Source organism: Vidua macroura, chromosome 12 (assembly GCF_024509145.1).
Source record: "Vidua macroura isolate BioBank_ID:100142 chromosome 12, ASM2450914v1, whole genome shotgun sequence".
In the NCBI taxonomy this organism is placed as follows: domain Eukaryota; kingdom Metazoa; phylum Chordata; class Aves; order Passeriformes; family Viduidae; genus Vidua; species Vidua macroura.
This window is the reverse complement of record NC_071582.1, coordinates 18,264,863-18,336,535: the sequence shown is the minus strand read 5'-3', so window position 1 is coordinate 18,336,535 and position 71,673 is coordinate 18,264,863. Positions and strand designations below refer to the sequence as shown.

The following is a 71,673-nucleotide window of genomic DNA, read 5'->3' as shown; positions in this document are numbered from 1 at the left end:
TGCCCTCCTTAGTGTCACAGGCTCTCAGTGTCCTGGTAGCTCAAGTGGCCTCCCCAGCCATTTCTATAACCACACTTGAAACAGAGGTGGGTGCCAAGGTGACTGTTCAGCTTTAAAGCCCAGCAAGATAAGATGCTTGAGAAAGCTTTAAATAAAAGCTAACCTGTGGCAATCCCTTGGTAAATCATCCGTTTGTGAACTTTTACTTCCTTAATCTCCTCCATCAGACAGGCTAAAGAAAGTCCAAGGGTAAAAGAGAACTGTTCTAATTTAGACCATCAACCTCATCCCCATTAACTGCTGAGGCTGTCTGCAAAAGCCTTCTGTATGTGGGACAGCATGTGTCAGAGGGCTGGAACTCCTTCAAAATGGAGTTAAAATTCAAATGAAAAACTGTAAAAAAACTTCTAATAAAGGGGGAGCAGTGAATTTGTTGTGTGGTGAAAATGTAAATTCATGTCCCTGCTGCTGGAATCTTTGCCATCAGCAGAGGCCTGTGCTAAACTTTAAAAGTACATTTATGCCTCTGTCATTGCCAGCAATTGTTTTGTTCTGTGTTTGGGATCAGTGGGATTTCACAGGTATTTTAGGGTGCCTGCAATTATGTGAACTAAACTAATGAGGTCTGGTGAGGAGCTGCCATCCCCATTACCAGGTCAGGGCTGTGTGCAGTCGGTGTTGTGAGGCTTAATGACTTTGCACAATGTTAAATTGTGCATCCTCTTGGAGAGAGGGTTCTGGCTCTTTTTCAAGATCTATAAATACTCTGGAAGTTGGCCTGGTTTCTGGTGGAGGACTGTGGGCACGGTGCAGGCTGGGTGTGTTCACACTTGTGCTCTGCAGGGAGCTCCTCCCTGGTACAGCGCCTGCAGTCAGCCAGGCAGAGCAAACCACCACAGAGAGAAACATCCCCAGGCACGAGGGCTTTATTTACTTTTTCACCTTTCAAATTGCCTTACAAGAATGTCAGGAGGCCATTACATAGCTCATCTGTCCCCCAGTGGGTGTCCTTCCCTGAGGTGGAGAGGAAAATGTTCAGACCTGGGTTGGATGTAAGCAAGCTGAGTCTTTCAGAGAAGGAGTGGGGATGTAAAGATGAGGAAAACAACCAGGATTGTGACTAACAGGGTGAACTGTGGGATGTAACAGCCTTTGTGTCACTGAATCTGCCCAGGGGCATTCATAAAGGACGCATGGAAGGGGACAATGACTCTCTGCAGGGTGATGTGATAAGACAGAAACAGCCCTTGTATGGAGGATTTACCTACTGCAGTTCTGAGGGGAAGAAATTATTACTGCAGCTTCCAGGAAATGCACTTTATTAATTTATTTTGCTGCTTTCTCCCCATGAGCAGGGGACTGAGAGCAAGCACCCAGCTGATGGCTGGGTACCATGGGCTGGGAAGCCACCCATGGCTGTGGGTCTGTCTGCAGCAGCAGGAGGCACAGGGAAGCACACCAGGGTGACCACCAGCTCCCATAAATAAGTTCTCAAAATTCTTTTTATAGCAGAGTCTGAATAAGTCTTTTGGACTCCAAAGTAAATGCTGCTTCTGGAACTTCTCAGTGGATTTTATTAGAGCTGGCTGAGGCTGGAGGAAGCAGTCCCTCTGACGTCAGAGGTTTTATATCAGGCTGTTTCCATTTTTATACTGTGCTCCTCTGGGCATTTAAGACATTTCCTCTACAAAGCAGATCTGCCTGGAACTGCTTCATTCCCTTTTGCTCCGATTTACAGCAGATAAAAGTTCTTGCCCTGTTGCAAATTACTAGGACGTGTTTCAGTCTAATTCCAGGTATCACTGGGGGTTTATGTCAGTGGATATTTAGCTCTTTGGAGCATGAACCTTGGGCAGAACAGGTCTCCCATAAATAAGGGAGAAGAGATGCTGAGCCTGTTGCTGGGGATGCACGGCCTCACTCCCTGTCCCCGTGTGTCGTAAAACGCGTGGTGCTGCATCTGCTGGCTCCCCTCCAGGGGGATGAGGCTGTTTGGCTGCGGCCAGACTTGTTGCATGTGTTCTCCATTCATCACAAGCCATGCCTGGGCTTGGCAAGGGCTGCCTTGGCCACGGGCAGAGCTCTGCCAGGTGAGCCATTGGCAGCTGGGCTCGCCTGGAGTTCCCCTCCCGCAGGTCTGGAGCGCGGCTCCGCGGCGAAGGCCAGGCAGTGGGGACGGCCTGACACGCCAGTCACAAGTGTCACCTGCTTTAGACAACCACTCTTGGCTGAGAAAGAACCTGGACTTGTGCTGGGACCTGCAGGAGACCAGATGGCTAATGTGGTCATTAGCCACCATGCTGTAATCCCGCATCCAAACTCGGCTTTCCACGGGAGCAGGAGTGAAATGTAGAGTGTTAAATACAAAGCAAAGCAGAACCACTCCAGTGTAACCTGCAGTGATGGGAATTCAGGGCTGCTTTTAAGCAGCAGGGTTCTTAACTCCAGGCATTTTCTATCTGGTTTTATTTCCCAAACCCTGCATTATCTTGTGCTGTGGTTTGATCCAGGACATCTTGCTAGGAGAAACATCATTTCCCTTTGGCAATTTCTCTTCTCTTCCTCAACTCTCCCACATTTTTTAAGCTCGTAGTGAAGAGATTAATATTTATACTTGTTGGAGCTCTGTCTGCTTTTATTTCTCCCCTTTCCTGATTTAACTCATCATGTTCAAATAGCACTAATTAAATCTGTTCTTGCTTAAAATGCAGTCCTGCCTTCAGCAGGCAAAATTACACCTGGACTTTTCTGAACTGGTCTGACCTTGGCAGGATTTCAGCAGAAATCAATGGCACTGCTCAGTGGCTGGGATGGAGTTGGTGTCCATAGCTCAGGGTGAGGCCTTGATTCTTTGAGTTACAGTCAGTGCTCGTGTCTGTCACGGTTTGTTGGCTCACACGGGAGGTTATGTGAGCACGACTACATCTTTGGTCTGGCTCAGCTCAGGCTCAACATCAGCTCAGTCAGCCAGGACAGGCAATTGCTAGGAGCTGTTCAGATCGTCTGCACTGCTCTGCTCTTTGGAAAAGGTGGATTAGCCCAGAGTAGTGGCCAGCCCACGTGAGAGGGTCCATGGAAGTGACTGAGGGAGGACACGGTCACAGCTGGCAGCCAGAGTCCCTGTACCACTGCTTCCTGGTGTCAGGCTTGTCCCAGCCTTTCAGTACCCACATCATGAGAAATTGCAGGTAGGTTCCTGAGCCAGCCTTTGGCTGGAGTGTTCAGGACAGTGGGGTCACTTCTTGGATCAGTCTCTCATGTGGGTTCTGCCTGGGAGGAGGTGCTTTCCCAGCCACCTGAATTCAACATGTGCTTCCAGCTGCCTGGAGCACTTTTTCTCATGATCTGTCCTGGACTCCTAAGTTTCTGTGCACAGCTGTCTTTCAGAAGTGGCTGGATTTAATGGCATGGGATTTTTTTTACCCTCCTTCCAGAGGGTAAAACTATTGCATTCCTTCCCAAAGAAGAGCCAGAGACTCTGCAAACTCCCCATGAGACTTTGTGGCTGCAATTGGCCCATGATGGAGCAGCAATTTCATATGCTGAGATAGATATTCAGGTAGTAAATAGCTTTGAGAATTCTTTGGAATAAAAGATACATATCACATATAAATGTAATAGAACTAATTATTTTTATTGCTAGGAATATGCTATTCTATTTCTCTTGGGATAGGAGACTTGCTTAGACCCAAGAAAAACTGCAACTGCCTCTGTGCCTGCCTCAGATTCCTGCTGCACAGATAAATACCATGGGAAAGCACTTGTAATACAAACACTTGTTTATAGGCAGACATTTAATTATCATATTACAGAATTCTGGAGACCAGCTGCCACATGAGATTTCTGGCTGGGACACTGAACATAAAATTAAAACAGTGTCACATGCCCATGGAGCTGAAAACCTCAGCACAGTATTTGCACATTCCCGTTCTCTGTAAAGAGCTTCCTGGATGATATTTCTGTGCAGATTATTCACGAGGAGTTGGAGTGCTGTAAGCTCGATGACGTCTTTGTGACTGGATCAGAGAACAAATATTGTGATCTTTTCAGCATCAGCTCCCTGTGAGTGATTAAATTTCTTCTCCAAGGAATCTAGGTCATTTGCCAGGATCGGGGCACTGGGCATCTACAGAAAGGAAAGACAAAGTGGATTGTTTTTGTGCTTTTGAATCCTAAGTTATTGATAGTCCTGAATCTTTTGGGGAAATGCATGAAAGTCTCAGTGCAAGATGGAGAATAATGCTACATGTAAATACCTCTGTGTAAAGGAAAGCGTGGAAGCTCCTTCTAATCCTCATACAGTTTGCAAGATTGAATCATTTTCTCAGGCAAGTAAGGATTGTATTTGTGAGTAAGAGTGTTCAGGGCTCTGTTTTCTCTCCTCATCCCTCTCTGCTTTTTCCTGCACCCACCACAACTGCCTGCTGAGTCGCATTCCTGTCTCCAATGCTCCCTGTGCCCAAAGCACTTGTTCCCTTCCCTTCTTTTCCTGCCAGTTCAATTTAGTCCCAGTGTCCAGGTCGAGATGTGCTTCCAGCAAGGGCTCACTAATCATGGGGAAACTCACCAGGAGAGACTCAGGAACTTCCAAATGTGCAGGAATTCTGAAGCAATCAGTCATTCTCTGTCCTCTTTTGGTGTTCACCTGTGGCAGTGGCTACAGGAGTGAGATGGTTTGGTTTCTAAAATAGTGGCACTGGAAAACACAGTGATGGCAGCAAAGAAATTCCTTCCCTACAGGTAGAACCAGGAAAAATCTGTTGGTTTCCTGGTCTGTTTCAGTGTCAGTTGTCAGGAAATCAGCCTACATCTTCCTACTCCGAGAACAGGAGATGAACTGGCAGAAATGTTTCACTAACATATTTTTGGAACACAAAATCCCGTTTATCCTGCAGTGAAAATGTGTCTTAAATGCCATCTGAAAATTTCAAAGTGACACTGCCTTGCCACTGTGCTGTGCTATAGGATGGGTAGGAGTCAGTAGCTCCAGGACAGCACATGTGCATCCCTCAGGATCTGCCACCCTTTTTTACTCCTCACCTCTGTCCTGCCTCTGGGTCTGGTCTTCACCAAAACCAAACTGGAATGCTGTTCTATTCCATGTTATAAACCTGTAGCTGTGGGACTCCCAGGAGCAGATATGGAGCTTTATAACTCTGCAGGTTTTTGGGGCTGTGGCTCATGAGCCGGCACTCCCGAGTTAAACCTGGAGCTAGGTGGGCTTGTGCACTGCTGCTCAAAAGTCAGGCAAGGCATAAAACGTGCTGTAACCTTCCAGCACTGGCTCAGGGCTTCTCAGCAGTGTTGGCAAAATGTGATCACAGCCTGGATGAGAGCCCCAGAGAGCTGCTCTGCTGAGAAGCTTCTCCTAAGCAGCATCCCCTCTCAGAAAACAGTATTTTAATATGCCTCTGTCATTTCTGGTGCCAGGAAGCAGGAAGATTGCTTCTGGCTTTGTAGATACCCTGTGGCAGCAGAGACGGTCTCTTTTTTTAATTCAGCATGTGTAAAGCAGCTCACTAGCAGGGTCAGTGGCCATCCTGGGCAGTGGCCCTCGTGTCCACTCAGAGCTGGATCAGTATTTAGGCTGCAAATGAGGCTTTACCAAGCTGCTTTCCTGGTACTGCAATGCCTGAGCTCACCAGAGACCTGAGAACATCCAAGTACAGAACTGAAAGTGGAAAAAAGAACAGGGGAAGGAGGATCCCACAGCTTAGGGGAGGGGTTGTGTCATTTGTTTGTTGTCGTTTTTGTAAGATCCTCCCCCCTTTATCCTGAGGTCATGAAATGTTTTTATTCCAGCAGTGTCATAGTATGAAGAAACAAAACCACAGAGTTCTGTTGCAATATAATCTGTTGGTGGAAATCATGTGTGTGTTTTGAAAGACCATAAGTTTCTTCACAGATCCCACTGATTAGTGTGTCTGAACTGTAAGCAGAGCTCTGGGCATCTGCCCTGCATTGCCACAGTGGATGTGATGAAAAATGACCCATCATCCACCAGAAAACAATTCATTCTGTGACACACGGGGCAAATGTCTTGGGATTTTGAGGAAAACACTTTAGAGATGGGGGAGAGGGAAGGAAGATAAAGGTAGAAAATACCCTATTAAGTACCAGTTATAGGACTTTGGAAAAATAGTCCAGGGACAGTCTTCACAGCTGCTCTTTGGTGACGCTGGAGTTGTAGTAGCCCTGGCACACACCTTGGCACAGCAGGAAGTTCTGCATTGGAAGCAGAAACCTCATTTCCACTGTGTTCCCCAGGGAAGCCTGAAGGCTCTGAGAGTTTCTTATGCAGATGGGGTGAAGAGAAGGGAGAAGGGATGTGGCTTCAGCTCTATCAGGAGGAGGATGTGCAGTCTGTGCAGGAGTGTTGCTGTTGCCATTCCTGCTGGAAGCAGAAGCCCCAGAAAGAGCTGAGTGTACCTGGTGCAGTGGTGGGATTGGACCCTCAGGTTTCCAGGGACAGTCTGCTCTGTGTCTTTGGTCTTTGAGAAGAGAAAGAGCCAGTGTTGGTGTTTCTGGGATGCTGGCTGTATCTCCAAGTGGCCAGTGGGCTTGGAAAGGAGGGGATTCACACTGTGCTGCTGTGGATGGCTTACATGTCCTAGCTCTTTCCAGGAGTGAAAGCATTGGATTCTCCAGAAGTCAGGCTTTTACTTGCAATGACTGAGATCTTTGTCTTGCTAGGGCTGGCCAAGATACTGCCCAGAAAATCCCTTCTGGGAAGTGACCTCACAGACGGGCCTCGTGAGAAGGAAATGCTTTTTTTCCAGTAATCATCCCTGGTTCCCGTTCTGCTTTGTGACTGCTGTGGGCACTGCATGAACTTGTGTGGAATCCCTGATGTCCCCAGGCTTGCAGGAGCCACATGGCCACGAGGACTGGTGGCCACCAGAGGTACTGGCCACGTGTCCATGAGCACGGCCAGGATCAGCCCCACACAGGCACAGTGTGAATGAATGGGCACCCTCAACATCTGAGGCTGATGTAAACACTTGTGGCTTTCTGCATCTCTGAGTCTCACTGTGAGGTTTGGTGCAATTCTTCTTCCCTTTTTTTCTTTTTTAAAGTTTTTTTTTTCCCCCAAAGTCTTGAGTTACTGTAGCCTCACAAATGAAATTGTTAAGGATAGCTATTTGAGACCATTACCAAGTGGCACAGGATCAGGGGTTCAAATTTCCTTCCAGGAGAATCTCTTAAAATTGCTTGAAATCAGAGGCTCGTTTTTATTCTGACGCTTTATTTAACATTGAAATTCTTGTGAGTTTTGTTTTGGTTTTTTTTTTTTTTTTTTTTTTTTTTTTTTTTTTTTTTAACAGAATAACTAAAATGGCCAAGGATTTCTTTAGGATTATATTTGATGAATCTTATACTATTCAGAAGTGTTATACGAAAGATTATACTGTTCAGTTGTATCTAAATCCCAAACAACTTTTGGACCAAGCAGTATTATTTCAACATTTCACATATTTTCAAAAAATCTCATCTCAGTATTTTCAGCCAGTCAGAAAAGGCTTTGTATTGAACCTGTAAAATCTGGGGGACTTGCAGTCCCTTACTCTGCTCTGTCAGGTCCTTCTGTTTTCAGCTGATTGCATTTAATAATGGTAGTATTCAGTGTTAATGACTGGGGAAGCGTTTTATGTTTTCCAAAGGTGTTTTTGGCACTTGGGGGGGATTAATTCAGCCGGGGTCATGCTCTAAACTCTGAGAGACCAAAAGGGACCTCCTGGACCTCTTTGCTTTGCACAGAGCCATGGAATTTCGGCCTGTGAAATATTTGTGTCTTCTCAGCTAGCCTGTGTGACTCTGAAAGCATTAACAGGGCAGTTAAAGGATGTTTAAACCACCTGAGGGTTCAGGTGGTGCAGAAGTGAAACCCCCACGGGCTCACCCCTCCCTGGGCTCCCCCACTCCGGCAGCAGAGCCGTGGAACAGCTCATCGTGATGGAAATGCAAACAAGGGCTGTCAGGACATTTCTGCTCAAAGGTCACTGCTAAATGACAGACACTTAAATGCTGTTTTGTCTCTGTTCCACAAGCTGGAAAATAATAGGATTGGATTTTGATCAAGAGCTCTGTTTTATTCCCTCCAGTCATCAGCTTTGTGGTGTCCTGGACACTAAGACGAAGCATAGCTGATGGTAAAGGGAGGAGGGCTCTGAGGGTTCATTTGTTTTTTGGATTATTTTGGAGTTCAGCTGTTTATATACAGTGGGCACTGCTGTCTTTGGGACATGGTCTGTTTTTTCTGATGCTTTCCAACCTGAGGCTGCTGGCCCCAGGCTGGCTGGTTGCTGAGGCAGCCCTTGTGACACCCCAGCTCCCTGGGTGCCCCAGTGCTGGCAGCTGGGGCAGAACAACACGCAGCCAGTGAATATCTGGGTTCTCTGATCATTTGATACAAGGGCAAAACACAGCTCTTCTGCAGGAAGGCAGTTTCTGTTCCAGCAGAGAGACATGAGTGATCCTCACCCTCTGAGATGGGGAGAGGAGTCTCCTGGACTGCAGGATTGGGAGCAGAGTCATGTTAGCCCCGGGCTGAACATGTGGGAATGGGATCTTGACATGCAGAATTGCAAAGTCCTTACTATTATGTTCCCAGCTATTTAAAATGAACATTTTCTGAACCCTTATGCAGCCCAGTGTCCACCCCTGAAGAGAACAATGGAGTGCCATGTTTGGGAGTAAGCAAAGGCTACTGCTGTCAGTCCTCACCCTGCAATGTACCCTTTCCTCAATGTGCCTCAGTGGATGGAGACTTCACCCTGTGTTTGAGCATTGTTCGGTCATTTAATTTCATTCCTGATAGTCTTTCCACTTCCATTATATCCCCTGAATAATTCCTGTTTGGAGGACAGTGCAGTAAGTGACTTCTCCCTAATCTGATTTCTGATTCTTAGTGGCCTGGATAGACCAGCATTAGTTTGCTATTTCAATCTGATCCATCAGAGTCCTCTGCTCTACAGGGTTGCTCTTTTATATCATGTAGGTGGCAAAACCACAGCTTGATGCAGCTGGTGTCCAACGCAGAGCCAAGCAGGTCATGTGTGTGTGGAGCAGAGAGGATTATCAGCCTCCCCTGTGCCAAAACCAGGGCAGGGGCTGAGCACAGAGGTCTGGTGTTGACCAGAGCTGCTGAGGAGAAAAGGGGCCTCTGCAGCCTGAGAATAGGGTGTGTGAGGCAATGCAATGATAACTTTATATATCAAATGAATACTTAGTTGTCTGGATGCTGGAAAGGTTCATTTGACCCCCTTTGTCACCCCAGTTCTGCAAATAATGGACTGTTTTGGAGTGTAACTGGAAATGGAAATCCCCCTAAAACAATTGGTTGAATGTGTCTGGTGGAAGCTGCAGCTCAGCCAGTCATCAGTCATGGCTGAACGAGGGGAACAGTGTCAGGGTGGGGATTGGCATGGGCTTTGGGCTGGAAAGTCATTCCACTCTCCTTTATGAAGTGCCACACTGCTCCTTGCTGTCCAAACCCTTACTGATGGATTCTGGACTGGAAAGAGGGAAAACAGGAGGGAGGTACAGTGGTCTTCTCCTGAATTGAGGGACCTGAATGTGGTAGAAAGAAGCTGCATCTGCCATTCCATTGGAAAATCCTTTCGGGGAATTGGGTGAGGTTGGGAATGCTTTGGGGATATGCCAGACTTGTGTGCCCCCTGGAAAGACCTTGCAGTCAGATGTGGCCTCCCACCTTTGCTCCAGAGCACCTGGCTCAGGAAAAGCACAACACAAATCACCGTCAGGGTAATGAGGAGAGGATCAGGGTGGGAAGAGCTTTGGGACCAGTGACTGTTGGATTCTGGAAAAGGACTCCATGAGTCTTATGGAGTTTGAATGTGTTCCTCATGCTTTTGGGGTTTCCCTTTCTCCTGGCACCCTGTCAGACATGTTCATTGTTCAAACCCAATGAGATTTCTTGACTTGGCATTGCAAGGTTGCGTGTCCAAACCCAATCTGAAATTCCACCATCCTCCCTAGCTCTCTCCACCAGCCTCAACCTGCAGGAGAGCACATGATCCTCCTCACATCTCTCAGATTGTGGTTAGCAGGGCAGGAAGATGAAGAAAACAGCCTGTTTTTTCCACAGTTCAGCATGTGACCGAGGTGGCGTTTTGGTTTTTTTTTGCCAGCAAGTAACAGCGACGTGGTTGAGCTGACTTTTCAAGGGCTGCAATTCTCAAAGGCCTCTTGCTGCTTTGAAAACTCTTTTGCAAAATCCCAAAGCTTTGGAAACTGCTGGATGCGATTGCACAAATCTCAGAGCAGCATGTGCAAAAGTCAATTGTTCTGCTGCCTGTGCCGCCAGTTTAGATAAACTGAGCAGCCACTGTGCCTGCCCCAGGCAGAGGTGTCAGTGGGAAAGGTGCACACTGGGACAGGGTGGATTTTCCCAGGAACTGTTGAATGTCTCTCTCTGTCGTGCATCACCATCACAGGTTTCTGCTGTCACCTTTTGTCACGGTTTAGCCCCAGCTGGCAGCAAAGTACAGCACACCCACTCGCTCATTGTCTCCCCAGTGGGGAGGAGCATCAGAAAGAAAAGTGAAGCTTGTGGGTTGAGATAAGAACCATTTATTAATTGAAATAAAATGTAATATATTCATGGTAATTGTAACAATAGGAATTGTAAGGACAAAAAGAGAGAGAGAATAAAACCCAACACAATTGATCACCATGTGCTGACTGATGCCCGGCCTGTCCCCAAGCAGCTCCCAGCCCACTCCCCCCAGTTTATATGGCGAACCTGAGATTCTCTAGTAGAGAATATCCCTTTGGTCAGTTCTTCTGGCTGTGCTCCCCCGCTGTTTCTTGTACACCTGCTAACTGGCAGAGCAGGGGAAACTGAAAGTCCTTGATTTGGAGTAAGCATTTGTAAGTAACAATTAAAACATCAGGGTGTTATCTACATTACTCCCATGCTAAATCCAAAACACAGCACTGTATCAGGTAATAACAAGAAAATTAACTCCATCCCAGCTGAAAACATCACCTTTGAGGAGAACTGAGTTTAGCATGAGGATGAAACTACAAGTGTGAGAAATATCCCTGTGAACTGCATCCTGCTGCTCTGGTGGCACCCTGGCTTAGGTCTGAGTGTACTGAGGGGGGTCATTCCAGCAGAGTCAGGGGTAAGCTGGTTTAAGCCACAAGCTTTCTGGGTGCCTCCTCCACTGAGGTTTTCTCCAGCTTGGCAGCTTCCAGTGCTCCTGAAATGTGCCTGATGTAGGCACAGGGTGAAATGATTCCTTGACTACACAGAAACTACTGCAGCTCCTGGCCTGTCCCCTGTCACCTCTGGTGTTAGAGAGCAAGGCAGGGATTTAGGAGTCCACTGACTCCTGAATCCCCCAGGAAAACTGCTGTGATGTGTACAGATTGTAGGCTGACTGTAGGACTGTGGATATGTATTATGGGGATTACTGTAGTGCTTATTGAGTGTTTGGAGATTTTGGTATAAAGGCTTAAATATTTTGTTCTTATAAAGGGATTGGGTGTTTGAAGCTAAAAGCAGAAGTTTCTGCTATCTGAAATAAACAGCTATGAGGTAGGTAAAACTGGTAGCAGGTTTGTGTGCTTGGTGAATTCAGCACAAAAAGCAGGATGTAGTAAAGACTGATTGGTCAGTAGCATTTGAAGAGTTTTTCAGGACAAGCTTATTGGAAGTACAGAGTGATTGGTAACTACAGCTTTGACTCTGCCTGGTGGGAAATGTTTTCACATGCTGGTTGTGGGCACAGAGGCAGGTGACCCTCTGTCCTTTCTACATCGTGCTGAATCCAGCCTAGTTGAAACCATGTCTGATTCTGGACCCAGAAGGCTGAATTCCAGATAGATGTTAAAATCTTTGCTGCCTTTTTGTGCCTGTCCCTGACACCAAGAGTTTTGGGGTAGAGTGAAAATGTGCATGAATCTTGTGGTGCTCACTAGGTCTGGAGCCAAGGTCTAAGCAGGGAGCACTCCTCTGTCATATCCTGCTTTTCTTCCCCAAAACTCCTGTATCTGTTGCCTCCAGTCAGAGGCAGTGAGAAGAGTATCCAGTATCCTACAAAGCAGCATGGTCTGTTCTCCATTTCCAAACCTTTTGCCACTGTTGTTCTACTTAGGGGTGGATCACAAAAATAATTACCTAAATGAACTGGGCGCCGAAACACTGTAAGTGATCGTGTACTCCACAGAATAACAATGATTAGGTCACCCTCCTTGCTTATCTCAGGTTCCCACCCTTAAAATAAGGGCAGCAATATTTTTGCTTTTAAAAGAGCAGGATTAACTTGTTCATGTGTGAAGTATTAATCGTTGTTATTATTATTACTCATATGGATGGCAGGGAAGCACCTAATGAATTCTGGTAATGTTATAATAGGCTGTGGCTGCTATTGGCATGACTAACCCCAGACAAATTTACTGGGCTGCCTGTTCATCCTAAAGCAAACTGCACCATGTACTTGTGGTCCCTCACCAAGAGATCACCGTGGCCATGAGGTTTGTATGGTGCTGGTGGTTTTGTGTTGCCCCTCCATCCTTTCTAGCCTGGCTCATTCAGTAGAGTGTCTCAGATGTGCTTCTCCAAATAGGAGCTGCCCAGGGTGTTTCTGTGCTGCCCAGCAGTGGCAGGGTCTCTCCAGAGTCATTCCTTCCCTTCTGCTTTAAAAGACAGAGAGAAGCAACTCAGACTTCCAGCTGTGGATTTTGGATGCTTTCCAAAAAGCGAGTCCTTTGGCTATCAGAGAACTGATGCAGAAAAACAAATTCCTTCCAAGTGTGTCCTTGATGGAGACTAAACATTGTTTCACCCTTTTTTCTTCATAGTGTTCGTAATTACATTCCTTAAAAATCTGCCAGAAGTGCCCTGGGGTGCCTGGGGTGAGAATGCCACCTGTGTATATTTGAGTAGGTAGGAGTGAGAGTTGTCTCTGCTGTTGGCTCTCAGGCAGGTGTGACACCATTTACCCCCTTCACAGCCATCACTCAGAGAAGGAGCAGCATTCCAAGTGAGCTGTCCTGCCCAGGAGCTCTGCCTAATCCTCCATAAGGCTGTGGAAGCCACACACCCCTTTCTGGTTAGGGCCACCTCTTCCCAGCTGCTGCTGGCCTGGAGCCCACACCATCCCCACAGATGCTTTTGGTGCTCACCTCTCCCTCCTCCCAGTGAATTTTCAGCCAAAGGCCACCTCTGGAAGTTGACTGTGGGGTGTGTTGTGTCACTCCCTGTGCAGCTCATGACTCAGCAGTTGTACAAGTTTTGTACCTGTCAAGGACATGCCAGAAACCACAAATGTTCCTAAGCCAGCAACAGCAAAAGCATCTGGGAGTTTCCACTCAGCTGAAGACAACAATGTCTGCAGTAGATTTTCTTGCAAATTGGTTTCATTTCATTGCCAAGAGATGAGAGTGAGAAAAGGATGCCAAGGGATGAGGGCAGGAAAGCCAGCATCTGGATTTCCAGAGCCTGGAAAGCCCGAGATCATGTAGAGAACAAGTGACACATCACTGTGCACTGCAGTCTGGTGAAGGGGAACAGAAACACTCCTGGAAGCAAGGCCATGAAACCACTGAATATTTTAGATCTCAGGCTGTGAGATCAATTAAAACACTGAGGTGCAAGAGAGAAAAATGCAAACATCTCTGCAGGTGTCAGCCTGAAAATGTCATTATTCAAACAAGCGCTGGCGCGGGAGCGGTCCCGCGGTGTGCGAGCCGTGTCCTGCTGCCAGACCCTGGGCAGGAAGGCTGCCCTGCTGCTCCTGGAATGGTGGCTCGCCCAAGAAGGGGCATCTCCTGGCATCCCAGAATGCCTCCCACAGCCCTGCCAGCCAGAGAGCCAGGAACACGTGCCAGCCGTGGCAGGATCGCTTCCCACTCGGCACAACAGGGGCTGAGGCACAGCCTTGATGGTTTCATTTGTTGGCTCACAGGAGCTGAGCTGGCAAGGAGAGCTGTGACAGCAAGAGCACAGCAAACCCTGTTCCCTGCCTTCCTCTGCCACCCCCTGCCCTGGGCAGGGACTTTGGGATCTGTGTGATTTAGGTGTGAGGGGGCAGGGAAGGGTTGAACAGTTGAGGTCTGGCGGTAGAACAGCCCTCTTTGCTCAGGGATTGGAGTTGTGATGCAGCCAAGATAACAGTGATTGGCGTGCCCTTGTCTGGGAAGAAGGGAGTAGTCAGGGTGCAGTTGGAGTGGGAGGAATCCCTGCCTGCTCAGGCCTGTGGGTGATGGCTGATGCCTGGGAAAAGTGGCACCACTGTAAATGGATGGAGAGCGTGGGTGGGGGAGAGAAAGAGGGGATGGTAAACAACCAAGCCTGGTCCATCCTGGATTTCCATCCTGCACTAAATTAAAACATGCCAAGGCTGATGTTGTTGAACTCCATGTCAGGTTGTTCTCTGTCGTGCTTTTCCCTTCCCAAAGGAAATTTTCCAGCAGCACACGTTTAACAGTGAGTGATGCAGGCAGAGATGGGGATCCCCCTGAACTGTGAACTGTTGTAGGCATGGGAACCTCTCTAAACAGCCTTGAAGTCATTTTCCCAACATGCCTGGATCCCAAGTGTGTGCCAGATCCCCATGAGGACAGTCTGGCTGGGATAAAACAGGCAGCTTAATGATAGGAGATGCAAGTGATTGCTGTGATTGCTGGGTGAAGCCTTTCTGAGCAGAAGGGGGAGGCTGAGTCCTCATGGAAATTCTCTGCTTTGGACTGGCCTGAGGTGGGGGTTGGAGTGGGGCTGGGGGAGGATTCAGCCTATGGTGTGCCAAATGCATCAGGGGGTGACAGAACAGCTCAGCTGAGCACAGGGACAAAATATCTGTGCATGGCTTGAGCTCTGCTCAGAGTGTTTGGTATGGATTGCTGAAAGTTGCATTTGATAAATGACTTTAAGCAAGATAAATTGCTTGAGTGCAAGAGGGAAGGGTGGTGCTCTTAGCACTGCTTGGGCTTTCCTACCAACTCACACGATGCACAACCCCTCGCCACACACAGCCGTGGGAGCCACGCATGCCCAGAGCCCCAAATCCTGCTGAAGACTGGTACCAAGTGACTTCACAAAGAAAATGCTGTGAAGAATCAATAAGGACATCTTAAGATTCCTGCACAAAATGCCATGTCATGAGCAAGAGCCCATGAGATTCTTACCCTTCTGTCAAGTCCCATGGAAACAAAACCCGAGGACACGATGAGCTGGTTCTCCAGCGACAAGGCACACATGGTGTCTGCAAAAACACTGCAGAAATACTGATCTCTGACAGTCCTCAAACCGCTCTTGGCTTTGCTGCACACCTTAAAAAAAGGATGTACTGGAGAAGGCAACACCTCTCCAGTGTGACCAGTGACAGGTACCTGCATGGCTTGTTCCAATAAGGTAGATGCAATTTTTGCACTGAAAGTTATTTCCCCTTTCGTAACTCCCCAACAGCAGATGTTTCTTTTGCCCTGTCAGGAACAGGTGGGCAGAGGTCTGCAGAACAATCCAGGCTTTTCTTGCCTCTGTCTGGTTGGCCATTGCAAAGGGGTGACCTTGGCCCTTCCTGGGTGAAGGGAATTCAGTGTATAATTGAGCACTGAGCCCAAATCCATGAAAAACAACAACAATAACAATAGAACCCCAAGGCAGACATTACCCAACTTCAGTGTGGAGCAGAGTGTCCTGTCCAGTGTATCATCCTGCCTCCTTCCTCATACTCCTCTGTAAACACCATTTACGTGTGGGTTTATACAATCCATGTGTTCCCTGCAGTTCTGGGATCCCTTCACTTGTTCCACCCACTGGACTAGTTGTAACAGGCACTAAATTATGGGGGTTTTGTTGCTTGCTTAGTTTATACACCTGCAATTTCCTGGTTTATATGTCCAGAGGTTTTAGTCTTTAATTTAATATTATTCATAGATTTTATTGAGTATTAGTTCACTTTGTAAAGCACCTTAATGGGCAATGTCTGCTTAATTATATATGGCAAAACCTATAGAAACAAAGGAAAATTGACCCAATTTGTTAACAGCTGGTTTACAAAGATTCCCTGAGGTGACCGAGCATTGCTTTTCCTTTTTATTGTACTTCACACATTTCCAAACTCGTGTCAGTTCAGTTCTCATCTAACCTCTCCCTCTGAGGCAGCCTCAGCGTGGCTGCCCCTCCTCGGTGCAGCCCCAAGCCCAACATCTTGTCAGCTGTCTGAGGCAGGAGGAAGGAGACTGACACAGTTCTGTGGGTTGTTTTTTTTCCTGGTGCTACTGGAAACGTGATCACATCTATTATGGAGATGACCGAGAAGCATTTTTCTACAAGTAAACCATGGCTAAACGTCTCTGGATTGGTTCAAGTAGCCCCTTTATGCAGCAAAAGCTGCCACAGGCACTGGGATGGTGTGTGCCCTTGTGGAGGTGCTCAGCACAGGCTGTCTGGGTGGTGGGTGAGGTGCAGCTCTGGTTTGTGTTGCTGGAATCTGTTTGAGCATCAGCTCCACCGTCTCCTGGATGCAGCATTAATTAAACAGAATGGCCCCGCTCCAGGCCCCAGTGGACACGCATCCACATGGCAACTGTGAGCCTTGTCAGCAGCAAGAGATTAAGGAATTAATTGGCAGGGTTAATCTTCGTGTCAGGGTTGGAAATGAATTGTTAATTTGTTTGGATGAGTGTAAAGTCCTCTCGCAGCGATGGCAGGTGGGATCACATGAGGGAAAGCCTGCAAAGCTGCCCTTCCAGGGGACCTTTCTACTTCACACCTCTGTGAACAGACATCTCCAGCTCTTTGCCCCCGAAGTGTGAGACTCCCAGGCAGGGTCGGAGGACCCTGTGTCACTCCCATCCTTGCAGGTGACAGCACAGCTGCTCCAGCCCGTGCTGGAGAAGGTCTGGCTGCAGCTTGGGAGGGTCCCTTTGAATCCCAGCCTTTCTGATCTTGCTCCCTTGTGCTAAGCAGGTCTGCCTGTGCATGGCAGGTACTGGGTGAGGCCAACCTGCTCCAGGATCAGAGTGAGGGAGAGATGTGCTCAAACCAAAATGCCACTTTTGGGGCACAGTGTGAAAAACTCGATCAGCCTGTGTGGACACGAAACCCTCTCAGACACTTCTCTTCCAGGACACTGCAGAAAGTCTGTCAGGTCAGTCAATGCTTTTCCCTTTCTGCTCTCATTTTACACTCAGGACAGCAGAATATTTCCTTTAGTATCTTTCTAAGTTCTTAAGGCTACTGAATTGGTCACATCACATTAAGACATAGGAGAAAAGCACTTCAGGCCTCAAATTATTTAAATGAAATTATAACTTGTGCTGTCTTTTGCACATTGATTAGTCTAATTAGTTTAGTAAGAAGAATCACTTTCTCCTCCTGCTGGGGTCTGATATGTTGTGACCAACACAACCTGATTCTAGACATGACATCAAAGAAGACTGGCCTATACAGAGACCTGGAATCTTTCTGGGTGTGCAACAATCCTCTTTAAGCCCATGCAGTCAAAATCCTGCTTCTGTTCTCACCTCTATCAATGCCTAGTGCCTCATTTATGGGGAGGCTGATGCTGTTCCAAGGCGCTGTAAAAAACCAAGAGTTTTTCATTGCCAAAAATTGGCTGGATTTAGCCTATTTGCTCCAACTTTCACCCTTTCATTTGTCTCCTCAACCTACAGGCAGCCAGGTGGCTGCATGTCAACCAAAACTAAGAAGGATCTCTTTTCTTTCAAAGGGATGGGTGTTTGGAGATTTATCAGTAGCACAGTTGAATCTGCCCTGTGTAGCTAAGGCAGCCCACAGAATGTTGCTGGCATGAGCAGCTACTCCAGTGCACTCCCACCTGAGTTGCCATTTTCTATTCCACATAAAACCACTCTTCACATTTTTTTGGCATTAAATTATTATTAGTCGCTTGTCCTAAAATGTCAATGATGCAGTGATACTCTAGCAGAGTTTTTCTGTACTGCCATTTCCTATTAATTGCTTAGAAATAATGACAACATAATTTGGAACAAGACTGTCACCTTGTCTATGCCATATATAAAATGTTAATACTAAAAGTGGACTGGGTTCATCCTAGACCTAATTAGTTCTTTGGAGAATTTACTTTGTGCAGCAGCCTGGACTGTCCATATTGATGTTAACATATTATATAATCAGCTTTGAACAGGCAGCAGTCTGAAGGCCAGGTTCTGTGTCCCTGTGCTAAGTCACTACCCTGAGGAGAGCACTGAAAATCAGCAGAGTTTGACTAGAAAATAGAGCACAAATGCCTGGGTTTTCTAAGGAGTTGTAGAACAACTGATTATCTCCAAATCAACATTGTTTGCAAACTGTGCTCTTCAAACATGTTTTTATTGCTATATATATAGCAGAGATTTTACAAAATGAGTTAGATGTTCCCTTTTGCTGTCCAAAGTGGGTGGTGAAGTCATGGAACATGCTATTTTGATAATTTGGAACATGCCCCAGGAGCTGATTAAATGATCTCTCTTGCTCTGTACATAAACTGTGTGTTACCATGCAAGCACCAGAAGGGTCAGAGCCTGCAGGATCTGCTCTATTTCTGCCTGGCTTTTTACTACCTGTTTAAATACCAAACATATTTTAACAGACAATTACAGCTTGTCAACTGAAATACTCCCCTATAAAAGCAAGCAGTGGATGAAGTGGAATTGCTACTGTGAACTTAATGGTAAGACATTTAACTATCATTTAGTGAGAGAGCTTTTTAAAAAAAATCTAAGACCAGTATTTGAGGTTTTGAATTTTCCTTTTCATGAATCTAACTCCTCTGCTGGTTCTGGTCCTTGAATAGGCCCAAGAAATTCCTCCCTGGCACAAGTGGCCCAGAGAAGCTGTGGCTGCCCCTGGATCCCTGGAAGTGTCCAAGGCCAGGCTGAACAGGCTTAGAGCAACCTGGGACAGTGGAAGGTGTCCCTGCCCATGGCAGGGGGTGGAATGGGATGGGGTTTAAGGTCCCTTTCAACCCAAACTATTCTGTGATTCCATGATCCTGAACAGCATCTTCACCTTGACTTTCCATGGAGAAATTTGCCACCCTCCCTCAGAAATGGAAACAGAAAGAAGAAATCAACTGTTGTCTTTGTTCCTCAAACCCTTGGGAGGCAGGACCCTGATGGAGATTTATCATCTCACTCCTGGCTCAGGTGAGCAGTGGGGCAGGTACAGTTTGTCACCTCTTTCCCCACAGCAGCAGGTTCTCTGCTTTAGTCATTCTGCACTCTGGTTCTAAGATTGTTCTGATGTATTTATCTTTACTTTGTTGCTCTGATCTTGTCTGAAGGAAACAAAATATTGTCAGAGATTAATATGTGAGATAAAAGATCCAATTAGAGCTCACATCCTTCAATCCTTACAGGTAAGAGCCCCTATTACATAGTAACTATGGGTGGGAGTAGGCCCTGTTTGATCAGTTTGTTCCAGTTCTTGGTTATGAATAGTTCAGGGAACTAAAACAGTGACACATGAAGGCGTAATTCCCAGATCAGAGAAGAATTAAGAGATCTGTAGGGTAGAATACAGGTATTTTTTGACATAGCACCAAACCAGAGATGAACAGCACAATGTAGATTTGACACTTTTATTAACAAAGAACCCATGGGGCTCATTCATTAGTACAAAATACAATCATGTTCCTGTATGTTAAACAGCTTTTTTTATTTTGTCTCTTTTAAACTGTTTCACAGTTATCAAAACAAAGCCCCTGCATATTGAACTTATTATTGTGCAAACAGTAATTATTTTTAAGGATCAATTTCTGCACTAAGCCAAGTGCCAGAGAGCAGAACTTAATCTTTTCACCCCTCTTTTGAAGGGCCATGTGTGCTTCCTAAGAAACACATAATAGTTGACTTTTTTGCAGCAAACAATCTAAGGCCACAGTTTATCTGCAAAGAATAGAAAACAACTCAAATATTTAAAAAAAAAAAAGAAAAAAAAAAGCATACCTTTACCCTTCATACTGCTGTTTGCTTGACCATGATTATACCAGGTAGCACACATCACCTATCAGGTATTAACAGTCCAAAAAAGCACCTAATGTTCTTTAAGCTAATATTTTAAATTATTACCATGCAAGTTCTTACACGACCAAATTACTTTTCAAGTAACTATAATGGTATCTGTTTAAGGAAAAGATGCTTGTTCCCTTTCCAGATGATGTGAATGAAAATCCTACATTGATTGTATGGGCAGGCCCTCACTTGAATAAATAAAAAGGCATGAGAGCTACATCTTGAGACTTAAATAATCTTTTTTAGAATGTCCTTTCTAAATCATGCACTCAAATTTTGGTTAAAGCTGCATTTGCTATAGAAGATAATACTAAATGTTGCAAATGAAAGGAGTAACTGCAGTTTGGAAACATGAATCTCCCGCAGTCTGTCTTTCACACTGATGCAAAAGGGATTTGAGGTGAAGTGCTAGAAATTAGACAATGTAAGGAAGTTAAACTAAAAGAAGACTAAAAATATATATCCGTGTATGCCTGTAGAAAAATCCCTGCTTCTTAAGTGAAGAGACAGATTTCAAAAAAAACCATTTAGACTTTGTTTAAACTGCAGTTATCGATAGAATGAAGGAAACTGAATTGCTCTTTTTGTAATTATCAGAAAGTACACTGTTTTACCACATGAAGCACCGGGGTTTAACCCCAAACCCTTCTGTAAGACATGTGGAGTATTTCTAGGAGTCCAAAATCCCCTGTATTTCAAAGACAGGACTGTAAACATGCATGTTGACAATGCTGTTTTCTGCTCCTGTAAGTGATCTGTTGGTGATTGTTTACTGATCCCAATTGATGGTTGGCAGGAAGCAAACATTCTACTTTTAAATGAAGGCAGCAGAAGGGCAAGTAAATGCTGTGCCTTCACTCTTAGCAGCAACAAACTCTCACTGTTCTAAATGACCTGAGGAAGAAAACATTAAAATATTGCACCAAACAAAATTAAACAGCAAAAACAAACAAGGAAACACACCAACATATATAGTATGGATAGCAAATGACCAGTGCAGCCCCTGACAATAGATCTTTAGACAAAAATGCAGGAGTAATGAAAAGCTTTGTGCCATTACCAGAGGACTTTGTTCCCCTGATGTCTGCTTTCACTTCAGTTATAAGCTATGTCTATTCTGGGTATATTTACACCTCTCCCTACACCTTGTATCTCATTCACTAACCACAGAAACCATTTAGGGTCCCTTTTAGAACCTTGAAGTATACTGGAGCTTTAACAAGACTTTTTTTTGGTCTCAAATCTGACCGTAAGTAAATATCCAAAACAGAGGTAGGCTTATAAAGGCTTTTGAATAAATAAATATTGTCCATTTTGCTAAGTATACCTGCTGCTGGCAAAAGGTTTCTCCCTTGCCAAGCTTCCCCTTATCATGCTATCCATAGGCTTAAGATGCAGAAGAAGAACTCACAGTAGAAGAGGTTAGAGTAATTCCCTTAAGAAATCCCTTGAAAGAAAGCATAGTGCATAAGCTCGTCTCAAAGTTCAGTTTGTTCCACACTTGTGTCTTGCATTCAGGAAATGGTTGCCTTTGTAATATTGTGTAACAGCCATTCTGTCATCCATGGTGGGTGTCCTCAGGATCATGATGAATGAGGAAATAGTACCACTTGGCAGTCGTGAGAAGGGCAGATTCCCATCAAATATGAAGTTAAGACTTTGCTCTGTGGTGCAGTAGTGCTCCTTTTTTGGATGCAGACAGTGCAAAGCTGAAGCCCCTTGAACACTGGAATCTTTTGGAAATGTCTTCTTACCCCACATTCTGTTCTACTACAGGAGTTCTCAACGTCACTATGTACATTCTTCCAGAGAGTTGCAAACAAAATATAAATTCTTTTCTCTTCAAAAAATCCACCCATCTCCTCCTCGTACTTTGTGTAGTGTATCCACTTTTTGGAAAACATTCAGGATTTCATTGATGCATTTTCGTTTCAGTATTTTCAGGTACTTCTCAAGTATCCCAAGCTCAGCTGCTCCCGTTATCCTCTGTGCAGACTAATCCAGCAGGTTCTCTTTTATCACCAAACGTGCTCATACCTCCTCCTCCATTTTCCTTTGCCTTTCTCGTAAACAGACTGAAGTTTTGAAAAAGAAAACTGTTTTCCTTTTTAGCTGCACTACCAGCTTAAGCAGCAGAAAGATTAAGACATTCATCACAATGATGCTCATTACAAATCCTCAAAGCATGAATGAAACCGGCTGAACTTCTTCTACATCAGTTGGATGTGGATCAATCTATGGAGAGAAGAAAGACAACAGTTACTGCCTGCAATTCCTGCATTTAGGTATGTGTTTGGGTTTTTTTTTTTTTTTGCCATATGACAATAAAAACACCACCTGCTATTTATTTTCTTACCTCTGAATAAAGAGGTGGAGGCTGAAACCGGAATTCTTGTATGTAAGCAAAGACAGGACAACACAACTGTTCCTCACAGTCAATGGGAGGCGGATAAGCAGGAACATGTCTGGAAAACTCTTCCTCAGACACTACATCAGCATAATTTGGTGGTGCTGAAACACAAGGGATGCTTCTGTCATTTTTCAAACTATTCACTCACTCACAGCAAGGACATCTGCATTACAAAATATCCAGGACCACAAAAACTGTATTGGAAGTGCACTGAACTCATAAATACTGTAACTGAAATTATTTTTTCAGTAAACTAAGGTGATTCAGCAGGAATACAGAGAGTGCTGTGCTTCTAGGACAACTCCAGCAGCAAACCTGTGTTGTATCAAGATATATTCAGTAATGAGTAGAATATTCCCACCATCACAAGTTAGTTGTTTCAGTCAGATGGGGTACAGAGAGACTTCAGGAAGGCTGGAGTTGGGGTAACCCTCACAATTGTTTTGGATCTCAATTTAAGAACTCTGTTAGTCATATTTCCATTGCCTACATCCCTGGCAGTGCCCTTAAACTGGCACTGCACCCATCTGCTGCAGACAGTGCTGTGCTGGATTAGAGACAGTTCAATATGTATTTATTACCTTCAGGGTGTTCAGGCATGGTCAATGCCAGCCAACTCATATCCATACTAAACTGGCTGGTAATGCTGGAGTTTCTGCTTGAAAATCCAATACATGGAATAGTGCCAATCACCACAGGCATTTCAATCATCAATTTCTTAGCACCAGGAATATGGATATACACCTATGTGACAACCCCCAAACAGAAGAAAAAAACATCATGAGACCCCATTGAATGCTGCTCTTAAAAGCTGCCCTACTCCCTACACTGCAAATTTAAAAATTAAGAGCTTTGTCATCCCAGAAATGCTTAGCTAATACCCTGGCAGCTTTCCTTATTTTACAGCAGTATCCTTCTTTCTGTAACTTGTCTCTAAGTGACATTAAAAAATAAAAACCATCTTGACAAACATAATTATGGATTTGACTTTCAGTCTTATCTTCCCATTTCTGGAAAGAATCACGTGAGGACCCCATTCAGCTTGAAATGCTCTCCCAAAACAATCCCTGCATGTCTGAAACTAAGCTGCTTCTTCCTCAGAAACATTTCTCCCTTTTCCACATTATTCCCATCTTTCCATCTCAGAATCTCTTTCTGACCTTCAGTCTCTCATGTATGTGGTTGATGTTATTTTTTGTAGAGTCATAGAATGGTGTTGGTTAGAAGGGATCTTAAAGATCATCTAGTTCTAACCCCTCAGCACAGGCTGGGACACCCTTCTCTAGATTTGTATTTATTGTAGTTCCCAAGTTAAAAACCTAGCAGCTACTCAGTAAATTCCTCTGTTCCCAATTAAATGCAATATCTAAAGTTCGTACATTTGAAAACCCAATACTTACAGCTAATGAATATTCTACTCTAATAATGCAGCAGTCAAGTATAGATGGGGATACAGGTGGGATTTTCAGAGTTTTCCCATTCCAGGTATCTGTACTCCCAGAGGCAATGTGGTTTCCTCGGACATTGGCAACCATCTGACGGAAGGTTTTTGTCTTCCCACTGGCCAGGTAAGTTTGTGTTTGGAAAATGGCAGCTTTTGGAACAATCAAACGAGAAGAGCAGTTCTCAATTTCTGCATAGATTGGGATGGCTTCCCCTTAGAGACAGAAAAAGTCCAATGAATAATTGGTATTTACCAACTTTCCTCTGGGAGTATCAAAGCATGTTACACAGCACGTACATCATCTGCAGTGTTATGAGAACAATACTTGCGAAGTTTCCTCAAGCCAGTTTATTTTTTTCAGAGTGGTATCCAGGCAAAATTATAGCCACCTACTATGTTTTACACATAAACAATGATTCATTTTGAAACATTAAGCATAATATGAACAAGCTATAAAAGCTTTATTTGCAAATTATGCCCCAATCTTCCTTTTATATAGTACTAAATTAATTTCAGGATGTTTTATTTTATTTTTTCAATGTATCTAATGTTATGAAGATGAAGAAGCAGCTGCTAAAGCTCATTCTTACCAAAGTGTAAACCTACAAAAATAGGATGTAAAAACTTAATTATATCCCAGTTAAGTATTTTATCCCAGATAAAAAAAAAATCTTGTTCTTTACACACAAATGTACATGGATTTTCCATAAGATTATTAACAGGACTTCAATTTATATTCCCAAGGGGAAAGGTAAGATGATTTTTTTAAAAATTCAATTCATATGGATCTTAATTTAATTCTATTAAACATAACTATTCTTTGAACTACAAAGTGTTGGCTTCACTGAGATTAAAAAAAATCCCAACCTATTAGATGCTTAGTATTCACATTTTTAAGATAACTACTCTTACCATTACAGTATCCCTTCCTCTCAATTTTGGCACTGAGAGACACTGGCCCAGAGGTGAAAAACCAACAGCCAACCATCTTCTCCTGACTTCTTAGAACAGGTGTCTATAAAATACAGAGTATTTTTCATTTTACAGGATAAAGCTCTCAATCACTTGCAGCTTAGTGTTATGCATATCAGTCATTGCAACCCAGCTCTAAAATCCACATGATCTGAATCCCTGAACTGCTCAGTGCAGCTGTAGTTTTTGCCAACATGTGAAATGGAACCAAGGTTTGGCAAGCTGAACATTTCTCTTTTTAAATCTCAGTCTGTATTTAGACTGTACTAAGTAACACAGACCAGTGTGTCTTTCCATGTGCTTTGTCTTCAAAATGAACTTCTTCAAAGTCTCATGAAATACTGTGGTGTTTATTTCCATTTTTCTCAGTGCAGAAGAATGCAGAATTAATTTTATCTGCAAACAACTATCAGTTAAGCAGGTAATTTTTTTACTTTTATATCTTTAAGAAAGGATAAATATATGTAGACACTGGGCTAAGGGGATGCACCTTCATTACTTGCAAGCCAGAAAACATCCCCCCCCCCCAAAAATGTAGAGGCACAACAAAAACTATCTTAATTATTCAAGGACTGTCACATCAGATGACATTTACACTGCCTGCAATATTTTCATTAGAATAAACTCACAAGGAAACATGTCAAGTGTCCAAGCCAGGATCAAAGCTACTCAAAATTATTTACTGGGCAGTGACACTCAGTCAATACAATAATGCAAATTGGTTTTGTATTTCCTTTATTAGAATGAAAAAAGCCCTGTTGGCTTTGCACTTTTGGTGGTAGCCTTGGAATCCATTAAGACTGGCACTGCCTTCCTGATGTGTCCCACAGGCCTCCTCTGTGCAATAACCTATGGTCTGCTTTGTCCTTACAGAACGTGGCTATGATGCCTTCAAACTCCTGAATAGAAATTCTGCTTACAGATGTCACTGCCAAAATACCCTAAGTTCTCTCTAGAATGGATTAAAATGTAAGCATGTAATAAGGGGGGAAAAAAAGGCCTGCTCAAAACATCTCTTTTCTATGTTCACGTCATGATGTTAAAATTATCCTACCATTTTAAATAAAATAGAAATTACTCATTCATATTTAAATGAATAACCATTTAGATCCAGTTGCTATCATGAAAGTGCAAGGTATAATTTTATATTATTTTCATAATATGGGTTGAGATAAAAGAATCCAGCTCATTAGCTTCCATCTTGCCTATTTACTCATTACTTAATGCCTGATCTTTCTTATTACTCTACAGTATTTCCAGTGATTATTGAAAACTCAATGCTTTAATGTGGCCAAATCTGTCATAGGGAAATAACTGAAAGGATCTCTGGAGCAGCTGCGTGCACACACTTCATGTTAGAAAACGACATGCAAAATGCAGGGATACGTAACATAATGGCCAGAGCCTAAATGACAGGCTGGGCATGATTAATACTCTTCTCTAATTACTGCTCCTCAACCTACTATTATTGTAGAGTTTAGGACACTGCAGCCCTGTGAATGTAGTTGCTCTGGTAAGAGTAACTACTCTGCACACATACATTACTATTATTAAGCCTTATTTATGCATCTGAAGCCTGCCTAACTTTTTGGCAGGAGCATCTCTGCCAGCAGGGATGTAATCAATGGTATTAAAAAAGCCACTCTGTTTGCTATTCACAAAACCTAAGATAATCTATTTATAGAGAAAAGCTCAGGGAGCTTATATGCTTTCAGAAGTCAGAAAATGATGCTCTGCAATAACATGGGAAGGGTTATGGCTGGATGGGAATGCTGCTTGGAAAGGGTTTATTTGCAGCTGGTTTTACAGGGGGGAGGAGAAGTGGGGGACCCTCTTACCAAGAGAGCTGGTGAGCTGACATCGATATGGCTGATGATCTGCAGCTCTGTCTGCACACTCTGGTCAGGCACAGCAGGCCTCTCCAGAACGGCTTTCACGTAGTACTGGATACTGCCATACTTCCCAGTAAAAGAGGTCACCAGAGGTCTGAAACAAGCAGTCATAAAGCCATTACCTTCTATTAATAGTTCATCTCCCAAACACTAACACTTCCTGCACACATCAACATTTCCCAATTCACAGCTTGTACTTTTAGGGCCTTGGGGAAGAAGCTAGAGCAAACAAGGCCTGTCTGCATGGTGCTTGATTAAGACAAACATATAAAGCTGATACTAAAAAAAACACAAGTCAAACTACATTAAGTTAATGTTCCACTACAAGCAGCATCCAGCACAATCCCTTCAGGTTGGATTATTGAACTTACTCTTGAGGGAGCTGAAAGCTGAACGGAAATTCGTGTCTTCCATCTAGAAGAATTAAGTTTTCCTCACCTGTAGGATAAGAGTGAATAGTATGTTTTAGTTATTCCAGAAATAGAACAAAGCAGACACTTTTATAAATTATTTATGTATGAAAACACCCAGATGCAAGAAGTTTTTATTGATCCCAGTGGGTTCTGGACTGTGGCCCATACTTTATTCATCCTGTGATGTGATTTCAATGAAAAACAAAAATCAAGGAAACATGGGAGACCTTGAGATTCAGCTCAGGACTCTGGCCAATTTCTAATCCAAAATGGCTTCTGCAAAGCATAAAGCAAGTTTCGTTTCAGCAGGACAGCAATTAATCTTCTTTTCCAATTAACAATTAAACTAGCTTCTGTGCCGAGAAAACTGCAATTTAAGGCCAGCATGAAGAAATGCTACAAATACACGAGCTCCCAATTTATTCATATAGGGCCTACTGTTACACAATTTACAAGGCCTAAATCTACTTTCTCTACAGGTCAGCCTGAGCCGCGTTTCACCCGTACAGAACGAAATGTCGTTGTTCTGGCTTTAATTTTTTTTTTTCAACGCTGCCATAGTGCTGCAGTGTCTGAGTGACAGAGCTCTGCCACAGCGAGCTTCCCCTGCCTCCTTAATCCACTGCATGAGCCTGGCTGCTTCCAGGGTCTTCCACGGCAGCTTCCCAGGAGCTGCTTGTGCCGCACACCCACGGCGGAGGGATGGACCCACGGAAGGGCCGAACCTCTGCACGACTCCCACACAGCGCAGGGAATCGAGCTGCGGGTTTTACTTTATTCCAGTCGCGCTCGGCGCTCTGCAGCCCCCACACAGGGACTCGCGCGGCTGCGGATGAGGCAGTGATCCCCCCCGGGCACACGGCAGCGCTGCCCTGCCGGTGCCCCGCCACCCGCGGCCGGTGCCCGTTCCTTCGGGCCGCGGTGGCCCGAGCGTTCCCCGCTCCGCCTCCCCCTCGCTGCGGGCCGTGGGCGCCTTCCCGCAGCCCTTCCCCGCTCCCGCAGCGCCACTGCCCCGGTCCCACCCCGCCGCGGCTGCGGGAGCGGCCGGGCCCGCGCCCCCCTCACCTTCGGGCGGGTCCCGCAGGAGGCTCTGCCGGATGTCCAGGTACCGCACCTCCGCCTCCCGCCGCGGCCCCGGCCCCGGGGCCCGCACCGCCATCCCCCACGTGCCCGCCCCGGGCACCGCGCCGGGGCTCTCGCTCCAAGCGACGCGCGCCCGGCCCGCGGCCTCCAGGCGCAGCCCGCGGAGCGGCAGCGGCCCCGCCAGCTCCAGCAGCACCTGCCCGGACACCGTGTCCCCGCTGCAGTAGCCGCCGCCGCCTCCGCCGCGCCGGGCCTCGTCCTCCAGCACCAGGGCCAGCGTCTTCACCGCGCCGCCGGCCCCGGGGCCCGGCCCGGCCGCCGCCATCGCTCCCCGGCCGCGGGGGAACCGCGCCCGCTCTCGCCGAGCGCTTTAAACCCGCCCGTCTCCGCCAGCGCCCGCGGCGCCGCGTCCCGCCCCCGCGCGCTGCCCATTGGCCGCCCCGCGGCCCCGCGCGCCGCCATTCGCCGCGGGCCGCCCCTGCGCCCCCGCCTCATTGGTACTCGGAGGGCGCACGCCCGGAGTGCGTCACGCTGCGTGATCGCCGCGCCGGGGCCAATCGCGCGCGGGCGAGAGCGCGTGGACAGCGCGGCGATTGGCGGGGCGGCGGCAGGGCCCCGGCGCACGGGCCAATGGCGCGGCGCGGCCACCACGTGCACAGCCTGTGGGTAAACAGGGAGCGGGGGCGGGGCCGGGGCGGGGCCCTCACCCCTCACCCCTTCACGCTCCGCCGTCACGGGGCCCCGGGCGGCGGCAGCGGTGGTTTGGGTGAGCTGTCCCTCCTTTCGGCACCTCCTCTGGTCACTGCCCGCCAGCCCAGCGCTGTGGGAAAGCCGTGTGCCCTTGGTGACCCCGCGCTGAGGGGAAACCTTGTCTCGGTGTCCCTCGGGTGCTGTCGTGGGAGAGGGGGCGGCAGCGCGGCGCTCTGGGTCGGTCTCAGCCTCTCCCGCTGACAGCCGGGCTGGCTGGGACTGTTAAATAGGGAAAAGCGATGTGGTGCTGCTGTTCCGCCCCGCGCTTTGCCTGGAGGTTACCTGCCCGTGTGAAGCCCTTTTTCACCGCACTGAAGGGCAGGAGGTGAAGGGGTTTAGCTCTAAATAAGCTGTCCCGGACAGCGTGGAAACCTCGTGCCCACACAAATACTGTGTTTCTGCACATTATAAAGCAAAAAGCTCCCTGGTTCAAGAACTTGCTCTTACAGCCCCGCTTGGTACCTGGGCAGCGAAATGGGTACACTCCGCTGCGTGCTGTCCCACCTGAGCACATCATCCATAGGTAACGCTTGGGAGATAGAATAAGGAATAAATGCAAAGTTTTGGTGTTATGTTTAGATGCAGAAGCTTAGGAAAGCCCTGCAAACAGTGGAAGAGCAGTGAGTATGTCCGAGTCGCTGCGTGGCCGCGGCCAGAATCATCATTCCCACAGCGGTGAGGCTGCGACAGCTCCGCGCCCACCTCCAGCCAACCCACGACCTGCTGCAAACCAAAATGCTTCGATTCTACTGGACACATGCTGCAATTAATGCTGATCTTGGCCTTGTGGTGTTTTACGGTGGCCCAGGCTGACAGCAGAGCATCTCCCAGGAGGTGTGTGCGGCGGGTGATCTGCCGGCTTTTCCACGGGTGACCGAGGAGTCATTTCCTGCTCCGTCACCTGCCTGCTCGAAGCTTCTGACAGCTGCATCTTCCTGCATTCCTCCATCCCTCTGGGGCGCTGCAAAACACCGGCCTGGTGCTTCCCAGCTGACTCAGTTAATTACTGAAATTAGCAAAACTTGTCTTCGGCCCTTGGCTTTTAAATAAATAGCAAATGAGATAAATCCACGTTTCCTCAGAACACCTGTGGGTCCCATGAAATGTAGCCTCCTTTTGAGAGTTCCTTCTGTGAGGAACTTGCCAAGGGCCAGGTAGGCCTTTGGAACGCTTTTTGTTGGCTACAGGTTCATACACACATCCACGTTAATCAATAGTGACCTGGGGAAAAGGAATGTGCTTACAGATGGGGTGCACTCATGGGCTTTATTTCAACCTTTGGCCATGCATTCTCCATCTCATGATGAAAATTATGTAAAGAAAATAACTCTGTTATGATGGTGGTTGTTTGAATATTTAAATAATTGTTGCCTGTTTGCATCCCTTTGTGCATTTGAAATAATTCTTTACAGAAACTGCAAATGTTGCATTGTAGTTGGGAATTGTGGTGTATAAAGTTGTGCTGTTTTGGTATTTTTTTAAGTTCAATTAAACTCGGACATGGCTAGTTTTGCATCATTCTTTCCCTTGTATGCAGTTTTTCACACTGACAAGGATCAGGTTAGTTTTGTAGTCAGCCAAGAGACCATGCTTGGATGTGCAGATTGAATATCTGCTTATTTGATGAATTTCATTAGGTACAATATGTGTGTGTGCAGACTGATTTTGAGAGTATGATACAGAGGGGGGAAAAATCAGAATCCCACAAATCCCTTTTTCCTGCATGAATTAGATCCTGTATAAAAGTAATTAATTCTCTTATGGGTTTATGCAACCATTCAAATATTGCCTCCCTTTCATTCTTTGCAAGTGCAAATGAGCTAGATAGGGAAATGAATAAACATGGCAAATTGCTTATGAAACAAAACATTACCCAGAATTAGAGAGAGCTGGGAGGCTTCAGTAACTCCAGCAATTAGCCTGTAGAGGACACAGTTAATAGGCACATTCTGTCACAGTCAGGTGATACTTGTTCCAGATTTTGTTTGCCCTTTAAATATGTCTCTTTTTTTTTTTCCAAGGATCAAAAATCAGGACTTGTTATAATTATCGTGGAGTGATTGGTTTTCTCATCTACCCATCTTTCTGTTTGAGGCATTTTAACTGACCCACACGGTGACGATGTAGCATGAATGGTGGAAACCACTACATGACTATTTTAGTCTCTGACAAGCCAGAAGGAAGGAAGAGGAGATGAACACTCACAGCATGGGTGTTTGTGTGTGCCTGGTTATCTGAGTGTGGGAGTAGGTGTGACAGAGCAAGAGATATATTAACATGCTTGATTATATTTCACTCCACTCATTTTGCTGCTTTATTCAGAACTGTGTTAGAAAGAGCTGCCTGAAAAACTTAGATAATGCAAAAATTAGCTTGTAAGAGTAAAGAATACACAAAGAAAGGTCTTGTTGGAGAGTATCCACAAAGCTGTGAACAGCTCTAGCAATAATCACAGACTCATCATGAAGGGAAAGGAAGTAGGAGAACATCTTCCTACAGTAACTGGTAATATCCTGGCTCTGCTGGTTAATTTAGAAATGACTGCTGTGATCAGGTCACTGAATTTAGATGGGTAGTTTCTACATGCAGTAATTATGTTTTAACTCATTTCAGTGCACATGTTGAAAACAGGGCTATCAGGGCTTGAACCTGCCAGAAGAGTTTTGGAAAGTGTGGAATTGATTCCAATTTTCCACAACAGGAAGGGCACACAATATGTAAATAACATTTTTTTTTTTTTTGGTGGAAGATATAAGATAAGAAATGGTCTCAGTAACAGCTTCTTGTGCCAAGAAGGTTTCTGTTTTCCAAGAATCCAAGCTGTAACTGGGAAGGAAGTGAGAAACTTGATGAGTATTTGCTGTCTTCTTCCTGCTAGAGGGGAGCTGAGACGCAGCTCTTCATCGTGAGTCAGGCACCAGGAGTTTGCCAACTAAGCCTTTCTGTTCTTAAAAGCCTGGCAGTTTAGAGAGAGAAGAGCTATTTCTGCTACTGGAAGAGGAATTGGGGATGTGTTTATGAGAGCTGCTAACAGCTAATTTATAAATTGCAGTTCTTATTTGAGATTGTTGTGCTTTAACATCCATTCAAGCATCTTTCTTAGCCAGTACCAAACAAGGGGCAAAACCCCAGTGTCTGAGCTGCAGCTGAGTTCAGTGGAAGAGCCATGAGCCAGGATGTGTGTGGGTGAACAGCATGCAAATCCTGGCTTTTCTACATGGGAGGGGAGATTTGTCCATTTACCTCATCCTTTATCTGCAAAGAACTTCAACTATCTCAGTGGCTCTGACAGATGTTAGGAAGCAATTGGCTGAGAGTAATGTTTACCCCTGAAAGCAGATATTGCAGGCTCTGGAGTTCCACAAAAGCCCTCAGAATATAAGGCCTTTTGTTTTCTCAGATACCCAGAAATCCTCATTTTGGAGTTGTTTATGGAGTCAGGACAGGGAGGCATAAGAGACAATTCCTTTATTTCCCTAGTTCCTGGCCTTTTACCAGTGACTTCCTTTATCAGCACTGTGCCAGAACTGCAGCCCTGAGTGGAGCATGAATTCTCCCAATCAGCACGAGAAGGCAGCAAATGGGTGCTGGTGACACTTGCTGTCATGGACAGTCTTTTATTGCTTTTATTCTATTACCAGTAATTGAAAGGTCAGCCAAATTTTTCTTAGACAATTAAGTGACATTTACAGAGAGGAGATTGAGAGGAGCCAGAGATGCTTTTCTAAGCAATACTGCCCAGCTAGTCTGATGTGTCACTACAGCCAGCATGTAAAGCACCAGGATGGATGTTTTTAAGTGTTGTGCTGTATGTGGTACATTGAGAAAAGCAAATTCTGAGGTACTTTCCCAGTAATCTGAGGGTTTTATCTGGGCAGGTGTTAGTTCACACAGCCCAGTTCAACAGAGCACTATTGCCTTGAAGGCTGAAAGACCAATCCAAGTTCAAGGTTATGTCTGGAAAATGGAAAATCACAAATGAGAGTAGGGGAGTCCATGTAGAAATCTGAGGCAGGGGAAGGACAGAGTAGGTTGCACGAGGCTGATGACAGAGAACCAAACCATCAAGGCTCGTGCACTGAGTCATGGGCTCACACAACTGCCACACATCCCATCCTTACCTTCCAAGGGCTGGGAGAGGTGTGTCCCATCCCTGCCTCAGGAGGCTGGGGCAGAGGGGAGGGTGGTGGTGCCAGCTGCAGAGGGTCCTTTCTACAGAGCCAGGACCTTCTCTGTCACCTCATGAGGTGGCAGCATCAAGCAGGCCCACAGGATAAATGTCCCCAGTGTGTCAGTTCCATGCGCCAGGATTGCATCCCAGCATGTGATGGACCATCGTGTTGTTTCATGTGCTGGTAAAGAAAACACTCAAGTGACCTGTTGTTTACTTAAATATTTATATAGTGATTCAGAGTGCAGGATCTGTTACAGCTCGTTCCGGCATATAAAAGTGATCTAAATCCAGCACTCAGCTGGGCAGCAGAGGACTGCTCCAGGGTGGTTTTGGCTGTTTACAGCTGCTATAGGTTTTGCAAGTAGTGTGAGTAGAGAAAAATAACGGATGTGGTTAGAACATCTCTTCATCCTGCTGTCTCCTGAGGACAGAAAGATTTATTGGGGTTGTGGCTCCTGCACAATTAGAGTGGCCCTCTGGAAGTGCTCCTCTGGAGGAAGAGCTTCCTACAATTGTATAATGCACACCTCTGCATTTCAGTGACTTCAAAGCAAGGTGGTCAGGAATATTCCTTTAAATACATGGAGAGAGGATACAAATTTCTGTTGTTGAATCAACTTTTAAACAGCAGCTGCATTATTCATGTGTGGATCGTGGTTTGGCGTTCCAGCTCAAGGGAATGAAGCCAGAAAACGAAAGGGGAATCAACACTTGTTTGGGTTCTTAGTTATGTGCTGCTTTAGCTGGTTCCTTGTATGGGCTGTAATTTCAGGGTTTGAAGTCTTTGTGAAGTGCTTTTTTGAAAAAAAAAATTAAACTGAAAAAATTTAAACTTGGGATGAACCTGAATCTCATACCAGGAAACCTCACACTGAAGGGAAATGCATGCCTGGATCTGAACTCACCTTTTGGCAGAGCATTCCTGTAAACAGGAATGTGAGCCTTGTGGTGCCACTTCAGCCTTATGAGTTCACACCAAGCAATGATGTGGATCATAACTCTGAGAAAACACAGGTGGCATATCCAGAATCTTTGTAAAGATTGTTCCAAGTGAGATATTTACTGGAAGCATGTGGGTGAAGCTATCACCTTTGTGACATGGTTCAGCAACACAGCAATTGCAGATGCAGAGGTGCTCCACATGAAGCCTTTTCTTTGCAATCTGGGCTGTTGTTGCCCAGGCTTAGGAAAGGTATTACCTCAGCAGAAAATGGAGATAATGGAATGCTTTATGCCAAAAGGGAATGTAGAGGAAGATCTACAAAGGATGGAAAGTGAAGTCAGCAGCCTGAGATAACATGAATGATAGGCAGGACAGGGAGCAGCCTAGGATCACAGTGGAGCTTTGCTGATGGGAATGTGTGCTTTTACTTGGAACAGGGTTATTCAGCTTTTGCTGCTATTTCAGCATAATTTGAGATGTAGACACAGTGTGATTCTGTCCTTATGATCCATGTGTTGTCAGGTGCTCTGGCCTGATGTCAGATTGTGGGATATTAAGAGAGAAAGGGGGATGATAGGAAAATTGTACAAATGCATTCACATACTGAACCTCCTATGCCTGGAGTAACCTAAGTTGCTTCAGGATGTAGAATTTTTTTTCTCATAACACTTGTGAGAGGGTTTGGAGTTTTATAGTAACTGCTTTGTTAGGCCCATCTAGTCAAGCTAACCCAGGATCACAAGCTGTTACTAGAACTACAAGTTTTCCTTGCTTGCTTTTTCTCAAGTTTAAACACCAGGACAGTATTTCCACAGTGTTTGCCACAGGAGGGGAACAAGTAAAGCAGGGCCCTGTCACTGGGGAGGGGTGTGGAGAGGGAAATTAACCCTGGATGGCAGAAAAGTGTGGCTATCTCAAAACAATCCAACTTTTTAGCAACCTTTCCCTAAAATTTGGTGACCAGAATAACCTTGGACCCATAAGCAAGACATGTCATTGGATCCACCAAGGACATTCTTGGTGTCAAAGAGAAGACGTGGAGCTCCTGGCTCAGTGCTTTGGAGGGAGGTAGAACACCCCCAGCAATGGAACTGTGCTGACTGACACATCTAGGGGGGAAAAAAATCCTCTGACATTTATGGGTAAATAGCTGATGCTGCAAGGCACAGAATCTGATTATGATGATTGTCTTAGGGTAGAGCTTCCATGAGCATGTGTGTTTTCATGGAGTACCTTCCATGAGCTTGTTCCACGGTGAAAGTGACACTGAATCTCTCCCAAATATTTTCATCGGCCCTGCGGAGACCAGAGCTTTTTGGGTCACATCTTGCTCCCCCTACATGTGCCTACAAGCAAAGACTATCACAAACACTGAAGCAGAGCATCCTAGAAAGATGTGCAATCTTGCCATAAAGGTGCCAAGACATGGCAACACATTCTCTCTAGTCCCTGTTGTTTTCCATCTTGCTTCAAGGCAATGGTATCTTAATTCAAGGTAGAAATTACTGTTTTCTAAATAGCAAATTCTTAATTTTTTTTGCTACTTTGTATGAGGTTGAATCATTCCCTTTACAGAATTTTTATCGATGCTTATCAAGAGTTACAACCCTCTCAACATTTCCTTTGATAAGCTGAAGAACTGGAACCTTTTATGCCTCCTATTATGAGGCCCATTTCCCAAAATCCAGGAGTCTGTGCTTAAGCTGGTGACTTTTAAAAACAGTTTGTGGCTTAACCACATTTTAAAATATTTCAACATTTCCTGGAGAAGTAACCAGTTCAAGCTGTGATTAAAACAGAAATGAAACAGCTAAACTAGTCATGGCTCATTAAACCTGTATTTCCTTTTAAAGTAAAGTACACAACATATCCTGAGATGTACGAAAAGGTTAGGATTTTATTGCATGCATCTGTGTGTTATAGCCATGCACCTATGCATATATGTGTAAATATAAATGGATAAAAGAAAAAGAGAACACATCAAACTCACTTGCTGTGTTCCACTGTTTTTGTGGAAGCCACCAGTGGTCATCTGGCTGTGAAAAGCCTGAGAGATAAAAAGACACCATTAATACTGTTCATTTTTAGACATACACACAATGAAGCAGCTATTTTTACAGTTTCTTTTTCTAAAATATGAAATATTGGGCATTGTCAGAACCAGGATATAGGGCTAGATGGACTTCTAACTGCCTGCTGCTGTGATTCTTATCTTCGTCTACAGGGTGAATTAGAATTCTTTGGATCAATGAATGTACACAGGCTTTTCTTGTATCAGAATAACATTACACATCCTCTTGTCATTATAGCACACCAGAAGATTATTTTCAATGATAATGACAAGATCATGTCAATCACAGGACTTTTGTTGTAGGAATTTGCTCCTTATTACATCTTTCATGTGGGAAATCTTTCTCTTTCTTCATCATGAATTACTACTCAGAACTTGGGAGCAAAAATGTTCCAAATTTAAAAAAAAAAAAGAAAATGTCTCACTTGTGCTGCCACCAATGCTCTAAGTTATGCAGGCATTAACTTCTGCTGTATCTCCATGATTATAAAAATAGCATAGGCAGAGCCTACATTTTGTTCTGCTTAAATATCTGCAGAGATCACAGCTTTTTTCTGATTGGCGCTATTGTTGGAAAACATTAGTATGCACTACCTGTATTTTCCCGTGTTCAAAGGACACAATCACAGAGCTCTTCATTTATTTTACTAAGAGCTCAGTAAATGCTGCACTGTTGCCATTCTGTAAAGAATGTATTTTCATGTAGAGGCATTATCATTAACAGATTCTTTTCAAATTCCAGGAAGAGTGTGATAATTTTATTTGGCATAATGAAGTCTGAGCACTTACAAAATTTGATTGTTTTAAAACCTTTAATTTCCCTCCACACTTCATTTTTTAAACTTAATTAGGTTCACTGGAAATTTCTTCTGTTTATACAAGTTCTTCCAGGCCCAGTGTTCCAACCTGGGCTTGGTGTGTAACTCATGGGGACACTGACTGTTGGTGTCCACAGGATCTGAAAAATGGAGAAATGGATAAGACGGGAGATACCAACTGTAAAGCAACCTCCTCCACCAGGAAGTTAATTACAGAGAGCAAGGATTTAGTTCAAGTGCTGAGGGAGCAACTGACTTGAGGAGACTGAAGTTAGGCAATCTGGATCCTCTTAATGTCTCTGGAGAAAAAAGGAGGATTTTTAGATACATTTGAGACAATGCCATGGATTTAGAAATCAATCTCGCTCTAAAATTTTTAGGAAGTTAATTCACATTTTCCACTTTGAGCGATAAAAGTCTGCCTGAAAGTCAGTAGGATTTTGATGTTGGGTTGGGAAGATGCTTTAGAAATGGGGCTGGTTATCACCTTCATCATGTTTTCATTATCTTTGTTTTAGTCATTCTGTATATTTTGCTAGAGACTATTTGTCCTTCGAGTGAAGAACCTATTTAAAATTAATGATAATTGATTAGTTGCTTCTAAGTCTTCAGTTGTCATACCTGGCTGATGTGTAAAACTTCCCAAGAAAAATGGTGTCATAACTGCAACATTGTGCACCTTGACATTAAGCATGTATTTCACTCATGGCCAATTTAAAAATCAAAATAGAAACTTTGTAATAATCTCCCTTTACAGTTTGGGTTATGAGAAGCTGAGAATTCCCTTAGGCTTGATTGATAAAACATGGCATTTATCCTATTCCTAGGATGATGTTCAGCAAACTTTATGACGGAGGGAAACAGCTGGTAAAGTGGGTTCATGGAAAGGTGAAGGTAATATAGACATAAAAAACAAGAGGATAATGATTTTAAAAGGGATAATAGTTGTAATAACACCATTAACCTTTTGCTTCAAATTATTGAATGTGTGGTCTCTTCAGCAGGCTAATCAAAGGTTTGCATTAACCACGATGCAAGAGGAAGTGGCAATATACAACCTGAGGTGATTTTTTTCCCTCTTCCAATTATTCACTATCAAACCCTTCCTAAAAAAAAAAAAGACCCTTTGACCGTTGAAGACCCCTTCTGATTTTGAATTGAAACTGACTTGCTTTCAGAAGGAACAAACTTCAGCTTCCCTCCTGCTTTGTAAGGGGTGGATTTTGCTAGGGAAAAAAAGAAAGGAAAATAAATATAAGTTGTTATAGTTACATAGAAATTAGAGGCAGAGTTGTGAACAGGTAGCCAAGTGTTACAGGGCAGATTGTTGGTAATAGTGAGCCCTGAGCTGTTGGGGGGTCAGCGAGGGGATCGGCAGCAGAAGCACCCTTAGAGCAGACACATCTCTTCCTCAGCAGCACAGGCAGGTCCCTGCAGAGCTCTGATCTCACCCTGTCCAGGCCACTTCTGCTGTCTAAAGAGTGAATTCAGCCTGGAACAGAGCAGAACTGCCTTTTTTATTTCCCTGTTTTTTGCACATACGTTTGACTACTAGAGGCAAACTGTGCTTTGACAGTTTACTCTTGTGCAAAGAGACAAATGCATTAATGGTGGACAATTGCCACAGATGATGGAAAAGCTCATGGTGACTTGATGGAATTAATCTAGAATTTGTCTGGTTGGACAAATGTGCTCCATGATACAATTTCACAGTTGGTGGTCCTTATTGTTCACTTTAGGCATCTCAACAGGTTGCCCAGAGCAGCTGTGGCTGCCTCATCCCTGGAAGTGCCCAAGGCCAGGTTGGGCAGGGCTTGGAGCACCCTGGGATAGTGGAAGGTGTCCTTGCCCATGCAGGGAGGTTGGAGCAAGGTGCTCTCTAAGGCCCCTTGAACCCAAACTGTTCTGTGGCTCTGTGATTCAGTGGAGAGAGAATCCTCTGCGAGAGACACCCAACACAAGATTGCCTGACTGGCCCAGGTTGTGTCGTGTCAATCTAATGTGAAAGGAAGAAGTGTAAAAGGAAGTTTGTAGTGTTCCTGGCTGACAAAACCCCATAGCCATAACAGCCCTGTTCTGTGCAATCAGAAATGGTGAAAGACTTCAGGAGCAGCGTGCCCTGAATTTGAATTAACCAGATTGAATTTAAAATCAACAAGCTGAAAGGGTTTGAGATAAGAAGTCAGAACATTCAGAGGAAATGAGAACTGTTCTGGGAACTAAAGGTGAGAGAAACACTAAGTCACATAAAAAATATTCAGCAAGAACAGAGATACCTTTTCTTTTTCTGGACACCTTTTCTTAGAAGCTGTCTATAATCAGTAACCTTTCCCAGGCACTTTCCCAAGCTGTTTTTAGTAGCTGAATCCTTTGTTTCAAAACCACCCATTGATTCAGTGCCCTAAATGGAGAAGTAATTAAGGTGGGCAGAAATCTTGCCTGCTGTATGGATGTATGACCTGTAGGAGGTAGAGGCAGAGAGGGGGTGAATGAATTTTTCAAGGTATCTCTCACAACATGTGAGGCTGTGTAGAGTATCATTAAATACACGTGGAGATGTGCAGCTCTCGATCAAATTTCTGTCTACTGATCTCTTTATTTCCATACACACACATGCTGATGTACATACAAGTGAGTTCCTGGAACATAATGAACTCTTTAGGCAGTACTTTGTCAGAATATCATTTAAAGAGTTACACCCTTTTAATGCACAGTAGTTTAAGCAAACTCCAAGGTTCTTACTCAGCAATAAACCCATTAAATCATCTTAAATACCATGTCATAATGACAATTTGATGCCACCAGATGTGGCACTAGGGATTTTTTTTTCCCTTTAAATGCTTTCCTGGAGATACAGCTTCGTGAATTTTAAATTCTCTAGCCTGTTTGCACAGCTGTTAGATCCCAGAGCTCTGCCATCTTTTTGCCTTGCATCAGTTATTCACTAAATCATGTGTGGCATGACTACAAACTCACTGCATCTAAAACGTTTAGGCTCATAACCACTTCACCCTCGTAAAGGCTGAATGGGAGAGGGTTTGGGCATTAAATTCTGAGAGCAGTATCCACTCCAGCTGTGGAGCTCCCTTATGGGGAGATTTCAGAGACAGAGTCACAAGAATACCCTTCACACACCACTTTTCACTAGCAGCTTATCCTCTTGGATCTGTGGAAAATAGACACGCCTGGCCACCTTCCCGTCTTTTCTCACCTTGTTAGCCAACAGGCAACCAGATTGGTAGTCCAGCACCACTTCTACCTGAGGAAGACTGGGGAAAGTGGACACTTTAACAGGATACAATGGAGTTCAGAAACCCTCTCAGAAATAAATGTTATTTTGTACCATGTTTATTTAAATAGTGGAACAAGTCATGGAAGGCTGTGGAGAAATTCGGAGGCAAACAACAGAAATATCTTAAATGAGGAGCAAGGGGAGGGGAGGGAAGATGATCTCCTGAGCACAAAACGTGGTCCAGAAGCAGCTCCTAATCCAAGAAGTCCCTAATTCTGATTGACAGAAACCAGGAGACCATCTCATGAGCTGGATGTCAATTTACCTGCCAGCAGCACTGGAGCCATCACAAAAGGGTCACTGAGTCTTTGCTCCAACCTGTATGGGGGGGCCATGTTGGTTTTTGTCTGTTGTGAGTTTGTGTGGGTGGGTGCTGCAGGATCTGAGATGGCCTTGCCCATCTGGGACCTTGTGTTAAACATGAATTTTCCCCTAAAAAAGGCAGTGGGAGAGTCCCACTGAGGTGCACTGGGAGTGTTGACAAGGAATTTTGCACAATTAAATCATACTAATAAGTGTGATCACATCTGAGGTGCAAGTGTTGCTGGTGGGATTTGGCACTGCTCTTGTGTGGGTCAGAATCAGGATCTGTGACCCCAGGGGATTGCTGGGGCATTCCCTGAGGGTCAGGAAGATGGCACAAGACACTGACAATCTAGAGCTCACAAACACCTACTCAGCCAGAGTGTGATTAGGTGTCATTGCCATCCTGATCGCTTACCAGTGCTGAAGGATTATTAAATCCTGATTTAGAAAAAGAAAAGACTGATTCAGAAAGATTGCCCTTGTCTTGCATGGAATCTTGGTTTGATTTGCTGTTCAGCTTCATGGCTGGCACATGGATGTTTGAACAGCTCAGTATTGAAGAGGGCATTCAATGCTCTCTAGATTACCCTCCACTGAAGTGTAATATTTGATAACATCAGTAAATACAAAACAGAAACAAAATGACAACAGCATTTGAGCATCTTGTGAAAGCAAATGAGGTGGAGAAGTTAAATGGATATAGAAGAGGATCCTCAGAGATTGGATCTCAGTGTGATGCTGGTAGGAGCCCAGTTGTTACTATGCTGATATTAACATGTGGAGCTCTAAATCTTTTTGGGTTGTGGCTGAACAGAAAGGTTTACTCATAGCTGCCTTTTCTCTTGCTCAGATTGTATAGGCTATCCTCCTCTCCTACCAGCAAACAAATAAAAACTGTGCCAGCTATAGCAGCAGTTTACATGGAAAAGCAATGAAGCAATTTCAGGAAAGTATTAGATGTAATTTTGGCTTTTTTTTGCTGTCACTTAGCATCTAGAAAAAGGAGATGCACTGATGTGCAGAGCTGGGCATGTATTATGCAAACTCCTATCACAATGCCATTGACTGCTCATGGACCCCCATATCTCTCTCTTTCCATCTGTTATTTTAAGACTAAGTTGTTTGGAGGATGTCCAAATTCCTTTCCCTTTTCCAACTTTGGTGAAGTACCTGCCTGCCTTAGGCTCCCTACATAGACAACAGAGAGAGAGGGAAGCTTCTCCAAAGAATGTCATGTGCCAGGGGTGCTCTTTTCTTCCTTCTCCCCCTTCCCTCCTTCCCTCCTCTTCCTGACTGCACAGGGATTTTAGAAAGTGCTGAAAGACATAACCCCAGCCAAGCACAAGAAAGGGATTGGGTGGATTTGGGCAACCCTGCTGTCTTTAGCTGGCCCTGGGTCAGGATTAAGATATCACAGGCTGTAAGGAGTAGGAGTATGGAATCCACCAGTTGCCTGTGGCCTGTGAGTGGGCAGCAGCAGGAGCTGCTCTGTCTCAGTCTAGGCAGTAACTTGTGCCTGATGCAGTATTTCAAGAGATAACAAGGGAATGTTGAGCTTATCCAAGAAAACAGAAATGACACAGAAGATAAATAAGCAAGGCATATAAAGCATAAATGCAATCCTATTAAAATTAAGTATGTTTTAATTTCTGAAAAGATTGATATTTTGGTGTTAGATTTACTGAACAGGAAAAGATTACAGGCATCATTAAAATAAAATGTTTTCAAGGGCCCTTTTAAAAAATTGTAGCCATGTTTGCAATTGCCATATGCAAAATATAAAAATCAGAGAAGGGAAAAAATCCCCAGCAAGCAGTGGAAATAGCCCATTTTGTGAATTATAGGAAGAAATATACCATCTGTGATTTAGTGCAGTTCCCAAGATCCCATCTGTGATCGAAACAGTCCTTGGTGAAGGCTGAATCCCTGAGCTGTACCATATAATAATATATTTCTTTTGGAAGGTGCTTGGGCTGATGGGCTTGTTTTTCTGGAATATGGCTCTTCTAGATGAGACATAAAACCCTAGAGGCCCAATTTTGCCTCCAGTGGCCAACTACAGCTGACGTCAGGAGAAGCAGGAGTGAAAGGAGGTCAAAGATCTAACAATGTTTCCTTCAGAATTTCTGTACTGCTTTTTATCAGGTCCGTGTTGGGTCTGAGAGGTCCAGACAGAGATTTCATAATCTCTAGAGTCAGACATTGTGGTCTCTTTGCACCAGAAGGTCTCACCCTGCAGCTGCACCACAGAAGCTCCAACTATTTCCTTTTGTTCCTGCTGTTCATTTCTCAGCAGAGGAGAGAGAAAGAGAGATCCCTCAAATTCCCTCAATCAGGCTTCTCATCCAACTGCACCTCTGCCATCTTCTGATGATCATGTGTTGTCCCTGTGATTTCTTAGTCTTTGTCCAAAGTTGACCTCAGGTGTATCAGGTATATATACAAACACAACATGTTTAATTCCAATCCTCTATTAATTACACACACAGGTTCAGACTGGCTCAGTTTCAGTTACCACTGAAATTTATATTTGAATAATAAATACATTCACCTGTTTAATAAATGTTTATATTTTCTCCTCTATGTAATTACATGCTGATTATACAATTACAGAAAATGCTTACATATTTTGCACAATTATGCTATTACTGAAATAATGCCTGCAATAGAGCTCTGTGTGTGTGCAAGCACATTTGGGAAATACCACCAAGGCTGGTTGCTTGGAGTCATCTGGAGCTCGTGCAGCTCCGTGTGCTCCTGGAGCAGAGTGTTACACCACAGGAGTGAGTGTGGGATTGCTGTTATCACCTCTGGGTGAATCTAGCTCTATTTAAAAATATGTTCAGCTTTATTATAAAACACCTGTGATTTAAGGATGTTCATCCAACCTGATTTTGTGGTCCTGGTGCCCTTGGTTCTGACACATGGTGTGAGGTGCACACAGGCTGGGGGTGCAGCTGCCCAGACAGACACCCTGTGAGCCACTGCCCCCTTTTGCTGTGGGAGTCTGACCACCAAGCCCCAGTCTGTGCTTGCCCCTGCTGGGCTTAGAACAGGCCTTTCTTTCACTGTGCCACCTTGGAGCACTTCAGGCATCTTGTGTGTGAGGGAGGGGGCAGATTTGAGTCGTGACATCGTATCGGTGAATACAACTGCACTTAGCTCTGGTACTGCCCTCTGCTCTGGGTGTCCTCATGCTTGGGGGTTTCCCAGTCACTGGCTTAATACAGACAAATAAACAAACAAGAAGCCTTTGATAGCATCAGCATCTGTGTTTGTACTGATGGGGGGTGAAATGATTCACCCAAGCTAACACAACCAGCAGCATCAGAGCTGGGAGTGGGATGCCTGCCTCCCACCTGCCTTTCCTGGGGTCAGCCAGCTGCCCGCACAGAACCATGGGCAGAAAAATAGTCCTGTTCAAAGCATAAATACATGCTGGCTTTGTCTCCTCTGTGCTGTACAGGTCTTGCAGCCAAAGGGTTAAAAAGAAATGAGTGTTTTCGGCATGCTCTGCGGAGTGCCCGAAGTCTGAACATGAATGACCAAATTGCTTTTTACTTTTTAAATTAAGGCCTCTGTCTGTACGCGTGCAGCTCGCAGTGCTGTTCCATTAAATAAGAGAATTTGTTCCCACTCTTATTTTTAATAGGCTATGACCCTGCCGTTCCATCTCACAACTTTACTGACATGAGATCTTATTAAAAGCAATCCTCCCCCTCTCCTCCTTGAAGTCTGAGCTTCTGATAGTTTCATACACATTGTGTTTATTTTACATACACAGCTCTGCAGCTGCTGCTTCCTTCTTCTCCGATAAATGACAGCATAACTGTTGCATCCACTATAAAAGTAAATAAAATTAAATGGGGAAGAACAATACATCTCTGGCAGAGAATAATGACTCTTTTGAGGCACGTATCTAAACTGTACAGCCTGATCTTAATTGTAAGGATAATTCTTTGTTATTTCAAGCAACTTGGAACGCGACAGCAAACGCACGCTCTTGGCAGTACATCCCGAGAGATTTCTGTGGGAACAATGGGGGGAATTCTCCTGAACTGAAAGGAGACTGAAGCATCTTTATTAGGTTAATAGGGCTTATAGTCTGATGAGAAAGAGTGGAGGAGAATGCTGCGATCTGTTGTTGTTTGGCTGCTTGACTGGTTGGCTTGGAGGGTTTTTTAAGCCGGGGCTGTGGAGGATGAGGCCCTGGGTGGGTGTTGGATGGGGGTGATGGGCATTAGGAGTCAGCAAGAGCCAGGAGGCCCTGGACCAGCCAACCTCCAGCTCCTGTGGCATGCTCCCAAGGAGGGACCAAGAGTGGGAGTTTTCCTCTGTCCCAGTTGATTATCCAGGCTGGTTCCATGCTGGTCTGGTGCTACAGATGTGTGGCCCCATTAGACTCCAGGCTAGTGCCCTTTTGTTGTCCTCTTTCTCTGTTTCTTTGTCTCTGCCATTGCTGGTGAAGCCAGCCAGCAGCAGTGTGTTGGTAGTTACTGGTGCTGTTTAACCATGGCTGTGGGGCTGAGGTACAACTTCAAGATGTCTATTCAGTCCTTAGACAAAAATCCTATTGAATGTGCCTGGAATTTGTCTGAGGAGATGGGAACTGATGTCAAAGCAGGCCAAAGCAAGAGAGAGAACGGTGTGACTTCAGCTGAGTAGGGAAAGACAATATTTCTGGTAGTATGAGAAATTTGAACTGGTTATGAGAATTATCCAGTTCCTTTTGGAATAAGGGAAACTATGCAGATGTGTCATCAGCTCTTCCAGAAGCTTGGTTAATTAGGAACCACATAGCTGAGACTCTGGGGAAAAGCAAATTGCTTTTCTGACTGGTTGTGGGAAAAAAAGAGGATCTGGTAGAGTGACCTGAAGGAGGAAGAAATACTTCCAAGCAATGAAACACTGCCCTTGGTGAGGAGATAGTAAAGGATGAGAGGACAAGAAAAAAAAAAAATAATCCAGGTGATGACTTCAAACATGTAGAAATCTTTAATTTGAAAGAGAGGGATAAAGCTACAAAAGGTGGGAAGTGCATTGTCTGTTTTGAAAGTAGCTAAGAAAGACCTTGGGAAAGATCAAGCTGGGCAGGAGCGCTGCTCCTCTAAGGGAGTAGCAACAGTTGACAGTCAAAAGGATGAAGGAATAATAGCTATAAAAGGAACAAAAAAGATTTCCAGAACAGGTGAAGTAGCACCAGTGGGAGATTTGCCCTGGATGTTCCCCTGGAGATGTCTGGAGGAGGTGAAGAAGGGCACTGGCTCCAGCCCATGGTGCACTGTTTGTGCCCTGCACTCAGGACACAGAGAGCCTCTCTGCCCTCTGGCTGTAGGGCCAGCGCTGCCACCTCTGCCTTTTGTGTCCTGCCACCACTGTGACACTGCAGCCTGCACAGGTGTCCCTGCAGAGGTGCTCTGGGGGCCAAGCTCTCTGCAGAGGGACCCAGTGCTGGCAGAGTGGGCATTTACAGCTCCTCATATGTCCTGAGGGCAGCCTTAAACCTTCTACACATCGTGTTTGCCGGGTAATGGGTGTCCCTTTACCCTTGCACTAAATGGAGCAGCGAGTTGTTTACTGTGGCCTCAGCCCACTTTCCTGCCCTGCTGGCCAAGCATGGCCTGGGCTGGGCACAGCCTGGAGGCCAGGCTTGGGAGAGGGTGGGGTGAAACCTCAGCTTCCAGAAGAGCAGGAGGATGCCCCAGACCATGCTCACGTACCTGCTCTGCAAGGCAGGCTGAGGCTGGCTGTGGGTTACTATTCCAGCGTAGCCACAGGGATAAATAAAAGGAGCCACGTTGACATGAATGCTGGCCCAGGTGTCAGCAGGGAAAGGGCAGCTCCTTGTCCTCAGCCAACCCAGAGGAGAGACAGAGGTACCTGCATGCCTCCCTGTCACTGTTCCAAGGAGGGGCCCGTTCTGCCAGGCTGGACCATTTTCTCTCTGCTCTATTGCAGCGTGGCTGTAACACAGCATCACTCAGTTCCCCTTGGGCCAGCAGATTCCAGGCACAATCCAAGGGCAACATCTGACCCTTTGAAATGATCCAAGAGGTGCCAGACATAGCCTGATATGAGAGGCAGGAGGAATCCCAAACCTGAAGCAGCGCCTTCATTTCCTAATGCTGCATTTGGTAAATGGCAACAAGGTCATTACTGGGTCTGGTTTTGTCTTTTAATCAGGAGGAAGATTTAGAACTTTTGGAGTATCTGGCCAGGCCATTATCATACAGATGCTCCTTGCACATGCTCTAACTTGAGACAAAATGTAAAGTTTGACATTAATATAATCTAGAGCTCATCATTAAATAATTACATCACCAGAAAGGAGTGATCCTGTGATGAAGCTGAGAATTTCTCTGGGAACTGATCAGATTTTTCTCAATGGATTAACACTGCATTAGAACCAAAGAGGTGGTGAGGACACTGAGCAAAATATCTTGCCCTGTGAATGAGGGCAGTAAATGAGGACTGCACTTACTTGCATAAACTCCTAACCTTCCTTGCTGCAAAGTGCCATCTAGTGTTTGCAGCCCTGGCTGGCGGCCCTGGCCCAGCAAGGCAGCACCGTGACAGGCTGTGAACAGCTTAGGGAGACTAAAGGGAACGCAGACAAGCCACCAAACTGTTATTGATCCCAACCAGATGCTACTGGTCTTTAAGATATGATTATAATAACTTAGGTGAGTGAAGTTTCTTCATTGCATGGTGGAATAGATGTTTCAACTGGGTTTAAAAATGAACCTGAATCTCAGAAAACAAAGTGGCAGTACTGTTGGGAAAGCAGCTGTAGAATTCCATGCCCAAAATATATGCCCAGTGATGGGCCAGGCTTTCAGGTGCAACGAGCATCATGGCATTATTAATGTTTGTGAGGGGAGTGGAATTGGGCATGGCACACAGAGGGGCAAGGTGGTGCCCTCCTCGCAAGGTTGCAGAGCACCTGAAAGAAGTGGGTGAATCCAGGGGCAGGAGAGCACCTAAATGAGCATCATTCACTATGTAGGTGCATGCAAATGAGCTAATTGTTAATGCAAATTAGTCGTGCAAAAGCAAATGTACTTTGCAAGCCTAAAATCAGACCCAGCAGTGGCACAGTTTAGCATCTAAAGTGCAAGATTTGGGGAGGCATGGTCCAATGAAATATTTGGGAATTGAAAGTGTAGGTGAGGTGAGAAAGTGCACAAAAATAACTCTGTGTCCAGATTTGTATCTGGGGCATCTTTCTGTCCTGACTGGCTTGGAAATCTCTCTGCCACATCTGATCACCCCTGAAACCACTCTGAGCACAGACCTCAAACACAAAGGTGGTTATTATCATTTGTTGTTATCTATAAAGTGCTGACAGCACTTTGAAGTGCCAGAGGATTCATGCCTTGGGTTTTGCTCTTGCAGTGGCCAGGAGCAGAGTGTAATTAGCCCAAACACCATCCATAGAGCTCACTGATAGAGAATAGCCCTACTGACAGGGAGCAAATTAGGTCTCTGACCTAGCAAAGCATTTAACTGTGTGCCATGTTTTTAGTACGTGTATCTCTGGATTAAGACCTGGATGATGTAACCTTTTGCTGCCTCTAATTTTTTTGATTGCAGTATGAAGCACAGCTCAGCTTGCTGGCTCAGAAATCCCTGTGTATGGTGTTAATCTGCTTTCTAAACTGACTCCTTGTGTCTGGACAAAAACCCCAAGGTTTCCTCCTAAGCCAAAGGATCTTTCCCATCTAAGGAGGTAGATCCCTGTGTTCCACCACCCACAGCAGCTGCCTTTACACTGGTGCAGAAGTTGAATCCGAGCTTGAGGGACTCACCTCACTGTCAGAACTGCCATGACATTTATGAATTTCTCAGAAGACTCCTTGGCAATAAGGATTTCCTGAGGAGTTACATGTCCCTCAGAGGGAGTTGTGGGTTTCAGGTTTTGCCCTGGATCTTCTGGTGCCATGGCAGATGGATGTTCTTCTCTGTAGGACAGTCTGGGAACACGTCTCCTTTGCTTCCCAAGCCATATTATGAGCTTGGTGGTTTCAGGGTGGGGAGAAGAGGAGGCTTAAGGAGGAGATTTGAAGTGGAAATTGGCAGGTGTTACACTTGATGATATCCTGGACAATGTGCCATAAACCACTGTGCTATGGTACTTGTTGCTTTCTGTACCTGCTGTCAGACACCTGAAATCACTGGAAGGGATGGACCTTTGGTCTGCCCCACGGCACTTTCCTTATTTCCTTTGTCCTTCATTAATTTCCACCTCTTCTGATCCATTGCATTGTTTCTGCTGCTGTGACAGGGCAGGAACCATGGAGAGCAAGCCCATCTCTCTGTCCCTTCCCTGAAGTGAAGCTGAAGCTGTGCATTATCTGATATTCACTTGGTTTAGCTCCTCTCAACTGCATTTCCAACAGGTCTTTTTGGATTTATAGACTATGGCCAGAAGGACCTTTGCTTGACACTGGTATTATGTCAGATACTCTCCCATTAAATTTATAACTTTGGGTTAAGCTTTTCAGACCGTGGTCCACAATCCCAGAGTTCAAGATTTATTTGTGCAGAGCCAGAAAAAGGTAGCAGGTACAAACAGGGCAAGTGTAAGTTTTGCTACCCAAGAGCTGAAATGTCCATAGTGTATTTTTCTTTTTTTTTTTTTGAGAAATCTGTGAATTGAGAAAAGTTGCACACAGCTGTGGTAGAGAATGCTCTTTGGTGATGTTTACACTCCAAGTGAGGTTTTCAAGTGACAGATCATCCATTACATCCCCAGGTAATCGGTGAAAACTCTTAATTTCCTACCCATGATATAAACCCTGTGAATCTGGGTTGCAGTCAGAGTTCAGGTAGCTTCCATTTCTAGCTGGTACTTTTAACCACGTCTCAATGATGATCTTTTCTTACCAGGACTATCTGGTATTTTTTTTTGGAAAGCATGAATGCTATATTAATTAAAAACTACTGATTAAAAAATTATCTCAATAATATATTAGAAAAATATGCCTTCTAATATGAATTACTCATGGCCCAGTGTTCCTGCCTCAGTCACTGATTAGAATAGTTTATCCAAATTATTATCGCTAAGACTCAAAATAATCCCTCTGAATTGAGCAGTATAAGGCAGTCCTGAGTATAAAAAATAAAATCTAGCATTTTATAATTTTAAAACGTAGTAAGAAAACCTCCAGCATTTTAGAATTTTAGATGCAGCCACCCAAGTGTTTGCCAACTGTGGTCGTTCTTTTCATTTTGGCTTCTCTTGGGCTTATGATGTGGCTCTAGTTTTACTCATTAAAGTTTCAGATTGTGCTTGTTTTGTTAACAACCGTTAGGGCAGGGGTTCTTACTCTTAATTGGCACCATCTGGAAATGAGAAGGAAATTGCTCAGGATTAATGCAAAAATGAGGGAAGACCTTGCACTTTTCCACAGTTGCAAAACTTGTCCTATTTGGAATAGCCACAACTGACTTGGGAACTGGCTCCTCTTTGTTTCTGTTGGGGGCTGGAGTGGGAAGGAAATTTTCTTCCAGGGAAAAGACAATCTCCACGTTGCCAGCAGAATGCCAGAAAATAATCATTTAAAGGCAGAAAGTTGCACAATTTGGGCTGCTAGCGAGCTAGGCCTTTTAATGCAAATTGAATATCTTCATTCCCAGGTTTTTTTTCCAATCTTGCACATCTTGTTCAGCATTTCCTCATTTTTTGGCACTAGTTTCCATAGCTGCCTGCAATCACACTCTCACACAGATGCCATTCCGTGTTCAAAGCACTGAATGCTACAGGGCATATTAGTGTTTTTATGCTTTAGATCTATCTTTATGTAACTTCAGAGCTCATTAATACATACCATTTTGTGTGATTAAAAAACAACAACCTGGCACGGGAGGAGCTGTGGAAAGGAGAATGGATCGCAAGGAAAATGGCTTTCTTCTCATTATGCAGATTTTAAGCTAGACATGAGATGGGCCCAGTGAATCAATGGGCAAGGTACAACTTCTGCAAGATAATCATTCCCTGACTGCAGCCAAGCAGACTGCAGTTAAAAAAAGAACCAGAAAGAGACAAATGCCATTTGAAACATAAAGATTTTCACGTCATTATTTTACAGTAGTGGGGAGAAATGAGTTAAAAATCCCATGATGGTCTTTGAAGGCTTTGTAAAATCCCAGGAAAAGCCTTGCTGTTCTGCTGGGTGAGATGCTGAAGGCAGGACTAAGGTGTGGAGGTGCCTGAGTGATGGGCTCAGAGTGAACATCCCAGAGCACAGACCACAGAGCTGTAAATATTCAGGCTGCTGGTGAACCGCAATTCCCCCCAGTTACAGCTTGAAATATTGCCTCTAAGAGTGTTGTGCCAAAAAAGAATTCTGTGTGCCAGAATGTAGTTTGTCTCTAGCTGTGGTTGCTGGCTTTGGAGCATTGAGGTGATGAGTATCTCCTCAAATAAAGTGATAGGGATATTTTTCTGACCATCACCTCTGACTTTTCAAGCTGCTTTCTGTATAATCTTCCTGAAGACAGGGAAACTGCTGGGTGCACCAGCTGGGTGCTGGTAGCATCACTCAGAACACAAACATGGTCCTGAGGAGCAGGAGGATGTTTTGGTGGGAGAAGGAAGGGAGCCAGGAACAAAAATTACTGTTCCTGAGGTACCTGTAATGTTGAGGTGCAGGTGCTTGGGCTTCACTGGACAAAGCAGGGAGATGCTCCCCCACATCCCTTTGAGGAGTCATTATTCCTATGAAATGGCTTTCCAGAAAACAAGATTTTAGCATGCATTTTAGGCTGGTTGGGAATGTGCTGTTGTTGTAGCTTGGGCAATGGCAATAATGGAAAAATCTGATGTATAATCCACCCCATGCTCACTAAAGCCTTCCAGAAATGGACAAGCAAACACATTTTCCCAGCCTTAATCCAGAGGTTGTGCTAAGGGGTGTGTGACTTGAGTAGCAATGCAGCCCCTGGCAGGCTGGGAGTGATGGGGAGATCCATAAAACCCACAGTGAGTCTGTGCATTTCCTCAGCGCTGGGCAGCTTTCACCCCTTTTTCCTTCACATTCAAAGGGATGTACTGATTATATGCAACTATGACTATGATTATATGCAAATTGCGACTAATGTATGAAATGAAAATCCCTGCCTGATGGCACGGAGATCTGAGACAGCTACTCCGCAATTACTGCCTCGCCGCGATTTCTGCCGGGTGTTACTTACCCCGACACAATACTGAGCACAGGCAATTTACCGCAGAGGTCATAAAAAAAATCTCATTAAACCCACACCGTTTAAAGCAGGTAGTTTCCCAGCTCCCGTTTCTGCTTAGTGCAAAGCCTCGGAGGCTGTCTGGGTGGCTGCCCAAGGGAAAAATCCCTCTCTGGTGTGAGGAGCGGCGGGGAGGGCGAGCTGCGCGCCCCGCAGGAGGAGGCAGAGGCTGCCGAGCTCCATCTGCTGCGCTCCTGCCCTGCCCAGCCGGGGATGGAACCGGCTGCTGAGAGCGCAGATGAGCTGCAGGGAGCTGAGCAAGGCTATCGAGTAGCCAACAGCCCGACTTTAATAGCCATTCCTTTCCCGGGAACAGCAAACCCCCCCCGGGGACTTGGCACAGGAGGATTTGTTGAACGCTCTGCGAGATGCTGGCCCGGCTCCTCCGGGCAGCAGCATCAGGTGCTGCGGGGAGCAGGCAGGGCCAGGTGGCAGCGGTGCAAATGTGCTGATGTGGCAGTGCCACCGGGCTCCTGCCAGGGCCCTGCCTGCGGAAGGCCAGGCAGGCACCGGAGCCATCGTTGTGCAGTGTAATTTACTGACAGCCCCAGCTGTCCTGTCTCCTGTTTGCAAGTGGCAGAGTGTAGGAAATTGAGAGATAGAAACTTCCACAGATAGTGGAGGGTTTGATTTGCAGCCTTGGAAGAAGCTTGGATTGATGTAAAAATAAAAGTACACAGACATTAAGCAGAAAAATTATAAATTTATGTTTCTATAGTTGTAAGAATATGCCTTAAGTAAGTAAGAAACTGTTTTGAGTAAGATAGTGAAGGGTTTTATAGTGTAGTAATGTAATTGTATAGAGTAAGCTAAGAGTTTAGATGTTATAATAGAAGTATATGTCTAAGTGTAATAGTAGGCCATTGGATAAAAGTATATGCACTGCAGCAGAATTAAGTGAAGGTGATAGAAAAATAAAATAAACTTTGTGGCAACTTTCTATTGGATTAGAATGTTATACATTGCCTTGTAACAAAGAAACTTGTGACTACCTTGGGCTATGGCTGAACTCTTATTCCTCTAAAATCTCACGACCTTTGAGGCTGATGTTTATCTGACTAATAAATTGTTTTTAGCCCACCAATAATCCCTTCCCTTCAATCAAGGCATCGATAATAATAGCAGAGGCTCCCTGCAGAGGTGCCACAACTGTGCCAGTCAGGGTGAGTCAGGCTCTCCCAAAGGCACCACCTGGGTGTTCTGCCTTGTCCAGCTGATGGCTGGACACAGGGGTGGCACCTGGGCAGCCCAGCTCGTGCCATGGGTGCCCAGTGAGAGAGGGAGGAGTGATGTGGGAGCAGGTGCTGCACGGGAAGTCCTGAGCTGGTCAAGCGCTTTTAGGAAGGAACAGCCCAGAGGTGATCCAGGGAAGGTGGTTCACATCCCTGTGACTGGAGGCTTGGTTCAGTTCAAGAGAAAATGAGTGTAAATAAGCATTGAAAGAACCCAACAAAAACCCATCAGTTTGCTGAGGTTTTTTTCCAATATAACTACAATGTATATTTAAAATTAGTTAATCTCTTCCCACAACACCCTCGTTCATCCTTCCTTTTTTTTTTTTTTTTTTTCCTTTCACCTATAAAACTTTGTTCTCCACTGGGATATTATGATTTACAGAAAATATTTGATGTTGATGGGAGACAACACCAGGGTATCAGTTTACCCAAGGTGAAATTTTTGTGTATACAGAGAGAATTTAACCTCAAACACTCAGTTCACATATCCATGTGTGATTTATATTGCCTCAGGCTCTGAGGCAGAGTGAACATTGACACCCTTTGATGTTGAAAGAAGCCTAGTGACTGGCCTTTGGAGAGATTTGTGATGTCTCTATCAGCCTGTCAATGGAAAACCAGGCAGCAAAGCCAGGCCCCCTAAAGATTTCAAGGCCTTCTAGGCAGAGGGATCGTGTAAGCATTTTACTTCCACCGAGTGCTCGAGAGGCTGAGCATACATGGCCAGGCTAATTGAGTGCTTACAGGGCACTGGTCTGCAGTTGGCATCTGCACATCTCTCTGTGACCCTTTCAGCCCAGGAAAGGTGCCAGTGTCACCAACAGGGACATTTAGCAACTACACACCCCTGGAGTGCTGAGCTTTCTGTTGCTGCCTGGTAGGGGTGTGATAACTCATAGCTAAAGTAAGAATAAACCTGGATTATTAGAAATGGAAAACATTTTACTGCATTTGTTGAGAGGCAAATTGTTGAAAGGCAGATAAGCTTTGCCCAGAATTTCTGCTCATTTCTGTGGTATCAAGCATCCAGGGTTTGCCCAGAGAAGCTGTGGATGTCACATTCCTGGAAGTGTTGGAGGCCAGGTTGGATGGGGCTTGGAGCAACCTTGGTCTAGTGGAAGGTGTCTGTGGCAGGGCAGCTGGGACAAGGTCATCTTTAAGGTCTGTTTCAACCCAAACCATTCTGTGAATAAAATAGTCTGGAGTAAGTTTGACAGCTGACAGAGGAAAGGAAAATGCTGCGATGCACAACACAAAGGAACCTGCAGCAAATTCTGCACTGCGTCTCCCTGGGACAGGAGCAGATTGTGCACCAAGGTTTGCAGTGGGAAGCAGGTGGCAAGAGGGAACAGGATCTGATGCTTCCCAGGAAATGTGTTGAGTAACACTTTGGAAGATAGAATCCAATGCAATGCCTATAGACTGGGGAAATGGCTTGAAAACAGTAATATGTGATAAAGTAAAGACAGCTGTAGGGTGGTTTACACAGAATTAGGGACTGCTGGCTAGGCAGACCAGGAGTTGAGGGTTACTGGGGATTATACACTGAAGATGCATCTGAAATATGATGCTGTTACAAAAACAAAGGTCCCATGCTGACATTGAGGCTGAGAGCTCCTTTGAATCAGGTGTGTCTAAGGTTGCAGCTCAACAGGAACATCCAAGCCCCTGGAAAGTAAACAAGGGGGAGCTGGTGTGTACCACTTGCCAAACCACTGAGAATTGCTCGTGAGGGAGACACTGTGGTAGCCAGAGCCTGAATCTGCTTCCTGGTGGTTGAGGAAAATAAAGTGAAGCTGCAGGTAACTCAGAAGCAGAGAGGAGAATGAGCAAGGGTCTCAGTGAGAAGTGTCACTAAAAGCCTTGCTCTGATGACAGCTGCTGTGACACCAGGAGAGGAATCTCAGTCAGATTGTTGCTTTGTGTCTGGTTCATTTGACATGTAATTGTAGTAAAAAGTTGTAAAATGTGTTTTCTGAAGCCAAATTTTATTAAGCAGCAAGGCAAGTTAAGAAATATGGCAATAAATTTCTCTGCCACTCTGGCTGCAGCACTGAGAAGCACCCATACCTACAGCATTAGTGGTGCCATGAATTGTCCTTAACTTGTTCTTCTCCCTTTGGAAAATCCAGCACAGCACCATCCTTCCCTGTCTCTTCCCTTGTGCCCTTCAAGTGAAAGGACACTGAAGTTCCAGGCTGAAAGGTTGTGAGCAGAAAATCTGAGGCAGGAGAGCAGATATCCGCAGATTTGCCTCAGTGGGGAAGTGGAGAATAATTGTGGGTTCTGATTTTCCAGGGAGCCTCTGTGGGGAACTAATAGTCTAGACTTGTCCTTTTTGAGGCCTAATTATGTCTCTCTGTCAAGCTATAAAAACAACAGTCTGTGGCATCACAAGGGAAAATGAAAGCTATTGGCCTGTGTTCTGCATTTAATAGGATGTCAAATCTAAAGCACAGTCTGACTGGCTTTTGACTGGGGTTAGAAAAGAAAACGCAACTAATTAGGCTGTTTCTGAATCTCCCTCTCTGTCTAATGGCTGTGGACTTGCAAATTGTAACATACTGGGAGTCCCAAACTCTCTGATCAGTGCTGCTGTCTGGAGGGGAGGGGTCTTTCCCACTGATGGGACTCAGGCTCCACTTGAGCAGTGTCCCTGTTAGTGGGGACAGTTCCTTGGGAAATGCCATCACACCTCTCCATGCTCCCTGGGAAGTGACACGTCCTGTAGATGAACCAGGTTTTACAGCTTGCCTTGGTGATTAATTTCCAAAGTCTTTGATGATGGAGGAGAATTTGGAAAGTACCTTGGGTACAAAATGCAGCCTTTATTCTTTGGGTAGCACAATCCCTGAATTGAAGTAACACACAATGGTCCCTAACAGGCATGAAGAGGTATGGAACTTAAAATTCACCCCACAATACCCCAGACATTTAGTGTGTGTGCTAAAGCAGTTGATCTCAACCTTTTTCTGCCCTTTCATGTCCTGCTTTTCCCTTACCCAAGTTCTGACCAGTAACTCAGCTCCCAGACTCTTAGAGCTGCCTCCTCCCTGTTTGCAGCCCATTCTAAGCAAGCACCAGAGGACAATGAGCTCTAGAAAATCTGAGACAACAGGAGGTGATGGCCTATATTTAAATGACTAATGCATTAATAATTATACCTTGGAGTTTTCTGTGTCAGGGAATGTTAGATGATGTCCTAATGCCTTTCTTTATCTTTTGGACGTTAGTTTGAGGGGTTCTTTTTCATATTGCAATAATTTCTTGGAGAGAACTGCAGCAGTTACAAGTTCCTTTTACCTTTCCCTTGTCAGCTGCCCTCATTCTGAACCAATGCTACGCTCAGCTGGTTCCTCATGTTTTACAGATGAACTGAAATAAAAGTGGAATTTGTCCCACTGTGAGAGAAAGGAAAGGAAGAGAAAAAAAAAAAAAAACTGTCTACAAGATTTTTCATGCAAGTCCCACATCCTTAGTTTTGCCATCTTTTTGACACAGAAATCTGATTGTCTTCTTTTCAGACATTCTGGGGTCCCTTTCTGGTTTTCATTCTTCTTTTCTGACTTTGGGTTAGTTAGGAAACCACCAACTTTGCCTCACAGTCAAAACTGAGCACTGTAATTCAAACTCAAAGGACATCAGTGGGCAGGAAAAGCATGTGGCCTCAAAATGGTGATATTTTGATGTCATTTCTGCAAAGTCCTGCAGAGGGATTTGAGTCAGGAAAGCTCAGTCAATGAGTCCATAAGAAAATGAAAGGTCTTTCCAGGAGTCAGCCTGACAAGAAATAAAAAGGGTGGAAGAGAATGTAAAAGGAGAAAAACTGGCATAATCCAAAGGAGCATGGGAAGCAGATAGAAATGAGAGCACCTGGATCTCCTTGGTGGCTGCCAAAATACAGTGTGACATCTCCTCAACACTCTTATGGAGATTTAAAGCCATATTTTTCCAATAACTGCACACTAATTTCATCCACAAATAATAGTTTCTGCAGGCACAGCTAACTGTGTTGTAAAGTGGGTCCTTCCCACGCTGTAGCTGGAAAAGAGACTCAAAGCAGCTTGGGACCAGTATTGGAAGCAGGAAAACCTTGTCTAGGTAGATCATTCTTCTCCAGCTTTGAAGAAAGATCCCGACTCTGATGGACCAGTAGATGACATAGGCCAATATGCACTGTAGCAGTGGCAAGGAAAGAAAAAGGACTTTACCATGTCTTGGAAATGTCTTTATCCTTGTGTCCATCCTCTCTTCCCAGTTGTAGAACCAATCCCACTAAAAATGAGGGTGCCAAAACTGTGGCTTTTCTATGGATTATTCCCAATGGCCACCAGCTTTGTTAGGAAAACATCTGGGCAGGAAGCAGTAGCTTCATTTTGGAGTAACCCCAGGGTATGGCCATGAAGATGCCAAGTCCTCCTACCTGGGCAGGGACCAGTCAGAAGCTCCTTTCTGGGGCCAGCTTCCCAAAACTTACTGAAAAATTACCCAAATAAGGCCTCCAGCTGTGTTTTCAGGAAAGCCTTTGAGAAAGATCTTAGCCTAAATCCCCATTTAAGTCTTACTGAATCTTGGTTGAGGTGGATTTATATATTTTGCTTAAATAATTTCCCAGGTGAGTGAGGATCACCCCTTCTCAGCGTGAGTAATGGGCAAAATAGGCAGCACAGGGAGAACAAAATGAGAAATTACTGCTTCTGAGAGGATGATCAGTTTGTTTGCTGTCCCCCACCAGCTCTGTCCTTCTGCAGATGTTCACCAGGGTTTCTCCAATCAGCACCAAAAGCTTCCAGGCTGCCCCATGTGCAGCACAGTTTGTCAGGAGCTGCTGAAATGGCACATCCGAGCACCAAGGCAAAGATTGTGTAGAAATTTTGGCCTTGACCAAGGCAGGCAGAAATTGCAGCTAAAATAGAGGCTGCTTCTAAAGGGAAGGGGGAAGTTATAATCACACAGCTCCTCAAATTTAGTATTAAAAGTTATAAAACTGGAATTCTGGAGGTGGGAGGGTTTGGGATTTTCCCGTCTGTTTTCATCTGTGTGGCTTGAAGGGGTTGGAAGGGACATGCTGCTCAAATAAAGGATCACTTTTGCCTTTTGATCCATGACATACAGATGACATAAAATGTACCCCTGTGAGTTGCCATGTAAATGAATCCAAATCAAATAATGCACAGGGAGCAGCAAAGCAGCCCAGCCCTCTCTTCTCTGCAATGTGGGTATTTAATTTGTGCACAGAAATCCCAGGAACTGCAGAAAGCCAGGGCTGTTTCACATGTACATCTCCACACAGACCTCCCTACCACAACAAATGATTTATTATTTTTTTGGGGCAGTGTGCAGGGAAGGAAAAAAGGTCGTCAAATCCGTGTTCGACGATGGCACTGATTGCTTGGCTACCAAATGCAAAGGCCGAGCAGAACAAAGAGATTTGCATTCTAAGTGATGCAAAGCAGCCGGCAGTGTTTTAATGTTGTGTTTGCTCTGTGATGTCTTCATCAGGCGCTCAAAGACAGCGGCTCTGGCAGCCGTGGGTCCCCGTGAGCCTGTCAAACTCCGTTTCCATGGTTTTCCTTCAGGCAGCACCATCGGCAGACAGCACGGAAACGGACCCCTGCAACCTGTTCTGAACAGTGTCTCTGATGTAGGGCCCCAGAGCGGGCATCAAACTAGCAACAAGCAGCAAGAAAATAACAATTTTGCTTTTCGCAGGTGTCAGAGCAGCAAACAAAAGGCTGTTTATAAAAGATGCAACATCCCCTTTTTGTCAGCGTTGGCAGTTTAAAGTCAGCCGGGCAGCGGTCGAGTTGCGGAGGAGGTTTTGGAGGGGGCGTGCTGTGAGAGACAGAATTCAGATTGTTTCCTCTTTAAACCTTTAGCCGCACTAAATAGGGCTTTCTCATCACCAGACTAATAGCTATTAATGGCATCCCAGTTATTCCATGTGATTCAATGAGGGCTATTTTCTTGAGACAGTTATATTCTTTTCCAGACAAAGAATCAACCTCACTCTTCCCTCACCTTGAAAAGTACCCTTTCATTTAAATAAAAAGTTGAGAATATTTCAATATTTGAGCCATATTTGAGCAGCGATGCTGCAAATTCAAGAGGTGAGAAAGATGAATCTGTGATCTTTTGTCACTGCGGCTGCCTGTGTGCAGTGATGACATGGAAGCCTGTGCTAAAAGAGCAGAGGTCAGCAGAGCTGACAACCAGCCCCAGCTGGACCAGTGCATTTGTAAATACTGGTCAGGGTACTGCACCTCCTGGTGCCTCAGTTTCACCATGTGTGAAATTTGAATTATGATTTATTTCTTCTCTTGTGAAAGACATGGAGATGGAGTACTTGCCCAAACATGATACAAAGCTCATGGTTACCCCTGTGGTTTTCATGACACTAGTGACTGGAGCCAATGCAAATCCCTCAAGGGACAGTTTTCCATTAAAGAAAACTGATGGATCAGATGCTGTCCAAGTTACAAGAGAATCTGCTTTTCCCTACCAATTAGCTGATTTTATCACAGCTGCCTGGGGAGGTTCTGGGAGCCACTGGTCTCCTTGGCTCCTGCTTCCTTTGCTGTGCATCTGCCAAGGCAGTGAGAAGCCAGAAGTTGGGAGCACTGGATCCCAAAAGCTGCCAATAAAGCTGGCTCTTTATTTCCTGCAGAAGAAAGGCTGAAGTGGTTGGTGTTACAAGACTTATGGCTTTGGTGCAGGTCAGCTGGGTGCTTACAATAATAGGGCACACTCATCAGGGATTGCCACATCAGGGCTTTTTCCTTCCACGTCCCTACATTGGAAGTCAGCAAACTGTAAGGATGGTGGTTCAGGATTCCTGGCTCTGCTGGGGCTTTGAGGTTCCTAGCTGCTCTTTGACTTTCTAAAAAGAAGCCACAATATCATATTCCAGCTCCTGATTTCATGGTTCCCATTGCCTTGGAGACATACTTTTGTTTTCTTTAATGGGAAAGGTCAATGTGGTTTTGCCCCAGATTAGTGTAGAAGCCAATGGAAAAAATAGCCAAGTCTCATGCAGAACAGAGATGCATTTTTCTGTAGATCTTTCTACCCAAAGCCCTCTCGTTCATGGTTTGACTGAAATTATCCCAAGTACATTCAGCAAATGCTGTTCCTGTCCTCCCAAAACTCACCTCCTACACTTCTAGCTTTCACAGGCTGATTCAATACTCAAACTATAATTATGTGGCTCATTATTTATTGCACAGTATCTATGTGTGGAGAAGACTGAAGTCACTTGGTATGTTTGGAAGGGCTGATAGTGCCAGGGAGCAGATACAGGGGACCCAGCTCTGCATGTGAAATCCTACCCTGACCCTGTGATTAAATGAAGATCTGTAGAGAAAATGAACTTAAGGTTCATACAGTTTCCATACAGTTTCCATACAGTTTATGACATACTGGTTATTGTAATGATTATAATTTTTTTAAGACTTTAATTGATCTGTTAAATAAAGGCAAGGCATTTTATAAATTTATGACATTTTTTATTTACACCACTGATCAGCACCACAACAAGGCCAGGTACATCCATATTGATGGTATAGGCAAAATATTAACAGATCCTGGCATTGCATACGAGCTTTCTGTGACCTAGGAATAGTTAAATTCCTTTTCCACTGATAGCAAAACCGCATTTGTTCTCAGTGTATTACTGTACAGTGCCAAATGTGCTCTGACTTTCTCAAGAGTGCAGAGCAGAGCGAGTGTTCAGTGAAATGAGCAGTGGCTGGCATGAAGGGACAGGGTGAAGCTGCCACAGACTCTCGCAGAGATTTCTTTTGATCAGAGGAACTGCTCGTGACTTTTGTTTGGCGTCTCATGGCCAAAAAAAAAAAATCCTCTGGTGGAAAAAAAAAATGTGTCTGTGTCACAGCAGAGTCAGGAGCTGGCAGTCGTAGTGCCTAGTCTATTTTTTTAAATTAATAGTTGTGTTTACAGGGTATTGCATGATCACACAAAGTGTGGCTTTGTATTGTTTCCCAGTTTTGAAAATGTCTGTAAGTGGTGTGGATTAGAGCAAACAAGAGGCAAAGCAGAGCTGACTTCATTCAAGAATGGTTTGGAGCAATACTCCTGTGTAGCAGAGGAAAGGGGACGTGTCTAGGGAATTACTGGAGAGAATTGGGAACAGTTGCTTTAAAACGAAGGCTTTGGGGGGGAAAAAAAAAAGTCATCTTCTGTGTATAGTTCAGTTCCACAGTTAGTTATGATGGGACTAAGCTGGAGGGAGGGAGGGAGGGAGGGAAGCTGCTCAGGGGGTGCTCACCTTGTATTCTCTCCACCACAGTGTGAACATTAGCATGAAATCAGGAGATTTACAGATGCATTTATTTTGGAATAAGAATACTCATTTCTGGTCTCCAGAACTGGACTTGACACCTTATGCAGACAAGATTTGAGGGCTGCAGTGATCTGTATGGAGAAACGGGCTGCAAGTGTGGGAGGGGGAAAGCCTTACCTGGGAAGGCACTGCTTGCCCCAGCAGAAACTACAGGGGAAAAAGCAATTGTTATTCTGGAATGAGATTATGCACAGTTGCCCCAGGAGTTGGGCAGGGAGAAGCACATTAGTTCTTGTGTGATGGGATCCAGGTAGCACCCTTCAGCCCCATCAACAAATTATTAATTATTCTGTAGGATCACCCTCCTTGGATGTATTCCCAGCCTCATGCATTGATTTAGCACCCTCTCCATCACTATTATTTTATTTTCTATTCTTAATTTTCAGGCTATTAGAGAAAAGGTTTTTTTATGGGAGAGAAACAGTCTGCAGCCTTACTCTGCCAGTGAGCAGGGATTATGATGTAAGAAGTCTTTCTAGTCTGTCAGATTAGTATTATTCTTTGGAATCATGGTTAGGAAAGGTGAAGAATAAAATCAGAAAGGACAAAGAAGTTAGCACAGTACAGTGTGTGTGAGGTACCCTGAGCAGAGAAAACACACTGAATAACACACTCAGGGTGAAACAGAAGTGGGAAAAAAGTAATTTTATCTCAGCACTTGCTTTGGCTGACTTCTCAGTCACCAGCATATTAATGGCTCTTCCCCTAGCAACTACAGAGCTTCCAACATGCAACTATTCTTTGGTCATAAAGACAAAAAATGGAGTTTGCCAGAACAGAGCTACCCCATTCTGGGCTGCTGACAACAGTCCCAGACTGGCCATATGCTCTGCTGCGCTCACAAGTGGTAAAGCAACATTTTTGCTCCCGCTGGTGCTGGTGGTGTCCCTGTGGTTGTTATTGTTTCCATCCAGACCCTCTCCTCTTCCCTGGAGCTCCTGCCTGCTCTGTTCCAGGCTGTACCGACAGCAATGTCACAGCTCCTGAGCGCCGGGGAGAGCGAACAGATGTAGCTCTTGTCACACCCCTGCGAGCCGGTGGCACGGCCTGTCTCACTTCATTCCTTGAAACAGCTTTTGTGGGATGGCTGCGGGGCAGTTTGGAGTGAAAGGGACGTGGATGCTTCCCATGGGGCAGGTCTGACCAAAGGGGGGTGAGTGGCCTGTGTCCAACAGGGGGGAACAGGACCTGCCACCTTTGGGCTGGGGGGCTGAGAGTAGTCACTTTTCAGTGTGTGTGTAATCCATGCGATGGGGAGTGGAGAGTGAGGTGGGAAAGGACCTGTGGCTCAGGTAGGGAATAGACGGGCAATTCTCAGCTCCTACCCAGCAGCAATTCAGGGCTCTGAAGGATTTGGTAGTGGTCTCTCAGTGAGAGCCGTGGGATTTGGATTTTCTCTGCATATGTGTGTTAGCTGGGACCCCCAACACTGAGTCTGAAGGCTGTGCTTTCTTCACAGTATGGTTCATGAGCAGCTTAAACCCCAGCTGCATTTTAAAGGGGTGAACCCTTTTCCTCCTCCATCTCTCAGCTAGACTCCCCCCATCTTCCTCAAGTCCAGCCAAAATCTGATCATGGAACAGGCCGTATGGCTAAAGATCTGCTGTTCTTCCACGGGGGGAGCAGAGAGGTTATGATGGTGGCCTCACATCTGCTGGGACTGCACCTCTGACTGGCATTATCACCACTAACTCTGCATTAAGTGTCCTGATGTTTTAGTCCCCTGGGGAAATCTACAGACCTGGGGGTTCCTGATGCAGTGGACAGGCTCAGGTGAGCGGCAAAGCTGAGGGTGTATCAAACCACTAATTTCTGTCTTTAGCCATTAGCAGTAGAGGGAGAAATTCATTGTTCTGATTCCTTTCCAAGGTAGACAAGAGTCGACAAAATACTAGGTTCTTTCCACTATTAAATCTATTGTCTTCCCAACCCTATTCTTATCACAATTTGCTGTGCTTTCAGAGGAAGAGATTCAGTGCTACATGCTGTCTTTAGGGTAAGGATTTTTGTGTTTATCTGCACGCTCACTGCCAAGGCAGATAAGAGACTATTCTCTACATTATCACTATTTTTCTTCTTCCTGGGAGCCAGGCTGATTTTAGAAAGAGGGGTAAATATTTGAGCTCGTTGTGCAGACCTAAAGTGAGGCTCTGGGTCTTTTTATACTTATTTATACCCACTAAAATAATCAGCTTTAAGAGGCTTTTTCAGCTTTTTGGGCTAAACCCTTCCCTTTTACTGATCTTTGCTTGCTCTGTTCATTATTCTGTGCCAGACTCTTCCCTCCCCTGATTGCATGTTATCACCTTCAATGGAACAGCTGTGTCATTGCTAAAGGGTGTTAATCTTCCCCTACCTAACACCTTATTGACAGCCAGAGTCACGGAGGCCCCCAGTCTTTTCTGACTTGGGTGACTTCTCAAAACAATCTTTTTTTTTTTTTAAGCTTCTTTTAATTTGGTACCAATCCCACCGCAGTCTAACCTGGAGATGTAGCCACAGCCTGGCACAGCCTGTCCTGGCTTGGAATGTTCTGCCTGTGTCAGTTCCAGTGATTATAACCAGCAGAATATTCCCTAACAATGTCAAGGGACAATAAGCCCCAGCTAATCAATAAGCACAATGCCTACGGCACATGGGAGTACAGAATAGAAGCTGCTCGGGCAGGTGGGACAGCTGGCTTGAATTTTTATGTCGTGATGGTGAAAGGCACCACAGCTTTCAGGGAGACAAGAGCAGTGCTGACAGTGACAGATCCCCTGTTACATTGTGCCACCAAACAGAACGAGACACTTCAGCAGATACAGTTCAGTTTTTCTCATAGTTTTGTAATGGTCTGGAATTAGTCCAGAATTTGATTTTTTTCTGATTTCCCTTTGCCCACCAGTGTTCTGGGCTGCCCTGCAGTTTCCAAGGTCACCTTGACTTTTTGGAGATCTGGAGTGTTGCCCTGAGTCTAGAAAGATCCAGGGCAAATTTGTGTGCTGAGGTGATTGCATTAAAACAGATCTCCCTTAGAACAGCCTGCACAGAAGTGGGTACCTTACTAGGGATTTCTGCCATCCCATAAATCCTGGCTCCAAGGGGACCTTTTCCAAACACAGCCTGCCATGCAGTGTAGGAACAATAGGAAACACCCTTCTTTTAGTCTTTACACTCCTGACTATTAAATAGATTAAGATATTCAGCTTTATCCTGCCTGTGTTCAAACACAGCCCTGAAGTTGGGAAGAAATTGCCATTTCCTCTGCAGTCAATGGAAAGAGATCAAAACCACTGAGCTCTCTGGTGTCACCTCATAGAGACCTTCCCACGAGTGACACAAGAGGCCTCAAGCAGTTATACCAAATAGGAAACTTGAAACAGGCAAGCACTGTCAGTTGTTCTGGTCTCCTCCTACAGCCACTGTAGCAGAGCTGTGGCCACGAGAAGGACCTGAGCAGCCTCCTGCTGATATAACCTCAATTTCCCCCCAAGCCTGAGCATTTCTGACAGCAGAAAGCATTTACCAGTGGACTGCTGAGCACATCAAGATGGATACAGTTCTCTTGTTGTTTGAGTTGGGAGGTAAGTCCAGAAAAAGGAGACAAATGGGGTCATAAAACAAACGTAGCATTTATTTTATACTGCAATTTTTTCATCATACCTTTCCAGTATGAAAAAGGCAGCGGGGTGCAGGGGTTTGAGTACAGAACTGAGAACTGGGAGTGAAGGGCCTTTTGCAGGACTTGAGCTGATGACCTAATTTTAATCCCAGTGTAACTGGAGTTATATAATCGAATATGATCATTAAATTCATTAGACTGGTCAAAATGGGGGCAGTACGAACAGTTCTGTGCCCACAACAGCTGTACCTACTGGCCCACGTACAAGCACTCACCTGATGATGTTATGTCCTCACTGAAGATACATCTGCTGGCTATGACTGCCAACTGACCCTCACAAATAGTGTATCCCCCTTCAGATACACCTTCTGTGCAGTTCCAAATATCCTGCTGCACCTCCAAAGCCACCAGCAGATATCTTTCGGGCATGAACTTGGCCAGTGACATTCTCAGGCTGGCTTGGCCACATGCAGTCACTGGAAGAAGGCGGCCAACACGGAGTGTCAGTAATGAAAGAAACACAGAACCCCAGGGAAAATATGAACATCAGGTTATTTGGCCACCAGCTGACTCCTTATCAATAAGTGATGTAGCAGAAAGCAAAGCTGTATTAACACGTGCTGAGAGGCTGCTGTTGCACGGAGCAGCGCCACACGTGGGTAATAACCCGGGCTTGATGCTCTGGAGCCCAGAGCAAAGCAGAACGTGCCACACAACAATTGCTTTTTCTTTTTCTTTGGTTTTTCCTTTTGCTACACACGAATAACCTGCTCAGCTCAGCAGCCTTAGCTGCCTGCCGCCCCGTGAGCCCTGGGGAGCTGAGCTGTCTGGCCAGCACCAGGGCTTCAGTCAAGCCATTGCTCGCTGGCCGGGCACGCCTGCCCTGCGATGCTTTGATACGGCCAGAAATTGCAAACGATTCTTTTCCCCATCTCATGAGAAGGAAACCCATCAAAAACTGGCTGAATATTTGATCTCACGTAAAATGAAAGACAAACGCACACTCAGCCCAGAAATAGGTTTGCTTCGGGGTGTCCGCTTTGTTCGCTCTGACCAAACTCTGTGCCCAGAGCTCCCGGCCAGGCAGCCAAGAGAACTCTGAACGTTATTTAAAGAATTGGTAAGGTCACGGTGGCCTGAGCCTCTCGGGGCTGAATTAATCTCCTTGGCACAGCAGCCCGTGCTGAGCGCTTGTCTCGCAGGTCCATTCGTGTAGAGCGATGCCATCCAGTGGCTGCTCCGATCCATCACAAAGCCAACGGCTCCTTCCCGAGGCACATTCTGGGAGCAGAAATGTTCAGGCATTTCACATTAAAAGGCTGTGACAGTGGCCAGCGTGATTGCTTCCAGCTTCTTTGGCGTTTTGCATGTAAAACTCAGGTATGTTTTAAGTAGCAGCCACTTGAAAATGATTAATAGACATTTAGGGGGAAATAATATTTTACGTATGTAGCCCCAAGTACAACAAATTTGTCATCAGGCCCAGGTTTTGGTGTAGGGAGTGGTTATATGGAGTCATGAGGAAAATTATGCTGATTTTTGAGACAAAAATATCACCAATGAATGAAACTTTCTCTGTTCAAAGGCCAAGAGGTACTGAGTCACTCAATGGGACATTTTCCCCTGAGGAAAATGACCAAGGGGAAGGATGATCGAGGGCTGGGCTGGGCAGAACCTTTCTCCATCAATGTCACACTTTAAAGAGTCCCACTACTGCCAGCTACCCAAGGGCTGGACATTTTGGGGGGTAGAGAGGTTTAAACCTGCTCAGCTACATCCCCCCTCTTGCCATCTCCCAAAGACCCACCATCCCACAGCAGCACAGGCCATCATTCCCTAGTGACCAGATAAAATGTCAATGTTTTTGCCTGTTGCACTGCCCAAGTCAGCTGGAATTGCATGGTTTGGATGATGGATCACCCCAGGCACTGTGACCTGTGGGACATGGAGCATCCCTGGAGCTTTCCAGTGCAGGGGGTCCGAGCCTCCATTTCTCATGGATCTTTTGCTGTTGCCAGTGATGCTCCAGCTGGGGCTGTGCCTGCTGCTGCTGTGTTTTGGTGCTGCTGCTCCTGCTCCGTGGTACAAATTCCAATCAGGAGCAACAAAGCCCACCGGGTGCTGCTGACAACAGGTGTCTCATTAAACATCTCTCAACCTTACAGGCATTCGCATTGACAAGAACCAAACTCACACTCAATCACAGCTTAATCACAGCCAAACTCTATTAACAAGTCATACTAATTACCAACTTCTAACAATTTCTCAGGTTCAGAGGCAAAATATCCTTTCTTTATAGATGAAAACAGACTTGTGATACTCCAGCTCTGGCTTTAATTAGGTCCTTTTAAACGTAACAAAACTAAAATAAAAATCCAGACGGGTCCCTTTGTGATAGTGGTCCTGGAAGTACAGTTGTACAATGAGATGTTTTGTTTGTTTTAATTTTGTATCTGCTGGGTTGCCCACAAGGGTCCAATTAGCTTGTTACAGATGCTTGTATCAGTTTTATCCACTTGTCTTTTTTTTTTTTGTTTTTATTTTTTTTTTAAGAGGGGTAACTTGTAGCACAGATTGCTGGCCTGCAGGCATCCAGAGATCAACAACCAGCTTTCTGTGATACCAAGCCCCCTGTGAAACAGACAGCCCTTACCCACAGCATTCATAATGCAGAGGGTAAAACAAATAGAGGGGAGGGAGGAGCTTGTGCTGGATTTTGGATTATCGTGGAATAATCTCATGTGTTCAGAAATGGCCTGAAGGTGGCAATTCTGCCGTGGCTAAGAATAACTCTGACAATCTTTGGTTGCTACACCTTGGAAATTGAAATGTAGGTTTTATTTTTAGTCACTGTGCAGCAAAACAGAAAGCTCTGAAGAGGTGGCTTTGAATTGTACATGTCACTGTTTACTCTTGTCCCCTGGCATGCTCAGCACATGTGCAATTCCATGCTAACCTGGACACTTTCCTCTTTTGTGTGGCTGTGTTGAGTGCCCAGGCACTTGAGAACTCACTTGTATGATCGATACACTCACAAAAGGGAACATATAAATAACGGGAAGAATCTGACTTGAACTGACACTGCAGGGATCACAGTGAGGGCTAATGCCTCGTCCTTAACTCATGCTGGAGAGGAAAAAACCACACATCACATTGAGTTAAGGACTAACATCAGATTTCCCAGCATTTTCCAAGCAGTGTGGTTCAAGGCAGAAAGCCTCCTCTGAATACCCGTGCTGCAAAATCCAGGAGCTGCTTGTTTACCTGTTGCTGGGTTTAGTTGCTGTTTGCTTTTCCTTCCCTTAATTTTAAAAGGGAATTAACATCTCCCCTGGAAGAATCTAATTGAGGCAGCTCAGCAGAGACTCACCAGCTTGAGGCTGAGCATCAGCTGTTATTGGTACCTCTGGCACAGGCAGCTTTGTCCCTTCAGTGAGGTGTGGCAGGATGAACACCAGATCCCTGAAACTCCTGGGAGGAGCCTGCATGGTCTGGGCTAGCTTGGTGCCATGTGGAATCTCAGTTTGTCTTGCTGTGGAGGCTCTGTGGACCTGCAGGCACCCATAAGAGCTGCAGGGGGGAGCAGGGTGGCACCCAGCCATGGAGGAGATGGAGCAAACCCACCCATCTTCCCTCCCCACAGGCTCCATCCTTGGCTTGCCCACTCTGTCAGAAATCAGCTGTGACCGTGGTGTGGTCAAATGTCACAATGGCTTAATGGCCATGCAGGACAGGGCAAACTGGTCCAAAGCACATTGTTACCTGGCAAAACCAGAAGTTTTAAGGTTTGGTGCTGACAGCTTTGTCTTGCAAAAGTACAATCTTCTGCTGACAATGCCATTCTCCTCCAGCCTGATGCTGACCAGGTGCAGTGAAGTGATGAGCTCCCAGAGGGTGGAGCACAGGAGACCACGGATCAGCACATTGTACAAAGCATAACACACAGCAAAGCCTTTTCTGCATCTCTCATGCCACTGAAGGTGAGTTCCTGAGGCTCTGGAACAACTAGTAGAGGGTATTTTTGTGAAAATACTTGTTTTCCATGTAACATCCACTCCTGCTTGAGTAGCAGGAAGGTAAAAAGAAAGATCTTTTTTGAGAGCCATAGTAAGGCAGGATGGGAGTGAAATATCCATTTGCAATGGAATATCCATGAGAGCATTCATGCAGTGTTTCTTTGGAGAAAATGGGAGATTTTGTCTAGTCATAGTCTTGTTTCTCTTCATAAGAGGCTGTTTCAGACCAGAGCAGAGCACCCATTTCCCTGGCTTTTGTGTGATGAAATTTGGAAGAAAAAGTTAGCAGGTGTGGCACAGACTCCAAGAGTTCATCCTAGACCCCAGTTCCTCCAGCATGTATGATCAGCAATGACCCTTCCAAGTTCTTCCTAGTTTTTATCTGGCACAGGAATTCCTTTCTTCTCCATGGATTATTATTATTCCTGAAATTAAACAAAAAACACCAAAAAACCCCCAACACCCAAAAAGAAATAAATTAAAACAATTGAAACTTTACTGTTTTGCAGAGCCATCATTCTGATCAGAAACTGAAATCCTGCTTTGTGCTCCTTCAGTGTGGAAATCTGTCAGGTAAATAGAAATCACCTCGTAAAAGCCCTTAAACAGCTCTGGTTTATATTTTAATTGAGGAACAGAACATTTTGAGCACTTTTATTGGGTGGCGCCTGCTGAATGACAGATGTCTGCGGCGGAGTAATGCTGAGCACACTTTCATAAAACAGAGAATTCCTTGCTTAAAACATTTACAATTAAAGGCTTGATTGAATAGCAATGAGTTCTGCGCATGGAGCTCATTTCTGCACTTGTTTGTGCACCTGAAGCAGGCTGTGATCATTCTGTAGGTTGGATACGAGGTGCCAGTTGCTTTGTTCAGTGACCAAACAGTGCTCACGGGCACAGCTGGAAATGTGCCTTTGATTTTCCACCAGGATAGAGATAAGGTGCACTGTGCTGCTAGACTTGCTAACACCCTTGTTTCAGCTGCTTTTTTTTTTTTTTTTTTTTTTTTTCCTAAGCTACAGGTTAGTAAGTGTCCCAATTTGCCAAGAGCTAGAGATTTTAAAATGAACACTAAATCCTTTGCAGCTGAGAAAGTCTTAACTAGCTTCTGCTTTACTTTTCCATCTAGCTCCTGTGACCCCTATTACTGTAATACCCGAGAACATCACCTCTGGTCGTGCACTGAGCCTCGCAGTATCTGAAGAAAGTTAGACTTGCATTAATATTATTTTCCTCTGTTCTATGTGGAGAACTGAGGCACAGCCAGGTCAAGTGATTCACCCAAAGGTGCTCTTTGAAAAGGGGTCCTAATGCTGAATGCACGTGCCCAGTCTTTGGCTGGTATTGAAAACTGAGTCTTTTGATTGCAGGAATGGCTTCAAGCAAGCCCCAAACACCCAACAGCAAACCAGATGACACGGCACAAACCCCAGCCTTTTTCTCAAGCCAGCTGAGACACTGAAGTGAGAAAGGATGTTGAGTTTCATCCCTGCTGAACTGAGAAAGATCGTGCGTGAACTGACATCGCTGCAGATCTGGGAAGGCACGGAAAATCCCAACGGCGAGAACCTGAACTTCGGAAAAACAGCCTGACTTTTCTCAGAAGAAAAGATGAATCCACAGAGTAGATCTTGCCACAGCAGAAGGAACATGTGTCACGGGAACAGCAGAGGCAAAATGTGTCATGGGAAAATCTTGACGGATTCAGCCCAGGACGCGAATATGCAAAGTGAGACCAAATTAAATGCAATTGAGCAAGATAACACATATCCCAGCACTGAAGAAAACTCACAGCACACTCGCAAAAAAGATGGAGTTTAAATCCAGGGAGGGGGGTCTGAGGATGTCTAAGCAGTCCCCAGTGACTAAATTTTAGCAGGAATATGAAAATTTCTCCAAAAAGGAGTCAGGAAAGTGTTGCAGGAATCAAACAAGGAGTAACTGAAGTGCAAGAGCCCATTACTGAGCTCAGTGGAAGAGGTGTAACCTGCCCCCCAACATAGCAACAAAGCACACATACGGAATAAAAATAAAAATAATAATAATAATAATAATAATAATAATAATAATAATAATAATAATAATATCGTTTTTCTGCTATTAAAAAGTCATCCTGTAGCTCACTTCTGGGATACTGTATATTTTTTCTCTTCCTGGCCTGCTCTGCTGAAAGAGGGATTTTCAAGAGCTGCTGGTTTCCATCTCCAAAGAAGCTCAATTTCAGTTCCAGGGGAAATGAAACTCTCCACTAGCCTCATTTGTAAAATCTTTGAAGATGTGGGAATGTCCTCTGGCTGTAAGGAGAGAGAGTGTGATTCAGAGCCTGGTACAGATATATAAAGGGGTTCAATATTTAATTAAACATAATCTTCCTTGTGGCATGTGTGACTGAGCTTTTTCAGGAATAAAAATCCTTGGTTTTTATGACATTATTCTGCAATATGTGACAACACAAAACCTTTTGCAGGACTATGCTGGCCCAGCACCTGCCTTCCCTGTAGCAGCACTTGCTCCCCTGCTGCTGCCAAGAGAACATTTTGGGAGCTAATAACTTTCTACTTTTACATGAAAAATCCATCTCTCTGGGATGTCAGATTGCTCTGACACGTCTCCCTGATGCCTGGAAACTAT

The 71,673-nt window shown here is 45.0% G+C and overlaps 1 protein-coding gene across 1 annotated transcript; it reads right to left on the bottom strand.

Annotated features, from left to right (window-relative positions):
* Positions 1–19,563: 19,563 nt before the first annotated feature.
* On the bottom strand, positions 19,564–28,555 carry ARRDC4 (arrestin domain containing 4). Its single transcript, XM_053988618.1, has 8 exons — positions 28,207–28,555; positions 27,100–27,166; positions 26,675–26,822; positions 24,777–24,879; positions 23,821–24,014; positions 23,002–23,164; positions 22,367–22,521; positions 19,564–22,245 (listed from the first exon to the last, which is right to left on the bottom strand). Exons 1-8 carry the CDS (start codon positions 28,547–28,549, stop codon positions 22,189–22,191), a joined length of 1,230 nt encoding a protein of 409 aa, XP_053844593.1. The 5' UTR covers positions 28,550–28,555; the 3' UTR covers positions 19,564–22,188.
* Positions 28,556–71,673: the final 43,118 nt, after the last annotated feature.

Bases quoted from the DNA above. Each gene is read 5' to 3' on its own strand.
- ARRDC4 (XM_053988618.1), bottom strand. From the start codon at position 28,549: ATGGCGGCGGCCGGGCCGGGCCCCGGGGCCGGCGGCGCGGTGAAGACG. The intron at 27,167-28,206 runs GTGAGGGGGGCG...CTTATCCTACAG, and splicing joins CCTGCGGGACCCGCCCGAAG to GTGAGGAAAACTTAATTCTT. The intron at 24,880-26,674 runs GTAAGAGGGTCC...TGTATTTTATAG, and splicing joins TCAGCTCACCAGCTCTCTTG to ACACCTGTTCTAAGAAGTCA.